Source organism: Hyaena hyaena, unplaced genomic scaffold (genome assembly GCF_003009895.1).
Source record: "Hyaena hyaena isolate Hyena2069 unplaced genomic scaffold, ASM300989v1 scaffold_574, whole genome shotgun sequence".
In the NCBI taxonomy this organism is placed as follows: domain Eukaryota; kingdom Metazoa; phylum Chordata; class Mammalia; order Carnivora; family Hyaenidae; genus Hyaena; species Hyaena hyaena.
Window position 1 is genome coordinate 1,124,202 of NW_024081209.1, and position 72,089 is coordinate 1,196,290.

At 35.5% G+C, this 72,089-nt stretch overlaps 1 protein-coding gene across 1 annotated transcript; it reads right to left on the reverse strand.

The window, feature by feature from the left end:
* Positions 1-33,682: 33,682 nt before the first annotated feature.
* Positions 33,683-57,902, reverse strand: PI15 (peptidase inhibitor 15). The gene is made up of 5 exons (XM_039256559.1): positions 57,630-57,902; positions 38,354-38,472; positions 37,238-37,370; positions 37,008-37,123; positions 33,683-33,879 (listed from the first exon to the last, which is right to left on the reverse strand). Exons 1-5 carry the CDS (start codon positions 57,900-57,902, stop codon positions 33,744-33,746), a joined length of 777 nt encoding a protein of 258 aa, XP_039112490.1. The 3' UTR covers positions 33,683-33,743.
* Between the last annotated feature and the right edge of the window lie 14,187 nt (positions 57,903-72,089).

The following is a 72,089-nucleotide window of genomic DNA, read 5'->3' on the forward strand; positions in this document are numbered from 1 at the left end:
TCAAGAAACTGATCCCATTTCACAATTTCACAAAAAAACATAAAATACCTAGAAATAAACCTAACCAAAAGTGCAAAAGATTTGTATGTTGAAAACCATAGAAAACTTATGAAGGAAATTGAAGAACACAAAAAGAAATGAAAAAACATTCCATGCTCATGGATCAGAAGAATAAATATTGTTAAAATGTCATAAATATTGTTAAAAAGTCCCATATGAATGGGAATGTCAATGCAATCCCAATCAAAATTGCACCAGCATTCTTCTCAAAGCTAGAACAAACTATCCTAAAATTTGTATGGAACTACAAAAGACCCAGAATAGCCATATAATATTGAAGAAGAAAACCAAAATGAGTGGCATCACATTCCCAGACTTTAACCTCTACTACAAAACTCTCATCATCAAGACAGTATGGTATTGTCACAGAAACAGACACATAGACCAATGGAATAGAATAGAGAACCCAGAATTGGACCCACAAATGTATGGGCAATTAATCTTTGACAAAGCAGGAAAGAGTATCCAATAGAAAGGAAGACAGCCTCTTTAACAAATGGTGCTGGGAGAACTGGACAGCAACATGCAGAGGAATGAAACTGGACCACTTACACCATACACAAAAATAAACTCAAAGTGGATAAAAGACCCGAATGTGAGACAGGAAACCATCAAAACCCTAGAGGAGAAAGCAGAAAACAACCTCCTTGACCTCAACCACAGCAATTTCTTACTCAACATATCTCCAAAGGCAAGGGAATCAAGAGCAAAAATGAACTATTGGGACCTCATCAAGATAAAAAGCTTCTGCACAGCAAGGGAAACAATCCATAAAACTAATAGGCAACTGATGGAATGGGAAAAGATAGTTGCAAATGACATATCAGATAAAGGGCTAGTATCCAAAATCTGTAAGGAACTCCCCAAACTCCGCACCCAAAAAACAAATAATCCAGTGAAGAAATAGACAGAAGACATGAACAGACACTTCTTCAAAGAGGACATTCAGATGACCAAGACACATGAAATGATGCTCAGGATCACTCATCATCAAGGAAATACAAATCAAAACCACACTGAGATACCACCTCATGCTGGTCAGAATGGCTAAAATGAACAAATCAGCATTCAAGAGTCTCTCATGATTTGCCTCCCTCCCTCTCCCCAACTATTTCCCCCCTTTTTCTCCCTCATGGTACTCCATTAGCTTCCTCCTTGAATGCTGAGAACAAACTAAGGGCTGTTGGGGATGTGGAGAGGGGAAAGGGGGTGATGGACATGAGGGAGGGCACTTGTTGGGTTGAGCACTGGGTGTTATATGGAAACCAACTAGACAATAAACTATTTAAGAAAAAAAAATGAACAAATCAGGAGACTATAGATGAGGGTGAGGATGTGGAGAAATGGGCACCCTCTTACACTTTTGGTAGGAATGTAAACTGGTGCAGCCCTTCTGGAAAATAGTGTGGAGGTTCCTCAAAAAATTAGCACTAAAACTCCCCTATGACCCAACAATAGCACTGCTAGGAATTTACCCAAGAGATACAGGAGTGCTGATGCATAGGGGCACATGTACCCCAATGTTCATAGCAGCACTTCCAACAATAGCCAAATCATGGAAACAGCCGAATTGTCCATCAGCTGACAAATGGATCAAGAAGATGTAGTTTATCTATACAATGGAATACTACATACCAATGAGAAAGAATGAAATCTGGCCATGTGTAGCAACATGGATGGAACTCGAGAGTGTTATGCTAAGTGAAATAAGTCAGGCAGAGAAAGACAGATACCATATGTTTTTCACTCATATGTGGAACAGGAAAAACTTAACAGAGGACCATAGGGGAGGGGAAGAGGAAAAAATAGTTAAGGAGAGGGAGGGAGGAAAACCATAAGAGACTGTTAAATACTGAGAATAAACTGAGGGTTGATGGGGGTTGGGGGCGAGAGGAAAATGAGTGATGGGCATGGAGGAGAGCACTTGTTGGGATGAGCACTGGGTGTTATATGGAAACCAACCTGACGATAAACTATAATAATAACAAAAAGATAGTGCTTTTCAAAGTCATGCAGTTACATTTGAAAGTCTAAACAAAGAGGAAATTTTCTATCAAATCTACCTGAGAAGAGCTAGAAAATGGAAAGGGACAACAACTGCCAAAAAAAGTATTTAAATATCTGCTCCTCACACAAAACATAACAGCACCAAAAGCCAAAATAGACAATCTACTTATCAATCAGTAAGTTCAAGTATGTAAATTCATATAAATGTGTACATTATATATTCCTTAAAAGCAATTAGTCAGGTCTGTGCTATTGGTGGGGACTGATTTCCAAAATATATTAAAAGAGAAAGAGCAAGATGCAGAACAGTCTGCATATGTTATGCCACAAACGGACAACACACACACATGCACCCTTTCATTTTCATCCAATGTCTATAGGATGAAACACAAGTAACTGGCAAAGACAGTTGTCTCTGCGCAATTACTTTGTATTGATTAATTTTTTTCTTAATGTGTGCATGAATAATCTGTTGAAATAAAGAAAAAAGGAAAGAAAGAAGGAAAAAGAAGGGAGAGAGGAAGGAAGGAAGGACAAAAGGAAGAAAGGAAGGAAAGAAGGAAGGGAAAAAGTAACCACTGGAGGAAGGTAATGAGTTAGACCAGCTAAATATGTGCTAACTATGTGCCACCTCCAGGGATAAATTTTCAGAAAGCAGATGTAATTCCTGTCTAGCAAATCAGAAAGAAGAGAATAGAATTAAAAATTAGTGATTTTTCAGTGTATGATTTGTACAAAAAATTTTCTTTTTATCTAAAAAAAAAGAAGTATCTACTTCCTTTTTATCACTGTTTTTTTCTTACATAACCAAAATACATCATAGACTGTGAATTCAAACAAGCCACTGTTCATCTATAGTTTCCCCCAACTATGCCCGCTGTAAATTAACCTAATAGTTGATTGGCTTTCCAGTTCAGAACCCACTTTCGCTTTGCTAAGTGCTAGGAGAGAACTTGAGCTTGGCGCTCTTGGTGCAGTTGGATGTCAGTGAAACATAACTTCCTTGGAGGGGGAAAAGTACTTTTGGCCATGAGATAACCCTTACCAAAGTTTTGATGAGTTAAGTGTAAATGAATTAGATATGTATTATATTTCCCTGGAAATACTCAAGGACTTAAAAATTAAGGAGCAAACGGCTTGGCAAAATGTATTACGAGGCTTTGCCAAACGCAAAACATTAAAAAAAAAATAGCTTGGGTATTTTCAGAATTCTAACTGCCACCAGTTGCCTATAACTAATGCTTATAGTTTGGTATTTAATCATGGAACTAGTGAATAAGATTGAAAATTTCTGGAAAAAAAGATTTTACTTTTTGCCACTTATTCAGCATTGTTTTCTTATAATTAGCTTCTAAAGCATTTTAAATCTACATTCAAAGCAAAAATTTTCTATTCCACCTGGGGTCACATGCTGCGTCCTCCAGTTACTAGCTGTTTGACCTTGAGCAAGTAAACTAACCTCTCTGTGCTTCAGATTCCTTATATTTAAAATGAACATATTTCTGATGAGCACTGGATGCTCTGTGTAAGTGATGAATCACTAAGCTCTTCTTCTGAAACTAATATTACACTATATGTTAAGTAATTGGAATTTAGGTAAAAACTTGAAACAACAACAAAAAAGAAAATGAACATAATTATATAGTATTACTTGCATGTATATTTAGAACCCTAAGCAGTAATAGGAACATAGTATATGTTCAATAAATATTGTTAGATCATTCAACCACTTTGGTTACCAAAGACAAGCCACTTATACATAACTTTGCTTCCCTGATTCCTACTGAAATTGGAGGAATTAAATATCCAGATTCTGGTTATGGGATTTGGCTTCTAGCTCCTACCCAGTTTTGTTTATGAACTTTCTAGCTCCTTTTCTCCTCTCTATACTTCTTCTGTGAGGTTGCTCTTAAACATTCCATTTGCAAGAAGGAGTTGTGGCCATTAGAGGTGTATGGGCAATTGGGACCATTTTCTATTTCTCTGTTTCTGCTGTTCTGAGATTTACAACGTGACAGTAGCTCCATCTCTGGTTGCTCTTTCTGGGGAAGAAAGGTACCATCATAACACCCCCCCCCCCAACTCTTCATACACTCCCACCGCAACCCTTGACATCACCACTAGAAGCATTGATACCAGAAAGTCATAATCTCATCTTGAGGTGATAGCAGTTCCCTGAGATGGTCCTCGAAGCTAATCTTTTGTCAGCCGTGCATTTATTTATCAAATGTATATACTGAGCATAAATTAGTATTTGATCTATTAGAGGAACTAGATTTTATGAAAGACAGGCAAGTCAATTTATCCTTGCCATTCAGAAATAGGCTGTGGAGCTGAGGAGATGATACCTCCATAAATCATGGTGTTATAGACAGACTGAATAGAACAGACATGTAGCAGAGGACAGCAAAGGCTGGGAGCTGTCTGCAAGCTAAAGGGGTCCAGAAAGGCTCCTGGAAAAGGTGGACTTGAAAGTTAAATCTTGTGAAGTCAGACAATTATTAAATAGATTGAGGGAGAAGGCAAGAAATTCTGAGAACCAAGAAGACACAAACTTGAGATTAAAGGGAGGGAATTCATGTGGGACAATAATAAGGCACATCTGCTGGAAGAGAATATGGTAAGAAAGTACAGACTAAGGTCTTTGAGGATAGTCTACTAGTCTATTGGGGAATACACACAAAATAAATCACACTTGAACTATGCACAGTCCTAACTGAAGCAATTAGTTGGTGTCAAATGAATAAGAACACCCAAGGTTCTGGGTGCACTGAAGTTCCTGGACTTGTATCTTTAGTCCTCTTGGTAATACCCAACAGCTGGTGGAGGCTAACACTTTTTAAAAAATTTTTAAATGATTTTCTTTATTTTTGAGAGAGACAGAGACACAGCATGAGAAGGGGAGGGGCAGAGAGAGGGGGAGAAGAATCAGAAGAAGAATCAGAATCAGAAGCAGGCTCCAGGCTGCGAGCTGTCAGCAGATAACCCAACACGGGGCTAACCCAACACGGAGCTCAAACTCCTGAATTGTGAAATCATGACCTGAGCTAGTCAGATACCCAACAGACTGAGCCACCCAGACGCCCCTGGTGGAGGCTAACTTTAAAGCATCCTGTATGATCAATGATAGCAAGTAATGTATTGGGTAGTCTGCACCGACCAGCAAGCTGACTACTCTGCCCATCCAGCTGCCTCGCTAGTCAGGGATCTGAGTGAAAGCACTCGCCACTCCCATCTCTTCTCCTTTTAGGCTCTGAAATTCCTTTTTTCGTTCTTAGTTCATATACTTTGTTTAACAAATAAGAAAAAACTGAAACTGTAACTTACACTGGAAATTATATATCTGAGTTTATCTACCATCATGTTGTGTTGCATGTTCCACTATTTCTTAGATCATTGAAAGCAATTTGTACCTCTTCCCCCTATATATGAAGAGTCCTTAGTGCTGTGAGAAGGAAGAGTAGAGAGACTGACTTAAAACCTCAGTGATTTTGTAATGAGCTTCCTGTCAAGCCTTCAACACACACACAATTAGTATATATTTATTTCATTCCATTAGTACTTACCAGGCACTTAGTAGTGCCAAGGACTACTCTAGGCACCAAGAATGCAGCAGTGAACAAAACAAAGACACTCCTGGAATGTTCATTCTAGAAGGGGAGGGAGAACCGAAGCAAACAGGATTAAATCATTTATCTTGTGACAATAAGCATTAGGAAGAAAAACAAGCCTCAGAAGGTGGGATATGGTCACCATCATATACTATACTACCAATATCCCGCTATTCTTTGCTTACAGGATAATTTTTTGTCTCTATTAATCTAGAGGCTTTCATTCCACCAGAGACAGGACCGCAAAAGATGATATATGAGTGTCTCATATTCAAATGTTTTCCTTTTGTGAATGATAAAACTGTAGCTAATGACAACAAATAAGTATTTCAGTGACATTTGAACTCAGAGATATTATATATATGTGTGTAACTCCCTCATGGAATTAAAATGCTCAAGAGTCTTACTTTTGGTGCTCTGAGAGCCCGAATATTGATTGGCCTCAGCTCTCCTGAGTTCTTTCATCCATGGTACAAGGGTGTTTGCATGAAAAAGAAACTCCAATGACCCCCTCTTGAAACACACCAGGGTTCCTCAGTTTCAAGGCAGGAAATTCACAAATGTGTGTGATTAAATACAGGGAGGGAGCATGAAACAAAAATGTCTAATGTCAGTTGGATGTTGTCAACTTTTCTAGGAGAAAAAATATTTTATTAATGGAGAAGTGAAAACGCCAATTGATTAATAAGTGCTTTTTAAATTCTGGTGACATAAATAGAACTGTAAGAAAATTTTAACAAAATATATCAAAGGTTTACAAAACAGGTCCAAGAAGAATTGTCACTAATCAGGAGAAAATTGTTCTGTAAACTTTACAAATATACTCTGTACATGCTATTTCTTTGGCTTGGAATGCCCTCCCTTTAAATTAGTGAAACTGTTACCACTTAACAATTCATTTTATGATTTACCTCTGCTTATCTGATAGCAACCCATGTAGATTTCAGTGCAATTCTGTGTTCCCATCAAACAGTAAGATTTCTTCTGTTGCTGATTTTTTAGGGTTTTTTTGGTAGGTATTTTGTTTCCCCAGAGAGAGAGAGAGACAGAGAGAGAGAGAAACAGAGAGAAACAGCAGGGAAAGGGGAAGAGAAAGAGGGAGAGAAGAATTCCAAGCAGGCTCTGCATTATCAGCTTAAGTGCTCCATCTCACAAACCAGACAATCATGACATGAACCAAAATCAAGGGCTTCATGCTTAACCAACTGAGCCACCCAGACATCCCTGTTGCTGATTTTTTTTAATTTTTTCACATTTATTTATTTTTGAGAGACAGAGTAAGACAGAGCGTGAGCTGGGGAGGAGCAGAGAGAGGAGACACAGAATTCGAAGAAGGCTCCAGGCTCTGAGCTAGCTGTCAGCACAGAGCCCTATGTGGGGCTCGAACCCATGAACTGTGAGATCATGACCTGAGCTGAAGTCAGACGCCTAACCAGCTGAGCCACTCAGGTGCCCCCCTGTTGCTGGTTTTAAATCAGAAGCATAACAACTCCAACCTGACTCTCATTTCCATTTTTCATGGTTGGTACAAGTTTGTCCTGAAATTTGTTTGTTTCTTAGTTTATGAAAAGGGAGGCTCATTCAGAAGTCACATTATCCAATATTTTTAAGCGAATTTGGAAGTTATAGGATCAGAAATTATGATCACCATTGTTAGACTGAGGTATAGGCTGAAAAATAATACAATCTTTAAATTAAGATCACACATTCACTGTAGAAGCAATGAATCAAATGGAGATTAATTCACGCATGCATGTGTGCACTTGTGCATTCAGACATGGTAGTAAGCAGAATAAAGAGTTATATATAATGTCTTAATAATTATCAAAACACATGATCTAGAAAGGCAGAATTGCCTGCCTGCCTGCCTGCCATTAAAGAATTTGAGTATTTTGGTCAGAATTCTCATGGAAAATCTGAGGTCATTGAACTGAGATGAGACATCTACAATAAAAACAGAAAATCATATATTAATGGTTTTCTCAAGATGAAAGAGAAGATTGCTCTTCCAGGATTCTAATAGTTTTACTCCCTGGCAGGATTTTTCCTAAAAATCTTATAAGTCAGTTTTAATATTTACCCATAAAGAAAAAGAAATTGAAACTGTGACTTTTAATTTTCATTATTCCCCTCTAAGATATTTGGCTAAAGTTGAACCATATTATTATAAGGTATTTAGTTGTTTTGTTATTATTTAATGAAGGCGACTAGACTATAAAGTATTGAGATTTAGTTAATCAGATCTAAGACATTGGAGAATCCAACTTGTTGATTTTACCACCTGTATTAAGATTATAATTCCTTTTCCTCCCTAACGTTGTATAATTACTAATAAAAAATTTGAATTTTTCAAAATTAACTGAAAAGATTCATGAAACGAATTATGAGGTCTTCTTTTGATAAAATATGAACATATTACCACAAAACCCTCTGGAATTAAAAGCTTCTGAAAATACACCTTTTTTTTTTTGTCTGACTTTTTTCACTCAGTATAATTATTTGGAGATTCATCAGTGTGTATTTATCCTGTATAGCATATAATTCCACTTACATAAAACTCTAGTAAATTACACACAGAAAGCCAATAGAAGTGCCTGAGATCAAGGAGAAGGTCTGAGGAAGACAGTAGCAAAAAGCATGGAAAACTTTGGGAGTAATGGGGACATTCTGTACCTTATCTTATTGTGCTGGTAGTTTCATAGGAATACACATATGCCAATGCTCATCCAAGTGTATAATTTAAATCTGGTCAGTTTATTGTATGCCAACTATAGCTCAAAAGAGCTGTCAAAATGTTGTTTAAAACTCATGTACATAAGATTTTCACATTCTCTTTTTGTAAGAGAAATCACTCTGGTACTTCTTAAAATCCAAGCCCATTAAATTCATTAATTATATCATATTTTCAAAAATTTTGCCTCAGAGTCTATAAATACAAGAGAAAAATAGATTCAAAACTTTCACTAAACCATACATGAGCACACACACATCCACGTGACAAAACCTCCGTTCAACTTATGGCTTATTTTTAAGAACAAATAAAGCTGAAAATAATGACTTATGCCCTTCAAAAAAGGCATAATAACCCTCTAACTGTGCAATTTATTGTTATGTGGTCAAGCTCAAGTCCTTGTAATATTTGGGGCCACCTGGCTCTGTTCAAGTCATTATCTCATAGAAATGAAAGCACCACTGAAATAAAAAACTGAGAGAGACCAACGGTTAACTAACTAGGTATTAGAATGTTCTCCAAGAATATCAGCTTTTCTTAAATTTCAGTTCTCTGGCACGATCTAAATTAATCAATAAATAGCTTAGTTAATCAATCATTAGCTTATGATGCCTCAACCCGAAATAAACAAAATCTTGGAGTATTTTGATATGCATTGATATTGCCATTAAAAATATATTTATTGAGGAGTCTGGAGGGCTCAGTCAGTTAAGCATCTGACTTTGGCTCAGGGCATGATTTCATGGTTCATGAGTTTGAGCCCTGCTTTGAGCTCTATGCTCACAGCACAGAGCCTACAGCCTGCTTCAGATTCTGTGACTCACTCTGTCTCTGCCCCTTCCTCGCTTGTACTCTGTCTCTATCTTTCTCTCAAAAATAAATAAACATTAAATAAATAAATATTTATTTTTATGTTAATATAAAATTTTAAAATGTATTTAAATATACTTTTACTAGTAACCCCAATATGCTATTGGCATTCCCAATAGTATATTATGGTAATACTAATATGTTTTATTGAAAATATTGTTATGCAGTTTTAACATATTCATTTTTTATTAGTAAACACTTCTGGCCAACAGAATTTCTGGATTCTTTGTCATGAAGTGGCCCTCATGCAGCCAACTCTTACAGCCTCAGCTCCTGCCTCAGCCTCACAGAACATTTGCTTCAATCTCATTGTTCTTGCAGTCTCTCCAGTGTACTGTGCACCTTTCTAGTTCTCTTTCTTTTCCTATGCTTTCCTCTATCTCAAGCCTTAGAGTACATCTGGAAAGAGCATTTTGCAAGCACCAGATTTAAATGTCAAGTCAAATAAGTTAAATAAAAAACAAATAGTGTCCAGAGGCTCTATGCAAAGTAACTGTGAGATAAATGATAGTTAAGTAATATTTTTAACTACTTTTTTGGCTTTGGAATAGCAACAGAATTATCATAATATATTTAGTAATGCATTTTATTATCTTTTTGGTATATTTAACAACTCTATTAGACTCTATTGTTGTGAAGTGCAGGGACAAACTGCATATTTCTCACCTGAATCTTTGACAGCTCACTGAATTATGCCTTCTCCTAGGCACTTAATAAATATTAGCTGAATCAAGTTGACTTCACATTTAAACAATGGTTTGAAGATATTCAGTGACTCCTAGAGCATATAATCTTGGTGGAATATAAAATATCAAATCATCTACTCTATCTTTTCTCTTTTGTTATAAGCAGTTAATTAACCCAATGCCAAATCAGTGTAGGGTTATTTGAGGGGGGGTGGGAGGGAAGTAGGTGAAACATTCTGAGTATTTTCTGAACATCTTCATTTCTTCAATTTTTCTCAAAGAAGCAAGTGTAATGTGGATGTTCTGTTTTAAAATTTCTGATGGTCTTGTAGTATTTCAATAATAATTCAATATTTATCAACACCTCTCAATGAATTTATTGATCTATCTATGTAAAACTTGGTCCCCACTCTCATTAAATTTGCTATCCAGTGGAAAAAAGAGACCAAAAAGTTAATTATCAAATTGATGAAATAGGAATAAAGTGTACTGTGAGGAAAAAATAAACAAGACCAGAGCTAGAAAATAGTGAGGTGCAACTTTAGACAGCATAGCCAGGGACGACATCTATTAAAGAGGTACCATTTAAATAGAGTTCTGAATAGGGAAAGGTAATTCATGTAAAAGTCTGGGAAAGAGGGTTCGAAGGAGAGATGAATAGATCTAGAACTGAGGATGGAAAGCCCTGAAATAACTTTATGGACTACTGTTAGTTTAGGCTGCTCTGTGAGATGGGCAAATCTACCCAAGAAATTGGTACATTTTCTTTAAAATCAAAGACCATATATAGAATGGCCAACACTTCTTGAGAGATGTCTCTGGATCAGGCACTGTGTAAAGTCCTTTACATATAACTTTCTTAATCATCCCAACAATCCTATGAGGTTGTTTTTACCCCCATTTTATAGATGAGAAAACTGAGACACAATGAGGATGAGCAAACTCCTCAAGACTCAAACCCAGATTCAAACAAGTCTTTTGTCTCCAGAGTCTATACCATTATGCTATTCTGCCTCTCTTGTGTTCTGTAGCTTTTAGGAAGCTAGTATGGAAATCAAATCAAGCTTGCTTAGATAGTAATGAGATAGGCCAGAGAGGATATGGTGAGATGAAATAAAATCTACAAAGTAATCTCTCTCCCACACATTCCTCTTCTCTTCTGATTTTCCTCCAAGACTGAAAGAAAAAAAAATTGGGCATGAGGCTTAGTCTATTAGTCCAGAGGATATAAATCTGAAAGGAGATCTAAAGTGGGGATAGTAATTAAAAGAGGAAAAGACATGTGTACACAAATAGTAAGTCATTTCACATTCTTATACCCAAAAGTTCATTTATCTAGCAGTGGTGGATTGAACCAAAAAGCCAGAACCAACCACGGGGTTTCAAGTTTAATTGTATAGCATGGTTTCACAGAATTTTACTTGATAATGGCCAAGTAATGACAAGATGACTGGAGTTGAGAGGTGGAATTTTATTCAATGGGAGAATTAGAAGGACAAATTAGGAACTGAGTAAAAGAGAGGGTAAAAGGGAGAAAAGATGAACTGTAAAGAACTGGGATACTGAGGCTCTCAAATGACTAGTAGTAGTGTTATGGAAGTTAACCTGTTACTAATCTAAGTTCCTATCATAAGATCTTCTTGCTTAGATAGAAGGTACCGCACCCTCACTGTTACTCTATGTCTACTGACCCAATCTGAGAGTTACAACACTTGAAGACTGAAAGGGCAGTTGAGATTATAGGGTAAGAAAGCAGAGGCTATCCAGTGCACACATCTGTTTTGAGACCCACCATGTGCCCACTAATGGGCTGCTCCCTTTGTAGTTGTCTCTCCAGACAAACCAGTAGAGAGACAAAGGCATCCCTTGGACTTTCCTTGACTGTCCTTCCCCAAGCTGGATCCTTACAAATAGGAGAAGTAGGCATAGTAAAAACTAAACTAAAACAATCACTGCAGACAATGTGTACTTCTGCCAGCTAGATGTTCCTGAATCGATTGGAGCCAAAATTTAGGGAATACAGAGCAATGAAAGAAGCCAGCAGCCCGATAGCATTAGAGACTGCCAGGACAGGAGGATATCACGATGTCACAATATCTTATTCTTAACTCATCCCAACTCACTTTCCAGAAATCTCCAGTCTGCTCTTCCATCACCTTGGCCTGCTGTAGGTGGTCAATCTATGTAAACAAAGTGCAAAGTATTAAGAACATAGTTTTTCTTACTATTCTCCTGGACAAAGTGTGGCAGACTTCACCAGAAAAACCTCTCCAGCTCTCTTCTTTATCCACGACATCCAAAGGAGCTATTTTTTGCGTTGCTATGAGCTGACTGCAGAATTGTCCCCAAGACAATTGTGTGTGCACAAAGACAGAATATAAAAGCAGGGGTCTTCTGTAGTGTGTGGAAAATCTCATATACTTCTTAGAAACTGTACCAATATTGACAACAATACCAAATGAGAAAGGGCAGATGTAATAATTAAAACAACACTTGGTGCCTAAGAAGGTCTGAGCATTGTGTTTAAACTTAAAAACAGTACAAATCACCTAGTCACTGAAACACTTTTCCAATCACCGTTTCATAAAGTAAATAGCTCTGTAAAGAACATGAAGAGCTAGTACAACTTTAGAGAGCAGAAGCCGTCCAGTTTTGCATTCAATGTGGTGGAGTGCAGAGAGAGGGAACTAGTATATTAAAATCAGGTGAACCCATAGACTGTAATTGGAAGGTTAAGGGCAAATCCCAAGCTGTTTAAATCCTCAGAGAAATAATGGGCTAATATCCCAGATGCACAAATATGTTATATGTAGGTCAAAGAGAATGTAAACATTTTTCCAAAGCTTCCTCTAAGCCGGAAGCTAGTTTTCTACCTTTTGAAACATTATTGTGTACAACAGGCACTGAGATCTCTGCTCAAGTACCAGCCAAACTGCCGGCAGTGGTTAGTGGCAATGCTTATTTGTTCTGGGAAGTAAAACTAGCGGGAGAAAAAAGACAACTTTTGAGCAAAACTCTAAAAAGAAACAGATCTGAGGAATCTGGTGAAATTGAAACTTTTAATCCAAGAAAGATAATAATGACTAAATGGAAAATAATCTTTGTACCCTCATGTTTTGATTTCAACATTGGAAATTATTTTATGGTCTAGAGTTGCTGCCATCACAGAGGATAATTGTGCTTGATCGGCAGTTGCTTATTGGAGTTATTTCTTCTCTTAACCTCAGGTTAACTGACGGGAGCAAAAGAATCAGTTGGGGAAACTACTTTAAAGAAAACTGTTTCGAGTGAAAGCCTGAAAACTAATTTTAGGCTCCTTTAGCTTCCAGTGGAAGAGTGATCACATTGTACAATGAGGAAAAGAACTATACATAGGCATGGCTAGTTCTATACTGAGCAGCTAGCTCTGTTCACCAGGATCTCTTCCGGGTACACACATGATATTACTCATAAACAGACTGACTTACATTTTAGGGGAAATATCAGGGTAGATATTCGTCCATTCAGGGTACATGTCCAAAAGTGCCATGTTGTTCCCCTTTTGGCAACTGCAGGTGGGGAAAAGATGGGTACCACAAATTAAAGCTGAAAAAGGTGACTTTCCACTTATTGTTCATATTGAAAAAGGTATTTACTCTGTTTCTAGTTTAATGGGCTCTTCTTCCCCCCATTGGGTATAATTTCTTGTTTAATTATTTCTAGCAGGAATTTAAATTTTTCTCTAAGATCCTCTCAATCTAATCTTCCATGGAAATGTATCTATCTATCTATCTATCTATCTATGTATCTATCATCATGCGAAGACCTTAAGTGGAAGTGTAGTGAAAATTGTTTCCGTTTTTTTTAAAGAATTAATTTTTTATAAAATGATCTGATAGCAATAAAGATATTTTGTCTTCATTCCTTACATTGTTTCTCAAATCATTCACTCTAACAAAATGTTTGTTCGAATTATTTATCTATATGAAATGTAGTGCTTTTAAGGCAAGCCTCAAATTCTGCTCGCTCTTTAAGTAATTGTGAACCTGAGACAGCCAGTAGAAAAATAGTAGAAAAATTCTATTTCATGATGAAACAAAAAGTAGTCTAGAGAAAATGGAGAAAATGTGAATCTATCTGGCAGAGGAGGAACTAAAATTAGTTATTTTGTGTGTGGGGTTCTGTTTTTTTTTTTTTTTTTTTTTTGGTCATTATAACAATGTTAACCTTGCATATTCTTTGACTTCTATTTAATGTTCCCCAACTCTCAGTGTACCTTTTGTCCAATCCAGTTGTCCAGTTAGTCTTCTGGAGTAGAGCATTTAGCCAAAAATCTAAAGCCACCTAAATTTTATTACATTGTGCTTAAATTACATATTATTTCTATTTTTATATTCATATTGGAATCTGGTTAGTTTCAGTATCTGCATCAGCGTTGTGGATTGGGAAGCTATTCCTACTCTCTTGAAATTTTAGAATGGAAAAAGGTATTCAAAACAACCAAAATCAAGTTCCAGTTAAGTGCTAAAGGCTTTTTAGCTGTACATAAATGTGAATGCACTTTCATTATCATATTAAAATATTATGTATTGGGATTATTTCCCAACCATCTATCCATGAAAGTTCAAATTACTGGAACATATACTCTTTTAAACTTGTAGGGGTAAGGTCTGTTTAACAAGACTATTAGAAATTTGATGTGATCTCGAAAAGGGAAAATTTAAAGAGGAGAATTACCTACTAATATTTCAATGGAGAATGTGGGCAAATTAGTAGTTTCATAAATGTTTTACAAAATTAAATTTGCAAAAATGAAAGATTTATTTTGATTTGGGAGAAGGAAAGTCAAAATGTAAAAAACGTTTTATTTTACAAATGATATTATTATATCAGAAATTAAATTATACAGAGTAAAACTCTTGACTTCAGAAAAGGATCAAAAATATTAATGAAAAAAACTGTTCGACGATTTAGAGTCAAATAGTGGAGCCAAAGGCTAGATCAATTTTCTTGATGTAATTATGGGTGAACACAGCACAGAGGATATTTGTAAGACACGGTTTTTTGTTTTTCTTTACAGCAATTACTTTTGCTTCTATAATCACTTGGGTGCTATTATCTATGATAATGGTAGTATTATTTACAACCAATTATTCAGTGTTTAACTAGGGGCAATGGCATTATTCAATATTTATCAACTTTTTACTAACTTACTAGTCATTCTGTTAAGAAACCTCCATATGAAATTGAGAAATAGTTAACAACACAGTCTGGAGTTCATTTGCTTGGGTTCAAATCCTGGCTCTGGCACTTACTAACTAAAGATTCTCAATGATTCTTTCAAATCCTATTTGAAAGAGGAGGAATCTGAGGAATATGATAACAAAAGAGGAAACAGGTGGGCAGTTTTGTAGGGGACTTTACATAAAGCTGGCCCCCATTAGTGTAAGAGAAGATGAGAAATAAACCCACCACACTGGAGGAGACAGTTTGAAAACTTGCCTGACTTTATCTTGGCATTAGCTGGTAAGAAAGTAAAATCGTCCTTGAGAATTTGCAACCACAAGCTAGCCCTTATGCGACAAACGTTTCCAGTCCAACTCCACTCTGTCTTTGTGGTCTGAAAAATCTGAATCAAGAAACTTAATTTAAAGTAGTTCCAGATTGGTAGCGTCCCTAGGAGACCAAGTGAGCAAAGGAAGCTCCTCTTGGAGGAAGTTGGCTTCAACCCAGGCCCCAAATATTCTACAGATAACATTCCTGGTTATGAGTATAAAATAACTGCACTTAATTTCTGCAAGAAATAAATGAAGCCTAAGATATATATAAAGGGAATAAGATGCAATAAATAATAATCAAGAAATTGTGAGTAAATGCCAATTGTATCTTTAAGAGTAAAAACTCAAATGTTTTGTCACTTAGAATTGTGTCTTTTTTATATTGTTTTACTTAATAATTCTGTATATAAAACTTCTAGAAGTGAACTCTAAACTATGTCAGTTCATGCTTTGCTTTTTCATTCTCTTGATACTATCTTTTGATAAGCAGAAGATCTTAATCATAACGAAGTTTCATTTAGATGATTGTTTTACTTGTTGCTTATTTGTCTATCAATCTACCCCAAGTTAATTTTTGCATATACTATGTGAGGGAAGACTCAATTTTTTTTTCCCAAAAGGATATTGATCTTTCCCTAATGAACTGCAGTGGTGCCTATGTCATAAATCAGGATTTAGGTTTCATGTGTGGATGTTTGTTTTTGGACACCCTAGTCATTTTGATTTGTCTATCTTAGAACCAACCATACTTAACTCTAGTAGTTGTAAAATTAGTACTGGAATTTTAAAAGGGATTGTATTGAATTTGCAGATTAATTTGGAGGGTATTGATGTCTTAAAAATGTTGGGTATTTTGAGGCACCTGGGTGGCTCAGTTGATTAGATGTTGGACTTTTGATTTCAGCTCAGGTCATGTACTCACAGCTTCATGGGTTTGAGCCCCACATCAAGTTCTGCACTGGCAGTGTGGACCCTCCTTGGGAGTCTCTTCTCCCTCTCTCTGCCCCATACTGTCTCTGTCTCTCTAAATATAAATAAGCTTAAAAATATATATATGTTGGGTTTTCCAATGGATGAGAAGGTATATAAATTTTAATTGACAAGCTCTTACCATTTCTCTCAGCCTTTTTTTGTGTGTATTTTAAATAGAAGTATAATGAACATACCATGTTATATTAGTTTCAGGTGTACACCATGATCCAATAACTCGATCTACTTCTTGGTGCATACTAAGTTAAGTGTACTCCTAATGCCTTTTCTCTATTTCACTCATCTTCCCATTTTTTGGATGTTTTAATAGTAAAAATAGTAAATTTTTTATCTTGTATATATTTCATTAAAGACTAGGCATTTGGTATTTTGGCACTATTGTAAATGAACTTTTAAATTTTTATTTACTTTTGTTGCTATTAAGAAGAAATTCAAACAGACATCTATATGAAGAGTGACTTTTTATTAATTCTATTTATTTGTAAATTCTTTTGGCTTTTCTATGCATGCAAGCATGTCTTGAATTAATGACAGTTTTGGGGTGCCTTGGTGGCACAACCACTGGATGGTTGAGTGCCCAACTCTTAGTTTCAGCTCAGTTAATGATCTCAGGGTTCCTGAGATGGAGCCCCTTCTCCGGCTCCCTGCTGACAGCACAGAAGCTGCTTAGAATTCTCTCCCTGCCCCTCCTTCTGCTCACACTCTCTCTTACTTTCAAAATAAATAAACATTAAAAAATATGACCGTTTTAATTTTTCTTTTCTATTCTTTTATTTCTTTGTCCTTTTACAGTGGGTAAGATTCAGGTACAATGTTGAATAGAAGTGATGGTAATGTACATCACTGTTTTATCTCAGTAGAAAATTGTTTAATATTTAAGCATTTAAATATGTTGATAGCAGTAAAATATTTCTCAATAGCTTTTATCAAATTAATGGAAGTTATATATATATAAATTACTACTTCTCTTCTGAAACAATGAGAGGTGTTTTTTTCTGATAGTGTGCTAATTTTTATCAAATGATCTTTGTGCCTCTATTCAGATGATGTATGAATTTTATTTTAATGATGATAAGAATTATACTGATTGGGGGCGCTGGGTGGCTCAGTTGGTTAAGCATCCTACTTCGGCTCAGGTCATGATCTCACCGTTCGTGGGATCGAGCCCTGCTTTGGGCTCTGTGCTGACAGCTAGCTCAGAGCCTGAAGCCTGCTTCAGATTCTGTATCTTCTCTCTCTGACCCTCTCCTGCGCTCTCTCTCTCGCTCTCTTTCAGAAATAAATAAAACATTAAAAATTTAAAAAAAAGAATTATACTGATTGATTTCTGGGTGGTAAATAAACTTTAAATTGTAAAACTAAATACCTATTCATCATAATATCCACAATATGCTATCTTTTACATATGTTACTAGATTCTAGTGTTTTTAGTGTCTTGTTTCTTGAGAGGTATTGGCCTGTACTTACTCTTTCATGTAATGTCCTTGATTAGCTTCATGTATCAAGGTTATACTGGCCACATAAAACAAACTGGAAAGTGTCCTTTATTTTACAACTTTTTGGAAGAGCCTTTGGAATTTTTCTATTATTTCTTTTTCAAATGTTTAGCATTTGTTTTCAAATGGGAAATCATCTGGTCCTGAGAGTTCTTTGAAAGAATGTTTCAAAGAAACACTAATTAAATATTTCATTACAAAAATAAATATTTTGGTATTCAACTTTTTCATTTATTCTTATGGTAGTTTTATTGATTTTTTTCCAAGTAATTTGTCTATTTTATCAGAATTTTCAAATGCATTTACATAAAGCCATTTATAATATATTTTATTATTTTTTATTATTTGTAAGATAATGTAAGTGGGATCTAGTTTTTCACTCTTGATACATCTTGTTATGGATGTATCACATTTGTTAATATTTGCAAAGAAAATTATTTTTGATTTATCTGTGTTTTCTATCATACAGCTGTTTTTTTTATTGATTTCTGCTCTTGTATTAACTTTTTTTTTCTTCAAACAATCTTTGAGTTTACTTTGCTGTTTTTGTTAGCTTCTTGTGATAGAAGCTGAAGTCATTAAAGTTTAACTTCTCTTCTGCTGCATGCATTTAGAGCTATAATTTTATACTTAAACACTACTTTTGTTGCAGCACCCAAGTGTTTATGTCATTGTTTCATTATCATTCAGTTAAAAAAAATCTTATAATTTCCATGTGATTTCATCTTTGACCCATGCTGAATTCCTTAATTTCCAAACATTTGGGATTGTTCTCTTTATACTTATTTTTTTTTTCTAGTTTAATTCCCTTGAGACAAAAGGACATACTCTGTGTTATTTCAGTCTTTTGGGATTTGCTAAGTCTTACTTTGTGGCTCAGCATATGGTCCTATTTGGTAAATGGTCACACATATGAGACATTATTCTCCAACTGTTGGATGAAATCTTATACATGTATTATACAAGTCATGTTGGTTGATCAGAACTTCTATGTCTTTCTTTATTTTTTGTGTGCTGATTCTGTCACTTGAGACATGCGTTAAGCCCCCCACCCTCTATGATTCCTGAATTGTCTACTTTTTCTTTTAATTCTGTCATCTCTTGATATTGAAGTTATGTTATTTGGTACAAAAAAATTGTAATTCTTATATCTTTCTATAGGATCAATAATAATGAGTCTTTAATGTAATTAACTACATTAAAGACTGATATAGTTGAGTTTTAAATCAACATCTAGCTTTTTATTTTACATTTGTCCAGCTCTTCTTTGTTTCTTAATTCCTCCTTTCTTGACCTCCTTCAATTAATCAGTGTCTTTCCATTTTCCTGTTCTGCTGGGCTCTTATTCTTATAATCTTTTATCATTCCTTAAATGATTGCTCCAGAGTTTAAAATATAATTTCTTAATTCATTACTTAAATTAATACTACTATCATTTGTTCATAAATGCAAGAAACTTATGACAGTTTAATCCCATTTATCCCTGAAGGGAAACAGAATATGCCACATCCAATTATGCCATTATGGTATATTGATTATTTTGAATTAAACCTACTTAAGAAAAATCCAGAGCAAGAAGGACACTGTGACCCTCTTTTGTCTTCCTGAAAGTAGTGAATAAATCTCCCTTGTGGAAAATTCCTTCCCTATACCCAGAGGAAGAGACACCCTTGTGATCAGGGATAGCGATTTAGGGCTAAGATGGCTGGATAAACAAACCCCAAGCCCAAACCCTATTGTCTGTCTTGTCAATTCTTCACAAATTGATTGTTTCTTCATTTAAATGATATAAAAGCTGTCTAGTTTAGCCACTTTTTTGATTTCCATATTTTAGTGGGACCACTATGTATGAAATTAAATTTGTTTTTCAGGAGAAAAACAATCTGGTGTCAGTTTAATTATTAGATCAACCAAAGAACCTAGAATGGAAGAAAGGAAACTTTTCCTTTCCTAAACTATTTGCATTATTACATTATTGTCATATATGTATTATTGTATATATTATAAACTACATGAGATATCATTATTATTATTTTAAACATTTAACATTCATTATATTTATTCCCATATTCACCTTTCTGATGCTTTCTATTTCTTCAGGTAGTTTTATTTTTCCAGCCAGGATTACCTTCTTGTATCTGAAGAATTCCCATTAATGTTTCTGACAATACAGGTATTCAGCAATAATTCTAGCAATTTTGCTTTCTTTTCTTTTCCGCAATTATGTTCATTTCTTCGTCATTTTTGAAGGGTATTTTCTATAGGTATATAATTCTAGGTTGGAGGTTTTCTACTTATAACACAATATTTTAAGGATATTATTCCTTTGCATTCTATCTTCTAGAGTTTCTATTGAAAAGTCACCCATCAGTCTTATTGTTGCTGTGTTAATAACAGAGGACCTTTACTTCCTGTTGCTTTTAAGATCTTTTATTGTCTTTAACTTTTAGTAATTTGACTATGATGTGCTTAGGGTAATATATATATATATTACACACACATACATATATATGTGTGTATATATACACACACACACACACATATATATTACATTATATGCATGATATATTTAATATATATGATACATATATGATAATGTTTTGAGGTTGTAGAGCTTTTTTAATCTCTTGGCAAATGTTTCACATCACTTTGGGAAAAATCTCAGTAAATCAGAGGAATGCAAAACTTGCATTATAATTATGGATCAGAGAAAAGGGATATAGGGAGAGAGGACTTAGTTCAGATATCAGATCCTTCAGAAAGATCCTACTCATAATCCCTAGGTCTCTCCTAGGTGTTCTTTCCTAGAATGTTGCATTATAGCACATTTAATAACATACTGTGACTGTCTATCTCTTTCACTAGAAATGAACAGAATGCAAATAATATGGACTCTTCTCTCCCAATGTGCACAAATGTGTATGTGTACAAACATATGAAAAATATTTTTTATTAATCATACAATCATACTAATAAAAATGATTTTATTATACCATTATATATTTTTATTTTTGTTTGTGTATTTTGCTTGTTTAAAAATTTTAAAAATTAGATGATTGAATAGGTGCTTTAAAATGCCCTGAGTAGGGGTGCCTGAGTGGCTCAGTCATCTAAGCATTTGACTTCTGTTCATGTCATGATGTTGTGGTTTGTGGGGTTCGAGCCCTGTGTCAGGCTCTGTGTTGACAGCTAAGAGTCTGGAGCCTGCTTCAGATTCAATGTCTCCCTTTCTCTCTGCCCACCCCCTTCTCAAAAATAAACATATAAAAATGTATTTAAAAAATAAATAAATAAAATAAAAAACAAAATGCCCTGAATAGTATTTACAATTAAGAGTTACTTATTAAAATTATAAAGTTGTATTTTCCCCAAATCATTAAATTTATTGAATAAGGAAATCAATTCTTACATTTTAATTGATTTCTAAATATTTAATAAGTATAAAATGCCTACAGTAGATTCACCTTTGAAAATACTTCTACTTAAGCATAAAGTAGAACACTAAACCATTATTTAATATTTACATCCTTAATTACTCAAACTCTTAGTCAGTGTTTCTCTTCAACTACAACTTCAAATATCTTCAAGAAAACCACCACCCACTCGCCTGTCCCCCTGCTGAATTACATTATTTTGTCAGTGGCTGGAAATCTTAAAATCATTTGCATATTCTTGGCATAGATTTTATTAACATGTATTGATTATTGCTTCTATATTTAATAAAGGTAATACAAAAGAAATATTAAATGTCCTATGATTATATTCTTTTAAGTTGCTATGAGTGTTTTAAAAGAGGTATGCTACTACAGATAGTTACAAGAGTGGCATCTGTAAATTACCCATGTATCTGCAGACAGGTGACTATAGCAGAAACAGTGTGGCACCTTAACCACAGTCTTGCATAAAAAGCATTATTTCAGTAGTGAAAGGCTGTTCTGTGCTAATACTTTGTGATACAAAGATGAACTTAGCATAGGCCTTGTAGCATAATAAAATAAGAGTTTTGGAACATTTTTGAATATGCAATGAGGGAGATTAAGAGGTTATTGCAATATTGAGATGCAGTTCAGTGCAACTGGTGCTTAAAGTAAAGAGAACAAGTTTGTAAGGACAAGCATGAATCCTAAGGTTGTCAGAGGAGGTAAATTAAAGCTATGTGACAAGGATGTGTGTCATGGAGGACACACACATACATAAACACACACTCCAGACAATGTAACCCATACAAGACTAGACAGAGATATTGAGAAGTTTAGGTTAGTTCATCTATAGAATATGTGTGGGAAAAAGCCATCAACGAAAACTCTCATTTCAGTATAAGGGAGGTCAGCTGTAAGGAAATGTTTGCATTTATTCTACGGGGGCAAGAAACAAAGGGAAGTATATGAACAGGGATGTTACGTGTCAGGGTTGGCCTTAGAAAGACTGATTTAGCAATAGGGTGTGCCATAAATTCAGTTTCACATCATATTTAAGAACCTATTTATTTCTCACTTGAACCACAGAAAAGTACCAAAGATAATAGAGATCAAAAAGAGTACAGAATCCAAGGAGAAGAATTAAAAACAAAGAAATAAAAACAAAACAGAATGAAGAGTGCCTTGAATGCAACAGAGAGAGTGAAGAAAATAAGCACTCACTGTTTTCAATAAATAGATGACAGAAATCTTCCCATGCAGTTTCATCTGATGAAGAACAAATATCACTCAAGCATTTGCTCTAATTTCACCTCCTCAGTGAGACCCATCTTGAATACCACCATCTAGAATACCCTGTACCCAGTGTGAGAGAGAGGCAGAGGAAGAGAGAAAGAGAATCTATAAGCAGGCTCCATGCTCAGTGTGGATGCTGGCATTCAGCTTGATCCCAGGACACTGGGATCATGACCTAAGCCAAAATCAAGAGTTGGCTCAACCAACTGAGCCACCCAGGCACCCATACTTTTTTTCTTTTTTTCTATTTGAATATGTTTCTCCTTCAAATTGGTTTGATGGCTTCAGTTCATGAATCCAGTCAAAATAGAATTCTCACAGTCTCAGTGTTTTGTGTACAAGAACTCCCTAAGTGCTTTGGGGAAAAGGCTGAAGATTCACACACAGCAATTAATTCTGTTATTTCCAGATTGTCCTATTTGATTCACATGGAATTACTGAGCAAATGCAGACCTTGACATACCTCTTTTTACTTATTGTTTCTTTCTCTTTTTCTGTAGACTACTTTCATTTTTAGGTACAAATAGCGCAGAAAAAAGCTGAAGAATTTGGTGCTGTTCTCTCAGAACTAGAATTCTTTGCCTCATTCTTTCCCATATAAGGGTGAAATCAGGGGTGAACATAAAAATGTCTCTCTAGGCAATCTCTATCATAAGTTGACCATTCATACTACATGGATATGTTCCCAAAAGGATATTAATTTAATTCTGATTTCAGCTACAGATTTTTAAAAAAAGTAACTTAGATGAAAGATATTGGTTTTCTGGAAAAACAGGCTTGGTTAACTGGTTCTGTGGTAAATTAATTCTGTTAGCAGAGATTCTCTAAGGATATAGATCCCTTAAAACACAATTTTACATTTATGTTGGTTCAAAAATGTTTGCTAATCATAAAGCTTCACTGTTACCAGCTAATATATCAAGGCAAATATTCATTATTAATGAATATTTAATAGCATCATCACCATTCCAAATAGTCTTGAAAAGTTTTAATTCTTTGGCCAGTCTGCCATGTGTGATTGGATCACCATTATTTTTACCTCATCACGTATATGAAGAAAGCCTATTATCATAAGCATGGTAATCATAACAGTTAAACTTCCTTAGGGTTAATTTGGGCTTTCATTAGCAAATTATTCTGAATCTTGGTTCTGCGGGAATTTTCCAAGAACATTTATTAATGTTCAGTAAAGGTTGGATCTCAAAGTTAGTTAATTCTCTTATATGCCTCACTAAAACGCAGTACGTGGAAAGGCCCTGAGAGCAAATAGCCACGTGAGGAACATGGCGATGCTGCCTACTCGTTCCTTCAAGTCACCCCACTTTCCTCAGAAGGCCTGCGACTCTTACATGTGTGGACCTGGGGGGTTGCTGTCTACCTCATTAGCCTATAGAAAAGCTTAACAATACTTTTCCTAGATAAAATTAAATACAAATAGAAGTTCTTGTGTTTTTGTTAAATTTTTTTTAATGTTTTATTTATTTCTAGGAGAGAGAGAGAGACAGCGTGAGCAGGGGAGGGTCAGAGAGAGAGGGAGATAGAGAATCAGAAACAGGCTCCAGGCTCTGAGCTGGCTGTCAGCACAGAGCCCGATGCGGGGCTCGAACCCACGAACCGCGAGATCATGACCTAAGCGAAAGTTGGACGCTTAACCGACTAAGCCACCCAGTCGCCCCGGAAGTTCTTGTGTTTTTGAAGTACTTTTCTTAATGGTTCTTCTTGTGCACTCTCTGGGGGCACAAAACCCATGTTGGACACCATTAATCTACGTGAGAAAATATGGCAGCTTGGATTGGGCTGATGACAGGTGAAGGGATGCCAAACATTACTTTTAGTGGTGAACCGTGTCAGAGACAACAATGTGCAAGAAATGCACCTATTGTTATTGGATTGCCATAGCACCTAGAGCTTTTTACCATTCAAAGCTAAAAATATATTAATTTTCAAAAAGAAGATGCTTTGAGTTAATAATTCATATTTAATATTTCAAATTCATATTTAACACTTTAGTGTTACTTAACTTTTTTAGAAAATATACTTCTTTTCTCTTACATTGAAAAGCTGAAAAGAGTACCCTAATTCCTTATTTGCATTATTCTCCCTCGTCAGTTCCCCACTAATACTACCAGGGACAGACTACTGAATAAAGTTAAGTGCTTCTTTGTAGGTCTGTCTTTACAATATATTCTGCTAAAGATATACACTCATTTTGGGGCACCTGGGTGGCTGCTTAGTCCGTTAAACGTCCACTTCAGATTAGGTTATGATCTCGTGGTTGGTGAGTTTGAGCCCCACGTTGGAGCTGTGTGCTAACAGCTCAGAGCCTGGAGTCCACTTCAGATTCTGTGTCCCTCTCTTTACCCCTCCCCCGCTCACATGCACTCTCTCTCTCTAGCTCTCAAAAGTGAATAAATATTAAAAAAATAAAAAAGATATATGCTCATTGTGTTTCAAAGTTATTTGATATATTTTTGTCCCCTATGTTCTGTTCCCTTCTTACTCCCATAGGTAATCATTTTTATTCTTCTTAATTTATAATTCTACTTTTTTTTTTGCAAATAAGAACAAATGTGTATTATAACTGCATGTTATGTTAGTGTATTGTTTCTGCTAATATTTCTTATAAGGGCAGCATTCTAGTTATATAATTGTGTACTGTGCCTTTTCATTTAGTATCGTATCCTAGAAGACAACTCTCTACCAGTGTACAGAAATTTTTTCTCGTTCTGATTTTATTTGCATAGTGGACATACTCTTCAGCCAACTCCTTTTGTAACTTTCCAAATATGTGGATGGGAAACTGGAGGCTTAAAAGATGACAGAGTGATGTGAACAGTTGGGACGAACAGGAGAAAGAGAAGCAATTGAGCCACAAGACTCCGGGGGAGACCCTCGGAAAAGGCTTAGGTTAGTGAAGCTTTTTTGTCTTTGGGGCAAATATGGTAAATCGATTGTGGTACCAATTCCAATGTGTGTGTATTAGGGGGTAGAGGACTTCCCACACATTGCCAGTCAATTCTCAGACACCACCAGGGTGTCCAGGAATTCAACTCAACTCTGATACTCTCTAGCAGAAGATCACATCAGATCCCACAGGTCAAGGCTTTAGTCTTACAAGACTGGCCCCCACTTCAGATGCCAGCTGTGGACCCTAAACTTCCAACCCACCCAGCTATAGATTGGGGTTCCCCTGACTCCCTCCCTGCAGTTCAGATGCCAGTGCAAGTCCAGGTTATTACCTGCATTTCTAAGCAACTGGCAATAAATCAGAGGTTTCCACTACTTCCTCCTTGTCCTCAATTAGTTAGAGCAGCTCATAGAACTCAGAGAAACATTACTTAGTAGATTACCAGTTTATTATAAAACTGTGATAGGAGAAGATAGGACTCAGGAGGCTGAGAAGGAAAGATTAGGGCCTGAGGTCCCTTGGTGGGGAAAAACACCTATTTGGGAACAATGTGTCTGATACAAAAAAAATCCTCAGGCATAAGGATCCTCTTAAGAATGTAACAGACACTACCTACTCCCCCTCAGGTTTCCCCTCAAGAATTTGACAAAAGACCTGAGTCTGGCCATAGACCACCCCCCCACCCCCCCACCCCGTACAATGGAAATGAGCCAATCAGGAATGGACCACCCAGCATCGAGAGCTATCAAGCCAATTAGGGTCTACACTGAGAAGGAACAAGGTTCTGACCAGAACCTTACTGAAACAAGGACCCTTGCCTATATTAATTTTCTATTGTCCCCTCTCTGTAAAGAGAGATTTCCTACTATTCTTCCTTTTTTTAAAAAAAATATTTTTATTTATTTCTAGGAGAGAGAGAGAGAGAGAGACAACGTGAACAGGGGAGGGTCAGAGAGAGAAGGAGATACAGACTCTGAAATAGGCTCCAGGCTCTGAGCTGGCAGTCAGCACAGAGCCTGACGCGGGGCTCGAACCCACGAACCGCGAGATCATGACCTAAGCGAAAGTCGGATGCTTAACTGACTAAGCCACCCAGGCGCCCCACCATTCTTCCTTTTTAATCTTATACTCAAATAAACTTTTGCCTGTTGCTCATTTTGTGTCCCCTCTTCGTTCTTCCAAAGCTGTGAGACAATGAACCTCGGGTATTGTGATACAAAATTCTGCAACCAAAGGATATAACTCAGGGACAGACAGAAGAGATGTGGAAAGGGTAAGAACTTCCACTTTTCCATTCCCTTTCCTGGTGTGCCACTCTCCTAGCACCTCCATGTGTTCACCAACCCAAAAGTTCTCAGAATCTTCTTCTTCTTCTTCTTCTTCTTCTTCTTCTTCTTCTTCTTCTTCTTCTTCTTCTTATTTATGGAGGCTATAATAGATAGGCATGATTAATTACTGATTGACCATTGGCTGCTGATTCCACTTCCAATCCCCCTCTCCTCCTGAGGTCAGAGAGTGAGTGGGACCAGTTTCCATTCTTCTAATCACATGGTTGGCTGCATCCACAACCAGCTCCCATTCTAAAGTGTTCTCCAAATGTAACCTCGTTAACATAACAATACACACCTTTATCACTCTCCATCAATACTTAGGAAATCCCAAGGGTTTGGGCAGCTGTGAGCCAAAAACCAGAGGAAGAGCAAATATGTATTTCTTATAATAAATCACAATATCTATCACACATGGCAAGGAGAAATTTAAAGTCCTAGATTCAGATCCTTCTCAGTGAACTGGCCTGCTCCATCTACATCTCACCAGAGAGGAGGGAATTACCCTGCTACAAGGCAGAGCCACTCTGGAAATCGCTATCCTTGGGCCAAATAGTGGCCTGAGGTGTGCCTCTCCGGAACATCTACAATCTCTCTACAGGTCCTCTGTGTGGGGAGCATAAAAATTTTTATGTTCAACTGCTGCAATTTCCCTCAGCCAGAATTTCTTGATATATTGTTCTTTTCCTCTCCCTCCATGGAAATGTCTTTTATATTTGTACTTCAAACTATTTTTTTGGAAAAAAAGGAAAATAAAGGAAGAAGGAAAGAACTTGGCAGGGATAGGAACTGGAAAAAAGGAAAATAGAAGATATTTGGTGTATTTCAGTGATGCATTAAAGGTATCATCATTGCTTTAGAAAAGTAGTTCATACCTTATCAAAATTATCATGCCATCTAGCTCTAGATTTATTTTGAAAACTCTATTGAAAATAAAAGAATTAGAGACACTTTTAAAACAAAATGATTAATTATAATATTTTATTGAAAGAATAAAAGTACAGCAGAGCTCACAAAGCTACATTTGTTAGGCTTTATAAGGACAGAGGTTTACACAGGTTTTATGTATACACACATTCATGACATTATATGACAATATCAAAGCACCTTTCACTGCCACAGTGTTAGGAAATGAATAAAACATCCAAATTAATCTTTTAAAGTAATTTAAAACCATATAGTATATTTTAGGATTATGTACATATTTGAAACATTTAATTGCTTTAAAAACACATTATTTTCATATGTGCACCACAATTGTCTCCAATCTCAAACTACTATGATACCAAAATTCTATATATTGAATAACAAAACACAAGATCCGGTGATCTATATCCAAGCACCAGTTAAAGTCAGCATTTAATTCATCAAACCAGAAGCTTCTAACATATGCAAAGTAGGTATTTAAAAGAACCATTGAAATAATTAAGTGCCTCAAATTTTTATCTTGCTTTAATTAACTGATTATATTAGAGAAAACCCCGGGGTTGGGGGAACTGGACATTTTAGATCAATGTTTTCTAACTGGACATTTTAGATCAATATTTCCTAGGCCTATCAGAAGAAACTTCCCAGGCACTGGGGAATACTTGAGGTATAAGAAGGTCCATTTTATGTGTAGTATCTGTTAGAGCTTTATATGAAATTGAGATCATAAAAAGTATTCTCTTGCTTTAAAATAAATTTGAAAACACTAATGTGGAAAACTGCTTCAAAATATATTTCACTTGGTTATGCTAACATAGTTTAAGAGACATTTCTATCAACACAGATCATCACAATTATGTGATACACACATATAATGTCAATGACATACCTCAACTGGAAGTTTACCTAAGAATTTTGTCTTCATCAGTTATATCAGGTGATATAATTCTAAGCTTTTAAGCATGTACATTGGTTAGGCTACAAGGACTTTGAAAGAAATAATACAATGTTATCTTTAGTGAAATACCATGACCAAAGAACACTATCAAATTTTAGACTAACAAGTAAAAATGGAGATAGTCTAATTATTTTAACATATCTCCTTTCAATCTTATGTACTATGCCAAATAAAAATGATCACTTCTGAAATGAGACACACTTATTATTTTGTTAATTTTTAATTATAATTGTATTTATGATGTAAACTAAATGAAAAATGTACTTTAGTAATACTTAGTTAAAAGAAAACACTTCAATAAGCACCTCAGAACTAAAATATCATAAAAAAGACATTATGTAGGAAAGTGAATGCCAAGATATATTCTCTCTTATCCTCTTAGAAATTATGTCAATAAAGGCAAGAATTTTCAAATGCAGTCAGATTTAAGAAGGATCCAAGAATTTGAATATTGTGCAACTTAAATTTTTTTGAACAAAAAACTGGCTTTTTCTTGCAAGCCAAGCAGCCATCAAAAATTTATTTTCACAATCACCAGAGGGCGCCAGTGCCTACAGCATGGTTGATGAAGGTGTAAGTTAACCTTCAGGTGATATTTGGACTTGGATGTGGCCAAGCTAAAAAATGCCTTAAAAAGAAAATTGATAAGTTCTTCTAATGATATATATTTAAATTCTGTAACATATAAATGATGTTGGACTGTTAGACAAAAAAGAGTTCACTGGCCTATTTCTGGGTAAGATGAATTTAACAGGATTTTATTAATATTTCTGAATCAGGAGTTAAATGGATAACACTTTTAATGATGAATGAAAAGAGCATTACTGAAACCATTAACACTAACAATTCATTTAGCACCATATATTTAGCACCAGAATTGATATTGCTAGTTCACACTTAATAAAAACTTTAACTAAAAAGAAACCTCAAAATTGTAGCAAGGATATGGTGGTTACAACAGATTTTCAGCACCATTAATGAGTGAATTGTTAAACTTTCTAAGTTTTTGATTGACTTCTCATGAGTCAAAATTATATCATGACATAAATTTAAAAAGTCATTTTGCATGGGTTTAAATATGCCTTCCCCCACACATATAATGACAATACAAAAAAATAATATATATATATATATAAAGTCAAATATACTGTTATACATTGATAGAAATCTAACTTTACTCTCCCTAAACACTTTCGTAGGTAAAAGCTTCCATTTATGTCTAGATTTGCATCCAATAATACTGAGGAACATAAGGAATGATGTTGTACAAGGGGGAGAACATATACCACAGGCTAAGCATTCCTTTCTTTCCTGGACACATTCAAATAGTATGTTTAGCTTATGTATTCATTTCATAAGCGTTTCACAGAACACTTCAACTGGCCTCATGTGTATTAGATTTGCTTAGGTAGAAGTTATAAGTTGATTTAACACATGTGTCAATGAGAAAAATGCATATTGTTTCAATTCAAATAGTCAGAGTAGGTTGCATTAGGTGAACTTGCCTTAGTGTTTGGTCAGCTCTGTGCTGAAGCTGCACAGAGCTTCCAAAGGAACGTTTCCACAAAGGTTTCAAGGGAACTAAAGGCTCGGCTGCCAAGCAAAGCCGGTAGGGAAACCCTGGACCACAGAAGTCCCGATGCTTTGGGTACTGAACAGAAGCAAAATGATAATAATAAAAATTGTTTCCACCACATTTGCAAAGCAAACTTATCTGTCATCACCAGGGACATTAAGACAGTGCCTACACAAGTCATCAAATACAATTCTATAAAGAAATCCATCAGACTAACTACCAAAATTGTCATTTTTTTTTCAGTCATCTGATGACATGGAAGCCAAAAAAAAAAAAAATCTATGCTGTGACAGAAATTTTTTACTCTTTTACTCAAAAAAGGGTGATAAAAATCTATACCATAGAGGATCAGTAAAATATGTAGAATATGTAGGATGTAGAATATGTAGGATGCAATTTCTTTGTAATGAAATCTTTTGAAATGAAAACCTCAATATTGACTGTTTAAAGCTGCTCTTAAGAAGTATCTTCTACCCAGACCCTTTCTGCCCCTGGGAATTACAGCGAGAAATATCTCTCCTAGCACCATGGTTGAATGCTGTGAAAAATATGACACACGGTGTTGATATCAGCAAATTTTCATTTGCTTTAGCCTGGAAAATAAAACATTTCACATGGCTCCTTTATATTACTAACTTTAAAAAGTACACATAGCATAACAAAAATACCCGTTATGTTTTCAGCTGAGTTGTTAAATTATAAATAAATGTCTAGCGTTAGTTATGGTTTGGAAAGGACTGTGGTGTGAGTTATACATGCATAGGCCCTAGTCTTCATCTGGTATGTTTGACGATTTATCTGGATTTTTGATGCATTAAAAGCTTTGTATTTAAAACATTTTTTCCAATAAAACATGGAAAGGTGGAACTCCTTTAAACTGTTGCAATTCTAGACTTTTTAGTTAATTCTAAAAATATATTCATAGACACATTTATTAAGCACTTACTGCATTACAGCCACTATATAAGAAGCTGGGATGAATACAAAGAATCAGACAAAATTTCTGCCAAAGAGAAGCTCAAAAGACTTAATTTTAATCCCAAATAAGTTTCATAACATTAATGATGCTTTTCATATTCATAAATTTCTATTACTATAGTAATTTTAGCCTCATAGGAACCTCTGTGAAATGTGTAGCAAATATCATTATTCTTTTTCAGAACTGAGAAACCGAGCTACACAAGTAATCCAGCAACAGAACTGGAATTAAAAACAGTCATCTTTGTTTAATAGCACTTTTGCTTCTTCTGTAGAACTAATACAGGAAAATGAAGGATGGAAATACTTTGTAGATAAATCAAGTAAACATCGCACTAATTAGCTTTCGCTCCGATTGCTCTTAGTTAGATAAAAGTTAGACCAGGGGTTGAATCTTATGACTATTTCTTTTCTCCATTTTAGTCTCCAAACATATTTATTTTTAATAAAGTCTATATATGTGCTCACAAAAACAAGAGTAGTATGATATCAAAACATTTGGTCGCCACATTCAATTTGTAAAAGGAATCAGGCCAATTGTTTGTCATCCTGTAAACCTAAACTCCAGATGGTGGATTTTCCCCTCATTGAATGGATTTAATTAACTGTCATCTTTCAGTGCATCCACCCTAAGAAACTGCAAATGTGCAGAGAATTTTAAACAAGTAGCTTCCTTCTGTTATTTGCACTCTGGAACGAACCCTGTTTGCTCATTCTGTAACTCTATGGAAGCATTACATAACTTGAATCTCTCTTTCTCTCCTTGTCTTTCTCAGTCACATACCATCCCCCAAAGAAATGCAGTATAAGTGTCTTGACCCAGATGTTGAATTTTTCTCTCTACAGCGATTTCCTGAATTAGGAAACACAGCATTTCCAAAATCACATGAGTGAAATTTTCATAGTGATTTTGATTGGACTTCCGCAATGGAGAACTGAAAATTGTTCTTCCACAGAGACATAGAAATAAGATTTGGTAAGTAATCCTTACTGAACCGTCTGAAGAGGTTTGCTTTCGCAAAGCCATAACTGTGGTATACGTGCAGCATCTTTAAGGTGATGCTCAGAGGCTCATAGTGATTGGATTGATTCTCACTAAATAATGACATGAAGAGACAGAAGTGTCCTGGCATCTCCAGTTGTGGTTTTTTTTTTTTTTCCTGGCATCCTTTACCCTCTGCTGACAGGCCTCAAGATATACTAGACTCTCAGGATAGGCCCTTTTGAAACTCTCTGCTTGTATATTTCTGTGACTTTTCATACCTGTCTCCTAAATCTTAATTCTCTTGGGCCTTCTCAGAAGTTTTTTAGTGTTTTGCTTTCTGTCTTCCAAAGTCACGCTACTTACTCTAATACAGTAATCCCTGGGAAGTCAATTCTTTTCCTGCTTCTTTTAGTTCCAAGCACTGTAGCTACATTTTCATGCCTGTCAGAAGCCTTACATATTATATAGTGTATCTTACCACCTGTTTCCCCTACAGGTGAATATGGTGGCATCTACTTCCTCAAACTTACATTAAAATCATTTTTTTGAAAAAACTGTAATTTTACATCAAAATCATTAAACTGCATTATTTTCTGAATATTTTGTGAGCTTCTTGAAGGCAGGAACTGTATCTCATTATCTTTGCATTATCAAAACATAATGAGCAGAGTGCCTTGCACACAGTAAGCACTCAACACATGATTACTGATTCAGTAAAAGACATTCAACAAAAGTCATAATTTGACACTTACATAAGTTGAGCATATCCTTTGGTGAACTCAAATAAGACAAAATATACCTCCAGCATAAAATCTTGGGTGATCAATTAAATTATTATATCCAGATATCACAGAGTATTATTTGCAGTTTATCACTTTGTAGGTATTATAGAAATGGGCACTGAAGATGTCTCACCACCTCATATATATTTCAGGATAGTATTTTTAAAGATTCCTCTCAAGTTAACTACTGAATCACATTATTGTCTGCATTACCTCATCTATTATGTGTGTGTGCATGTATATAAATATACATATATGTGTATATGTATCTACATACACACATATATTATAGGCAAATATATATTTTATTCCTTACAAACATAACATATTTCCTTTGGAAAGCAAGTTTTGGGATTGGATGCATCAACTATGTCAATACTACATCTACAATATTTTAATTTGGGCTTAGAGGTCAGAAGATAGAAATGGATGTTTTGATTACCTCAAGATGAAACAAACATACTAGACAAACATGAATTTATACAATGAATAATAAAAGGAAAACAAGACTATTATAAAATATGTATAATATGTGCAAAACTCAATATATATATATGCCTATTCCCAGAAACCATTCCATTTCCTGAAGGAAAAGATATGCTTATTTAAACCAGTATAGGTAGTTTGATGTTACTCCTGGAAAGCAAAGATTGTCAGTACAAGATCCTCCATAACTTGGAGGGCAAGCTGAACATGGTACCCCTACTTTATATGGTGCTTCTCCAATCCAGTTGCCCCTAGAAAGAAGAAAAACAAGCATATAAGTGCTACATTAACACCCATTTAAAACAATTTGCTTGTCCTTAAGCACATGACCACATGTATTGACATGTAATGATCTTTTTTGAGAAGCTGAATCAGTTTAGGAAGGCACTGAAAATTATATCAATTTCTTATTTATACAGTAACTTATTATTCTCTCAATCTTAGTTTTTAAATCTTCTCTCTGCAAAAGTTAATATTATCTTAATTTACAGATTAGATGTAAAGCACTACAATGAATGGTGACATAATTAGACTTCTGAGACCAGGCTTGATGCTTATTCAATCACCACATCTGTCTCTGTCCTACAGCCAACTACCTTCTAGAGCACATTGGCAGGACACACTCCCATTTTTAAAACTCCTGGTAATGCTAAGGATGGTAATATATACATGTACTTAGTATTTTCTGAGAGGCTTAGAAATGATGAAGTGAGAAAGAAGTTGTTATAACACAAAAAATAGGGGTTCACAAAATGTGTTTCTAAAGTTGTAAAACATTTTAAGTTCTCGATATTTATAAAATGAGATTCAGATCCATTCTCATGGTAAGAGACTAAGGGCTCAGAGAAGCAATTAAAGGTGATTTCAAAACCTTTCATCATGTGTAAAATAGCTTTCATTCTTAGTAATACCATTTGTTTTTCGATAAGGCTAAACATTAAATTATTTGTGTTATCAATATTTTTATCTGTACTGATAGCCATGATAATAGTAATACATTAAAGTCATCACTCATGATAGTTAAAAATAGCCATAATGCCTTACTGTTCATTTATGAAGAAAGTGGTAGATTTATTTTCAGTAGCATGGTGATTAGTACCTAGAGTACTAAGAAATAGCAACAGAGCCAGCAATTTGAAGGAAATTGAATGATCAGGAGAAAATTTGGTTGTCAATAGTAAAAATCAGGGTTGAAGATAAGACAACAGTAGGTTGGAGGTTAAAATATGAAACAGGTGGTTCTCATCTTCATTAAGACCTAAAAAAAACCAAGTAATGACTCTTAAAGTGTACCTACATAAAATATCTGCTGCAATTAGTCATTTAAAAACTATAAAAAATATTTATAGAGGAAAATTAATCTATAAAAATAAAAATGTGGTGATTAGCTATTCATATTACAGAATATCAACAGATTCCAGTCCACCTCTATTTAGTTCTTTCTATACTCTACCCTCTGGTTAAGCTTCCTCAAATATAATTTGGTAATGTCACATTCTTATCCAGAAACACTCAAGAAGCCTCATGTTCTTATGAGTGTAGCTCACCCCTCTATCCTAATCTCTCCTATTCTGTATTCATAATCTTATTTCCCTCTGTATCGTTATCCAAAGCATAAGCGTATTTGGGCCCAGCCTATGCTATTTTGATTTCATATCTTTCTCTTCATTACACATGCTTTTTGGAAATTATATAGCACATATTTTTGGTAACATAAACTTCAAAATGTAAATTTATTGCATGTAAAAAGTATTACATATTACACCACAAGCTTTTACATAAATCACAGATTTTTACTAAATAGAGGATAATTATATTCAATAGTAAATCAGTCTACTAATAAACTTATATTATTCATCCTTTTATTTTTTGTCCTTCTTCCATCTAATTAAAATCTCCCTCCCTGTCTCCTTCTCTCACTCCACCTCAGTCTTTTTTTCTCTCTCTCTCTCTTTCCCCCCATCCCCCCAAAAAGGCTTGAGATAACTTTATATTGACATTGGAAAATTCACACTCAAATATCAGTCAGGGATTTACAACTTTCTTTGTTTTCTAGGCTTCAAAATAATGGTTCTTGTTTACAACAAATAAAGCATATTAACACAATATCTTAATCTCTTGTACACATAAAACATTCAGATATCTCATCAATAATATTAGAAAACTCTAAAAAACAAACAGCCAAACAATTGAAACACAAATCTCTTTTACCATATGAGTACTACTTGACCTATTTATGTCAAGAAAAAGGATAAAGTCTTAAAAGGAAAATATAAAGTGTGAAACTGAAAATATCAAGCAAATGCACAATTTTAATGCTTTTGGTAATGCAGACACATTTTACTTTCCAAACCCTATTATTCTAATAATTATGAAGGGGGACCATGGGGAAAATCACTATTTTTCTAACTTTGCAAGAACACTGCCACTGGCATACTACCATATTAATGAGTAATGCAGTTATTTGTGAAACGTTTTCTCATTCCCTCCCCATATTGGCAAAGCTGGAAAAAATCTTTGTTTGGGACTTACTTTGGAAGACACCAAGAATGTCATAAATCCTTTGCACATTTTGGTATTTACTCCAAATGGAAACAGACTCATGTATAAATGCTGGAACATTTTATCATCTGAAGAATTATTGTTATCAAGAAGGCATTTTATCAAATACTAACAAAGTCTTATTTATTTTCATCTTATAAAGAATATTTATAAATATGACTATATTTTATAATCCTTGATCAATTTCACAATACATTTTTATGTACTCCATAAGATAGAACTAATGAAAAACTTTTAACTTTCAATACTGAAACTTAAATCATGACAAAGCTTTAATTTAAAAAGAAGCCATAGCATTTAAATTCTCCCTTCAGGTAATAAATGACACGTTAGACATCTAGGAAATTAGTAAACCGTAACTTTTAGTTTTATTCTTAAAAGAAAGAAGGAAGAAGGGCTTTGTTTTGCTTTCCCAGGTTAAAAAAAAAATAAGTCAATATTCTAGTACTGATAGATGGGAATATTGCAGTGTTGATAAATTCCCTACAAGATTCTTTTCTGATAACTTTTATAGAGCTATCAAAAGCCTGAAAGTACAGTGTTTATTTTACAGTTATCATGACTAAAAAAAGGTGGTGGAGGGAATTTAGTGAATCTCCATATCCTAAATTACTTTGCCTACAATTTACCCCCACATACCTGTCTTTGTGAAAAACAACCATTCATCTCATTATTTTTCAGATATACGGGGGTGATGGGAGATTTGAGAATTAGAGGGTATTGTATTTAAGTCTTATTCGTATTAAGATAATTATCTGACTAGAGATATTTAACCTCATTAAAGGTCCCAGGAAGTAGAATCCAGTCTAGTACTCACTTTGGGGCATAGTTGCATACCAGGTAAACTGCACGTCGCCATACAGCTCCCCAAACATTCATGTTTTGGCAAGTATGAATTGCACATCCTATCCGATTGGAGGTGGCCCAGACCATCTGCAAAAATAAACCAATATATCATTATTGAAGTTGAAGCTAAGAAAAGGCATACTCCCCAAAATAGCAAGAGCATTTTTAAACTATGAATCAAAACAAGACAATTGAAATAACCTGTGTATAATGTGTGCACATGGGGCCAAAACACCTCATAGGACATCTGGGGTTGCAATCCTGAGGATATGGAAAAGCATAATCTTTCACTTCATCATACCATGGCTTGACAAGCTGGAGAATAGAGCGATATCTAGATATCAAGAAAAACAATGAGAACTTAGAATACAGTAGTGTTAGTATATAGTGAGCTCATGTTGAATTATTAGTTAATTGTTCTTCTTGCTAATTATTCATGCTTAATGAAAAGGAATTCCATGCCTCGCAATTACCATCACCACCTAGCAGAATCCTCTATTCCTACAAGTAGGACCAAGCATGAAAAGACCCAGTACCAAAGCAGTTGAGCCTATATTCATTTAAGTGTATGCTTGATTGTTTCAAAGAAAGAAACACAAATATTTCAAGAATCTTCATCTTTATCTTGTTTTATCTATGTCAAAAATTTCTCCCACCAGAATCATGTATACAATTAAAAGTTAGATATACAAATTTAGTTATGATACTAGAACTCAGTGTGTTTTTTCCCTTAAACTTGAATTACTTTAATTGTAATAATAGCACACCTGATATAGAAGAGAATGGGTCTTTGGAATGTTGGATGATGACATTCCACAATGGTGGAAAAGTTATTCTATCATTGGGGATAGCCTTTCTCATAGCTGCACATAGTTGTGTGTGTGTGTGTGTATACATACATAGGTAAATATACATATTTTGTATAACACACACAGGCATATATATACAGATATATACAATCGTGGGAAAGTTGCACACACAAATGGCTTCTGCCACAGTCAAAACTTTTCTTGAGGATATAGTATATAGCACACACCTAATCCTTTCAAAGACTGTGTGAGGTAAGTGAAGAATACAGCTAAGAAATAGTGTTCCAAAGGCGAAAGAGGAAACTGGTCTCAGTAGGCCCTTTTAACCAATTAAATAATCCCTGAAGACATCTGAAACAGTCCTAGACGAGGCATCATTGCCTGACACGTAATGAGCATTCAATAAATATTTGTTGATATTACTTGAAATTGGTGTCACCCCCCTTGGGATGCATAAGTAATGTAATAAACCATATGGATGAACAGTATCAGTGAAACTGTTTCCTACCTTCCAGTTCGTACCGACAGATTTTGGCCCAAAAATCGCAGTAAGTAAGAAGGTCCATGGTCCCAAATGCAAGTAGCTGCCCAAGCCTCTGCAGATTTTGCAAGATTTTCATCCCAAACCTGTGAAGGGGAAAAAAATCTTCCACTTTAACAGCTTTGCTAGTAACTGAGAAAAAGTAAAAAGAAGAAATGGTACTATTTCCTAAAGTCTTTTCAATTCTGGTTCTTTAGACTATTTTAAACAAAAAGAAGTAAATTAAGACCACTGATATTCAAATTCTACAATGCAATATGATTATATCATGGTGTTATCCAAAGCCTAAGTCCAAACATCAGTTTTAGTAAAGGATAGGTGAACAAAAATACCCTATCAGCTTGTCATGTGGACACTTCATACTGACTACTGAAATTTTAATCTACCACAGTCCATTGATTTTCCTAGAGGTCATCTGCTCAGCAATAGAGTCATGTTATTAATATATCTTAAAAAACTAATATCATCAAATTATTTATTCAAATCAATTTATCAAAATTAACAATGTCTAATATTATACTGTAATTTTTAATGGTCAAATTATATTATGGTATAATAATTCTCAAGGAGCCTTCATATTTTATATCATTTGAATCTTTGATAGTAGTAATAATACAATAATATGAGAAGTAAATTTTAGTTGTTATGAAATGGAAACAAACTATGATAAAAATAATTTGACTATGCTATGTAGGACTGCTATGAAAATATAGTATATTATAATCCAATTAAATAAATTAAGAAAAAAAGTAATTATTCACAAAAAAGAAAGGTGTTTAAATTGATAATGAGGGTGTTATTGACATATAACTTATTCTTTGAAAAGAATTGTGGGATAAAATTTAAATGAGCCTTAGATTCAATATACATTTATATTAGTTACCATATAAATTGACATTTTTATCTTTAAAGCTGTATGGGGAAATTAAGCCAAGAATCTGTGGACCTGCCAATGATAACAACTCTAAAATGATAATAGATATCTTTGTGAGAGAGTGTGTGCACACGAGTGGGGAAGGAGCAGAGAGGAAGAGAGAGAATCTTAGCTGACTCCTTTTCTAGCAAGGAACCCAACATGGGGCTCATCTCACCAACATGAGATCATGACCTGAGCCGAAATCAAGAGGCTGTGGCTCGCTCTTAATTTCGGCTCAGGTCATGATCTCACAGTTCCGAGATGGAGCCCTGTGTCAGTCTCTGCAATGGGAGCGGGAAGCCTTCTTGGGATTCTCTCACTCTCTGCCCCTCCCCCACTGACACTTACCCTTTTGCATGCTCTCTCTCTAAAATAAATAAGCTTAAAATAATAATAAATCAAAGAGTTGGACACTCAACCAACTGAGCCACACAGTCACCCCTAAAATGGTAATCTGTTTTATAACAAGTTACAAGGTACAAAAACAGAAAATAGAGAATATTTGTAATTCTTGTAAATCAGTATAGAAAAAAATACTTTCAAAAATTCTCCCTAGTGAAAATGTAATTTAGTGAAGTATTTTTCTTTTGTAATGAATGATTTTAATTGAATTTTAGTTTGTATCATGACATTATTTCCTAAATCATTTCAATATTTACATATTATTCCATCTGAAAAAAAGTTATTCAAATTGTGACTAGCCAATGTTTAGTAGTATATTTTAGAAGGTTAGAACTTACACGAAAAGTGACAATTTTATAATTACTTAAATTCACATGGAGCTCTCCATATGAAAGTGTATCGATGTCCTACAGATCGTTGTGCTCCTATTTTTCATAATCGCCTTTATTTTATCATTCTTTTGGTGACTTTCTCCTCTATCAGGTTGTATGGAGCTAAGCAAGACTCCCCTACCTTAGGGTTGATGGCCATGAGTTCACTGAGTTATAAAGCTTTCAAGCAAACTCATGAACGTGCTAAACCTATAACACTGAAAGCTTTAATTTTCCACAAGGATAACAGGATACGTATATTTATTTAATATAATAATGTATTGAAGTGAAGAGAAACTATTTTAGTGACTTTGAAATAAAACAGGCAAAAATCAAAATAATAGATGAACTCTTCCAGAGATACTTCTGTCCCATGAGGCCATGGCAGCCACCTTCAACAGAAATTTGTCGGTTACTCAGAAGATGTTTTAAATTAGGAAAATGAAGCCATCTTACATAAAGTCATTCAGAATTACATTAAAATAAAATCAGAATTATTTAAGAAGGGTCTGGAGTAGTTCTATGGTGACAGCAGCCACATCTCCTTTGTCCATCCATATAAAGGAAAGATTACTGAAGGAGTTATAGCAGGACACACTTTCCTCACTTATCCACAATACAACTGAAATGTGGCAAAACATTACCTAATGCCATTTAATCAGTAAGTATTCAATGTTAAATATATCCAAAAAATGGAAAACACTTTCTAACATAAGAGATTTTGCACTACTGTTTTCAGTTACTTAGCTAAGACATAAATTTTATAAATTATTACTTCAAACTTCTCCTTTGTTTTTTCTGTAAAAATCTGGGCAAAGTGTGTCAGCAACTTGAAATACATTTATAATGAAAGTCTTAATATCCCAAGACTGAAATAAACTTTAAAAGCATTTGTTTGGCTCATACTGGATTCATCTAGTATTTATTCTTTTCATGTTTTTTCAATGAAATATGGATTACAGTTCACCGAAGTACACAGTGACACAATTAATTTACAAAGAAATTCCATATGGAATAGCACCAAAAACTAATGTCCCCTGATGGGTTCTTAATTAATTGTAATCACTTGGGAAAACAATGTATCTAAATACTTTGTACATGTTGAACTACAGTGAGTACTCAGATCATTAACTGCTAAAAACACTTAATTATAGTCTTGTCCTAAAATACCAGCATAGCATGGCACAAATAACACTGACCTGAAAATCAAATATCTTTTGTTCTAATCCCAATTCTACTGTTAAGATCATCTGAAGACATATCAATTATCCTTTCTCCCACTTAACTCATTTATGAAATAAATTTGGATGGGGTCATTTCTAGGGTTCCTTTCATCTTCTCTTCTCATAATTTAATATACCTGAGTAGCCTCAGCTTCAAAGTGGCCTACCACTTGCTCAATTCTAGCCTTTCCCATTACACAGAGAGAATAAAACTAGATTCCTTTCAAAATAATTAAAAATATTTAAGGCTGTTAGAAATTGAAAAGTAATTTAGAGTATATAATTGTCTTCATGCTCATTAATATAGTTTAAAACTTAAAACTGTGTATGTCAAAAAGATAAACCAAAAAGTCGTGCCTGAAAAATATATTATATGAACATACTTTATTAAACATGATAAGGAATTTTGGTAAGAAGATAATGTATACAGCATTACTGATGTCTACATTTTTATGCATGAGTTTCTATGTACAAATATGCCAATGAAAATTTTGAGGAATATAGTTAATGGAGGAAAAGGGATAATCTTTTCTTTCTCTCTGTGTGTTTAGTTTTAGGGAACTGATGGGAGGGATTTCTACCTGCCTCTATATTCCTGAAGGAAGATGCTGGAGGGCCTCTTGGGCATGGGTTAAGTCCCTACAGAAAGCTGGTCATTTTGACTCCCTGTGGGAGACATGGTCGACTGTCTCTTTGATACCTACTGCAAGGGAAGTCAAAGGTGCTATATACTCTTTCTTGCCTCTTTGTCCTCAGGCACGCACAGCCATCCTGTAGAGAAGGGGAAGATCCAACTCTGGTAGGGAGCTCTGAAATTTAGGAATTACATCATTCCCTACTGTAAAGTTAAGATCTGCAATTACTATCTGTCTTTCTCCATTGGTTACAAATTCCAGGAGAAAATGGGTATATTATTTATCCCCTTAATATCCAGTGGCAATTAATTTGTTATTATGATGAGAGGTCTGTGAGGTTTGAAAATAGCAAGCAATGATAACTTTATTTAATAATAATAGGAAATTTCAACAAAAAGTTGGGGAATGATCCAATATGATCTATTTTTTCCTATCCAGGAACTCTAAATTGCAATGAATGTGCCCCAGAATAACCATGTGAAAGAAACAAAAGTTCAGGAAATGAAGTTGTAAATTGCTTAAGCATTTAACTTAACATATAAATTTCTAGATGCTTGATGGACAATCTGCTGAATTTTTCTGAGTATGAATAGCATTTATTTGAAATAATTTTAACATTATATTCTACAAATACAGCAACAGAAAGAGCACACATGTGCACTTATTTAACATCCTATGGAATGCCTACTAAATATGCAACATACTACTTATTACCTTTATGGGAAAACTAAATATCTGATACTTAGCTCTTATTCAATGAGCTTGAACATTCTGTATTTCTAGTTTTTGTCCTTCTTAAATAATTTAGATACATTCATAGAAAATTTAGTTGTAAGTATTTAAAATTTGATATTGCCTTCTAAACATGAGGCAAAAATTAGGACTATGATGCATGGATACCCAAAAACATTTACAGGACCCAGTAGAACTTAGAAATTATGATTCAATTAAATAGTTCACAAACTAAAGGTTGCTTAAACCAGTGTCAGAGCATGTATATGCTTGTAGGTATGCCGTAGTGCCCCAAATGGTTTTCTTCCATTTCTTGTTGTTAGAGCCATTTAGTGGGCCAGCTAATAAATGGATTGATTTACTTTGTACTAAAATGTTCACCATGAAGTACTCTACTTGTAAAGTTAGCATCCTGTCTGTGGAAACCGTAGTTGGACTAAGCCATGAGAGATATCCAAAATTCAAACTGATTTCATTTAAATATCTAGAAGAGTTGTGGCTCCAAGAAATAGAAGGGGTATGAAAAGAATGCAGATTCTCATCAAGTTCAGTGGTTTTTAGAGCTTGACCTGAAGAAATACAAAATCAAATCAAAGAATGTTGCAGTGTGGGAGAAGTTTGCTGACTTTCATAAGCAGACGGAATTGAAGAGTGATATGATCCAGTCCAAGGATGAGGTTGTTTTGCCAGATATTTCTGTAAGTTTTGATACCCACAACACAGCGACAGCTAGAGTCAGGAAGCACACTGACATCTGAAGCACCCATCTTAAATCCCAGTCAATAGCTTGCACAACAAGAAATGTCTCACTGGAAAGCAAGTCTAGAAATTGCTTGGGAATACATTCCCAACATTGTTTGGGATGACATAGTGCTTTTTTATTTTTTTTAAATGGGTAATATCCTTTAATTCCACATATAAGATTTAAATATAGAAGTGTTTGAAAGAATCATATTTAAAGTGTTAGAAAAGAATTTCTGGCTAAGGAAACTGTATGTACTTGATATTATTACAATTAGTGGTGGTTAAGAAAATGTGCCCATTAAAACAAGAGGTTAGCTTTGTAATTCCAACATTAAATATATAAATGAATAATTACTTACTTTTGTGATTTTGAGTTGAAATTACAAAAAAAATCTTGTTAAATTTTTAAGGGAGTATTGCAAAATATAGAGCTGAAGAGCCACTTTACTGTAGACTTTGAAGATACTTCAATATATAAAAATTATTTTCAACCTAACAATTGAAATACTTTTAAAATCAGATATATTAAATGTATAAATGCAGTTTAGGACATTTAGTTAATTAAATCAATTGGTAATAAACATTCAATAAATGTGGTTGTCAAAATGCTAGATTTCTGAATAGAACAAAAGATTTACAAAGTGCAGCTAAATTAAGGAAGAACCAAGAATAATAATTTTGAGAACAAAAGTGACCTCCTGAAAAATCTATTCGGCTCATGGAAACCATCTTCAAAGACATAAAATGCTATCGTTTTATCACACTTTGAGTTTTTAGAGATACATTTCTAAATTGGCTACTGTCATGTATGCTGTGATAACAATGCTATTGGAGACCGTTTGGCATGTTCCATAGACATGTATTTTTTAAAGCATTTATGTGACCGTTTCTTGTATATTCTGATACAAAGTAAAGTCAGTTTAGATAGACAAGTGTTGAGGTTTTGAAAAGATAAGTTAGCTAGGACTGTTTGGTCTTCTCCTGGGTTAGTCAAATTGGAAAAGGAGTACTGACTTGCAAAAGTGAGAAAGAACCATTAAAAAGAAATTAAGTGATGACAAAATTATTTCCTCCGAGGGCAGCCAAATGCTTTTAAATACTTCATGGGCATGATTTGAAATTGGTGGGTTTATCTCCATTAGGTAGACATGCCTAATGAAATGGCCAGTTAAGGAAACTGAGAGCTGAACACACAAGGCTCAGGGTTAAAGCAGACAGGGAGATAGGAATGTGCTTTGGTAAGGCTAGAAAGGGATGGGGTGTTTGGGGAAGGGTAGGGCACAAGAAGAGAAAATGCTCTCCTATGGGAAATTTTTGGCATTAGACTAATAAAATAATACAAAACTGATTCTAGTTTATAGGAGAAATAGATAAAGGAACATGATAAAAAATTCCCTCAAACCTCAAAAATAACTACAAATACAGGAACACATTATATCACAAAATATCAAAGGGAGGTCCTAAGCAATGTTTAAAAGAAGATAATGAAGATTTTCCTCAGGTAAGGTGAGTGGTACCTTTCATGTAGATGGGAAAGGAAAATTTATATAAGGAGATGATGTAAAGTGCACCGGTTTTAGTGGGGATCATTGCCAATGACATACATTTCTTAACAACAAACCAAAAAAAGCCCTCTCTTGACCCTTTTCATCTTCCAAGTACTGCATCATTCTCTCCTTCCTTTTAAAGTGAAATTCCCTGAAATTTCTTATGCCCTGCTCTCTTGAGTTCACACAGGCAAACTCCCCACCCCACCTGTCCACCACCTTGCTCTAATCAATGTCATCATTGGTCATTTCCTGGTCACCATCTTACTTGCTCTATTCGGACCTTTCGACATGGCTAACACCTGCTCTTCCTGGACATACACCCATCTCTTCGTTTCATGACTCCACACTTGCCTTACCTTCCTCTGGTTGCTGCTTCTCCATATGTTTGCAGATTCCTCCTCATCTCTCTAACCTCTACATGTGGGAGGATTCTCAGGACTCAAGCATCATCCATTTCTTTTTTCTCCACCCCCCCCCCTTGTTTCATCTATATTCACCACTTAGGTAATCTCATCTAGTCTCACAGATTGAAATACCATTTTTATGCTGCCTGTTCCAAATTTTATCTCCAGATCACTCCGTTGAATTCCAGACTAACTGTAAACCATCTAGCCACTTTAAGCTTTCTACTTAGCATATTGAAAACTGAGTTCCAGATATTTACAACCCTACCCCACTCCCTACCCCTAAGCAGCTGTTACTGTAATGTCCCTTCTATTAGTGAATAGCATTGCCTGCCTTCTAGTTCAGGAGTCACCAAATCTGTCCCAGAGCCTGTTGATATATTGTCTATGGCTGTTGCTGTGCTACAATAGCAGAGTTGAGAAGTTGTAACATATGCCATATTTACTATTTGTTCCTTCACAGAAGAAATTTACCAACTGCTCTTATAGCTGCTCAGACCTAAGTAGCTATCTCTGCTCTTTCTTTGCTTCATTATTTTATCTGCTGCATTGGCAAATCTTGTTGATCTTACCTTTAGAATACTGTGTATTCAGAATATAACCACTGATCACCACCACTATTGCTACCACTTCAGTCAAAGCTACTACCATATGTTATCTAGGTTATTGCAAGAGATTCCTAATGGAGGGAGGGCTTCACAGGTATGAAGCCTTAAAAATGCATTGATGAGGGTATAGATAAAAGATATATATTCAGAATTTGAGTAAGTGTACTTAAATATGATTGGTGGTTAGGAAAGAAAAGTTTCAGTGCTTTAAATCTATGCATGGCTAAATCTGCACTGTGAAACTGTACTTGACTCAAGTGCTTTGAAAACATTAAAGCACTGTATAAATATAGTCACTCTCAGTTGACTATGTTGAGGGGATGGGCTACTAAGGAAAATGAATAAAGTAGTGTTGGGTGTAAGATTGCAAAGTGCTATCACTGCTGGACCTCTGGATAGTTACATGGGAAAAAAAAAGAGATAGAGACCCAGAAATGAGCAAATTTACCCCATCCACAACAGCTACTCCTCTCTAACCAATTGCTAACAAGTACGAAGTGGGCTCAAAATCTCTAAAACTTTTCACTCCTCAGGGTAATCTAGAAATCCTGATACATATATTAAATGTATCAACTCGAACATTTGTCAAATTATTTTAAATGTAAAATTCTGTACAGTTCAATATCATGCGGAGAAAATTAAATATGCTCACTAATTAGAATGGTTGATGGGCCTACAGCTTATGAACTCTGAGTAAGATATCATTATGTTTACATAGATGTGGCATCTTCCCTCCTAATATTCATGGACAGTGGCAGAAAGGATTGACCCTGGAGCCACCTTTTCCCCAAACCTCCTACAAGAGACTTACCACACAAGGACTGCTGTTCTATTCTCAACAACCAAAAATGCAAGAAATACAAATTTCTGGATTAACCAATAGGACCCTAGGTAATGCATTCATCTAGGCAGCTACTAAATGAATATTCACTGGGATGCACTGGGTACTGTGGATTCAACAGTCAACAGGCCTGACATGGACTCTATCTTAAAGTCTAAGGAACAGACAGGTAACAAAAACACTACCAATCAAATAAATGAATAATTACAAATTGTAATACATCACATAAATACATTATTAGGTAATATATTATACACATGTGTAATATATATAATGCATTATATTAAAAAGCTCCAAAAGAATCATGTGCTACTTTTAAATGTTTGCTTCTTTTAAAGTTTCTTTGGCCAATCAATCATATTCCCAAGTGAACCTTGTTTCATGTCCTAGGCCCACAGTGTCCAGTTGATGTTTTGTGAAAGTAGGTGGTGAATACTTTCTATTGAAATTTTGTGATGACATAAAATTATCACTGGTATAATTCTTCCTTTGGCTTAACCTATTAATTCTTTAAATATATAGTTTCTTAACAAATGAGTGGATATTTAAGCCACATATTTTCTTCAGTTCACTTTTGTGCCCTAAACCATGGTGTAAGAAGTTTCTCACCTGGGACATTACTCTAGGCTCACCTGGGGAACTTTTGATTAGATAGATGCCTAGCCCAATCCTGGATCTATCAAATTGAAATGTTAAGACTGGGGAGGTTGAATGTGTGCTTGCAAAATAGTTCTGTTCTCTTCTGGTTAGACATAATTGTGTAAAGCCTTATCTGGTGGAGAGTCATTTTGACTGCAGAGAGCTCTAGGCTTCCCCTCTCCTTTCCCATCCCTACTCACTTCCTTGTCCTGCCATATCACATGGGACTTTTAGAAAGAATGGGAAGCTTCTGATAGTTAACATCTGTAATTGTCACATATAAGCATTTACATCAGTATCCTTCCTCTCAACTCTGCTCTATTGTTGATTGAAGTTTAAATAAAAATTAAAAGTAGAATTTTATCAGGAAAATGTCATGCTGTCACAGATACTGAGTGCTAAACTCTATGAGAATGTTTGTTCTCTGTGTTCACAGAAGACAGAATTATTGGTGAAGGAGATAGAGATATCGCTATGTATGTTGCTATACAAACAAGCCAACATCATTCACTCTGAGACTGACAATTTCAGTAGAAAGGAAGATGTATTCTATGGTTACATGTATATGAATACAGAGATAACAGAGAGTATTTATAGTGCTTATTTAGAAATCATGGAAACTTCAAATGTCTTTATTAACTAGGATATCACAAATAACATACGGGAGAAACATATACAGAACTTTCTGAAAATCCAAAATCTTGAAAAAAAAGATAAACATTATTAAAAGGCAAACACTTTCCATTATAATGATGCTGAATCTGTGTTTAAAATATACATATGACCTATATGTAACTCATGAAAATATGAGAATATTATATGAATCAACAGGAGAAGGTGCCCACTGATTTTGCCAACTTAACTCTAGGATGCATCCACAGAAGTAGAATAAATGGAAGATAATTTGTCATTGCTACTCTGCACTTGTCAGATCACATAAATTCTAGGCATCTAACTATCAGAAGAGCACACACGTACTAGAACCCAACCAGGAATGGCAATGGGATGAAAGACATTCCTTGCTCAGAGCCACATTGCTTCCATTTCCTAAGACAATTTAATGGGCACCATTCATGTGTGTATATGTGATCAAAAGTGTGTGGGGAGTACATTGATTTTCCATTTATTTAATAATACAACTTTATACCTTTTCCAGTGTTTTCAGAAAGCAAGTATCTTTGTACAACCTTTGTACAATAGTCTGTGTTGGAATATTCTGCATGCAAGAGGTGCTTTATATAGGAACTCAACACAAAGGGGCTAAAGGCTAAGAAAGAGCTGGGTGACTTAAGGTCAAGGGTCCCAGACATAAATGTTCATGGCTTTCAAAGACTTGAAGCACCATCATAATACAGAGTTTTCCTTATGGTTGCCAAAGGGAGAAAGAATACCAGGAGCAAGATTTAATTCCACATGAAGAAATACTTTATGTAGGAAAATTCCCCAGCCAATGGTCTCAATAGCAGGAGAGCAGCACATGAAAGGGAGTGTGGGCCGGTGGTGATCTCCAGTGAACTAGAAAGCCACCTAAAACCTGAAGCTGTGTGAGATACACTTTTGATCATGTTATCTGGCAGCCTGAAGTTTAAGAGACGTCAAGCTTTACTCTCAACAAAGCAGGCAATAAGATAAAGTGAAAACAGATAAACCCTGAAGCAACTAAATAATCAGAAACAGAATTGTATATAGATAATAAGGAGCTTGCTTGCAGGGGAAATAACTTTAGGCAGTGAAAGATAAAAATTAGAGAACATTGTAGATGTCTTAAAACTTATTAATGCCCCTGCATAAATCCCTCTCTTACATATGTTTAATCTTTAAATTTTAACATCATTTGTTGATAGATTCTAGCAAGAATTCTCCTTTCCATGGAAATGTAATACCCATCACCTACCATTTCATATTGGAATTGTGATCCAGAAAGACATTTTCATGCATGATTAATTTTTTCACCAACCCAATGTTACAATAATCTAAAAACTGGTTTCTTGATTGTTAAACTATCCTGTGCTACACATGCAAATCCCAAATCTTGCCATTGCCCACGTAGTTAGAAGAATTCAAATGCCTTTCCGCCTACCTACTGCCTGCTGAAAACATGATCTCTATGGAATGCAGAGAGACCGATTTGGTAGAATGTTCATATTTAATGAAATTATGAAACATGGATTTGATGCACTTATTAGGAGAAAAAAATACTGTGTCCTTAAGCAACATTTCTCAACTGCTTCAGTTTGGAGTATGTAGTGTGAAATTTTAAGAGTCATGAAAAGTTTAATCTAAAACCCCAACTTGTTGGGCATTGTTCCATATTCATGTGAAAAAAAAATGCTTGGTACCTGATTTTAGACACTATGGGTAAAACAGACTGGAAACATTCAATTCCCATCCCTCCAAACTTCAGTCAATGATGTACTTTGTGCCAAGCATTTTCCTTGACCGGTTTAAGCTGTTAGTCTTGATTTTTCCCTATCCCCTTCCTACACCATTCTTCAGAAATTCTCATAGGCAATTAAATATCTCGTTTATAACTATTTAATGGCCACTATTACATGCCTTTTAGATATGCTAAGTTCAGGACACCAGACCATGCAGACTAGTCAACTTCTATTTTTCTGAAGTCCTCTGATTAGTTTCCAAAAATACCTTATCCTGAATGTGTCAAAAAGACTAGACGGGCCTGGTGCTACCCAGGCCCCTGAAATAGATTTAAATTTGTATTGATTTAAGCCTCAGTACTTATTTTTTTAAAAAGGTAAATGAAACCTTCTTGTAAAAATTCTTGAGTAGATTCCCAGGCATAAAATCATCCATCCACACTGTCTCCCTGACACTACCCTCCCCCTATTATGCAAAATAGTACTTGTTGATTACCAAAGCATATTCCTATCCAAACATTTTTATAGTAGAAGAATGTTCCCTCCTAACACTAGCTACTTTTTTCAACCTTTATAGATGCATACCCTGGATGATAAATCTGCAGCCACTTAATAACTACCTGAAACCTGATCTTGAATTTGAGTTCTCCAGAAACCAGAGAAACCAAGTTGTCCAGGTCAAAAGCAGAGGTAACCTTTTTCCCTGCATCATCACATGCATCTTCAATCTCTTTTATAATGTAAATCACTTACTCCTATTGATTGGATCCCTAAATGCACTTTGTCACCTCCGTATGGGCTTAAAGGTCAGTGTCCAGTTATCTCTTATCCAGACTATGAGAACAGCCTCTAGACTGTGTACCCTGTCTTTACTTCCACCCTTTCTAATCCCTTCCTCACCTTGTAGCCAGAATAACTTCTATGAAATGCAAATTAAGTACATAACTTCCCTGCTTAAAACCTTTAATAACTTCCCTTGATTTTAAAATAAAACTAAACAAGTTTTTGCGTGCCTGTTCCAGCCTCATCAAACACCACTTTTTCTTTTATACACTATATCTAAGCCACACTGAATTTTTATACTTGCCTTCAATGTACCACTTAGGTTCTTAGAGCACCTTACCACACCTACCACACCTTCTCTGCCTCTATACCTCGAGTCCAAGTCAGGGCAAAGTGTGTCTCATGTAATCCCAAAGCACCCTGTACTTTTTTTACTTCAGCACTCAACTCACTGTTATTCCACTCACTTGTCTGTTCACAGCTTTTCCTATAAAAGATCATCTCTTAGCTCCCCATTGAATCTCCTAGTACAGTGCTGGCACATGAGTGACATTGTGGAATGAGTGACTGAATTACGAATGACTCTTGACCATCAACTCACCACAGCCACACATTCTTCACACTGGATGCCCAGAAAATGTTAAAAGACTTCATTTAGTTGTTCCACAAATATTAGTTGAGTGTTCGCTGTGGAACAGTATGATGCTAGGTTCTACAAATACTCAGCAGGAATACAATAAACTTAATTTTTCTACACCGTTGTATGTGGTCAGATATTTGCCATCAAAACAGCAGTGTTGTAATCCTAGGAAATGTGGTCACCATATATGTGGCCTGAATGTGATTCACAGCTTTTCTGTCTACCAGCTAACGGTGAGGTTCTGAATCATGCTGTGTTAACGTTTACATTTGCACTTCAGAGCCTGTATTTAAGATGGTCACAAAGAAAATGTTCTTAACCTTCAGCTGGCTCTGTACATGAATAGCTGAACATTCATATATAAGTAACATGAAGTAAGTAATATTAAGCAACATGCGCCTTGGAAGAAAATTCCTACAAAATGTGCCCAGTCTCTGTTGGAAGCCAAGACACTTAAAAGGCTCTACATCTATGAGAACAGGAATGTGGCGTTCCAAATGTGCTGGAGAAATGCCTTCCTGTCAGCAGTCTTTCTCAGTTCACCGCGGGCTGGCAACGGGTCTCAGGAGGCTTTCTAGTAGTCATAAAAGCAGTCATTGAAAAGATTTAGGTGAGACACATCAAATTTCTCATGTTTATAACAAGAAAATTGAGTTATCCTTCCCAAATGAGAGGAAGTGCACCATCTGGGACACTATATGGTTTCATTAAAAAAAAAAAAAAAAAAGACAAGGATAGACAATATAATAGTTTGGTCAGCTATTAAATAAAGAAAAAATAAGGGGTTTAACATTATCTACATTCTCTTCCCATGAAGCCCAAATGAACAAAATCAGCATTTTTCATTATTCGAGTCATAAATTATTGCAGGCAAATAGTTTATTGGCTGTTTCCAAGGACGGATTAATCTATTCTCCATTCATTCATTGCCATCATGCTTTCTGATACTTTACTAACTGCTGTGACTTGGTAACTAGTATTTTTCTCTTTTCCAGAAAAATCTAGGAAGCCTTATTCTCTTAGCTCTACAGAGCTAATATACACTTTTTCAGCTTTAAGTTGTTCAGTTCATATCCATCATTGTCTCTTCACTGTCCCTCACCTGCCTTGCCATCACTGTACACTGTCTACGGAAACTGCTATCTCAGGCACCATGCTCATGCAGGTGCAGGTGTCTGACTTCTCACTGGGCCAAAGGGATGGCACTCCTAACCTAGTGGTTGCCTCTTCCCCAGTCGACTTCACTGGTGGTCTAAACTTCATCAACTGCTAGGGCCATCTTTCACAAATGCGCCTCTGACCCTGCTCCAAGACCTCTATAAGTCTCTCTAATTACTTTTATATGAAGTGATTGGTCTTTTCTCAAACTTCTCAAAAATTCGGCTAACACATTATGCTCCTTTTTTACAGGTGATTTTGTTCATGCATTGCTTTACTTATTATAACAGCCAAGCCACCCCCTTCCTGAGCATCTATCTCTTGTGTTCCTCCCTCAAGGAGCCTTTTGATGATTTTGCCAACAGGGTTTATTGCTTCTTTCTTTGATTTCTCCATGGTATTTTTCTGTACCTCATTTATTACATCAATATTATGCAGCAGCATATTATACTGAATTATATATACTTAGTGTTCTCTTTCCTGTTTGTGTTGTTTTTCATGGTTTTGCTTATACTTTAAAGACAAAGATTTCTGTTATCAATGGATCTCATCCTTTCATGGAGGGACCTCAACCTTTTTAAAAACAATTTATTCAATTGACTTGAATTCAAGGAATATCTTACAAATTTTACTCCATGTGTGAGTCTTGCAATTTCATTCTTTTGGGGATAATTCTTATTCTAAGAAACTAGTGTGGTTTGTGGTTTAGAGTCATGGTTTAAGCTGCCCTTAGAAGAATGAAAAACAGCTGGTGTCCAAGGAGCCCTGGAAATTTGTCAATAAACTAATTGTGGAACAGAAGCCAAGAGCAAAGAAGTTTGACTTGCATATCTTAAGCCCTATCAATATTATTATTTTTTAAAAAGATACTATGTTTAGAAAATTAAAATTTTCAGTGTGTGTTTTTTTACTAAGATCATGGCCAAATATCCAAAGAAAATATTATACAACTATAACATGAATGTCAACACTCGGAGTTCAAATTGCTTCTACTTTATTTTGTCAAGGGTACACTGACATAACCAAGTATTAAAGATGATAAAATCATTTAATTTTAAGGAACTTTTTTAGAATTTAGGAAAAACGTTTTATTTAAGCTTTCGGTGCATGTAATAAAATACATGATGAGAAAACTTTCATTAAATATAAATAATATCAAAATTGATGCTACTTATAAACATGTAACAATTCATAGGGACTTGAACTAAATTCATCAGATAAATATTGATCACTGCTATACTCAAGAATTTGGTTTAAAAAATGGATATAAAAGTAAATAAACATGGCCTTAGCACCCTGAAAGCTTAAAACTAGAAAGTTTGCAAGAACTATACAAATAAGTGTAGACAGAGTTCGAGTTTGATGAGAGTAGAGTAACAGACATGAATAGAAGTTAAAATAGAAGTTAAAACAAGGAGAAATCAAGTATAGTTGTGAGGGTAAATATATATATATATCAAAAAAGGACACAGCATTCTGATATAAGATTTGAAGGGCAGGGCTGTAAATCATGGAATAAGCTAAGGAGGAGATGGAGGGAGAGAAGCAGCATGAAAAAATGGTTCAAATTGAAAAGTTGTGGTAAAAGGGACACAAATCAGGAGACACAGTTAGAGAAAACCTTGAGCTGGGGTGTCTGGGTAGCTTAGTCGGGTAAGTGCTCAACTCTGGATTTTGACTCAGCTCATGATTTCATGGTATGTGTGTTCAAGCCCTGGGTCGGGCTCCCTGCTGGCAATGTTTAACCTGCTTGGGATTCTCTCTCTCTCTCTCTCTCTCTCTTTCTCTCTCAAAGTAAATAACCTTAAAAAAAAAAGAAAAGAAAAAGCCCTGAGCTGAATACCCTCTTCTATGAAGGTCCCATGGCTGCTACCACTCACCGATGAGGATAATTTGAAGACACAGCTTGTGGTCCTAGGGAGCTAAGAATCCTAAGTTTTTGAGGTACTGAATAGAGGTAGGAACTGAGCTCACCTTCAGACTGCTCACAATCCAAATCAATGCTGAACATGTTCAAATGAAGATAATAGTGTTAAATTGAGATCTGTATTTTTTCACCTGGCCTAGAGATTAGTCACTTAACAGTTTCTGCTCCAACCTCCAAGCTGCCAATACATTACACTTCACTCAGAGTTTCTCTGAGTCTTCATGAGTGATCCACCCGAGTTATTTCAATGGCTCAACTTAGTCAAACTGCTCTTCTCACACACAGTTTCATTAAATTGAGCACATTTTTCTAACTGAACTAATCAATTTTGTCCTACATCAGGGCCTTCTCCTTGGCTCTTCCTTCCACCTGGGAAGCTCTTCCCTCACCTATCAGTGTGCCTGACTCCCGTGCTTCCTCAACGACACTCCCAGTGAACCCTTCCCCGGCCACCCTATTCGGTTTCACAACCTGACCACAACCTGCTTTATTTATCTCCTCATCCTTATCACCTTCTAATGTACTATATGGTTATATGGAATATAAATATGATTTATTTCTATTCTTTTTTGTGTGGTTTCCCTCCCAGAGGAACCAGATACATTTTATTAATGAATGTACCCTATTGTTTACAAAAGTGCCTGACATAGAATATACGCTCAATAAATATTAAATGAATAAATACATGGGCAAAAGAAGTATATGCAGTATTTACATGACAATTTCATTTTATTTTATAGAACTTACTGTGCTAATTACTGCCTCTCATTAACCTGACTAAGTGAAGGAGGTTTTGTCACATATCCATTGATACAATCAGCACTGTGTCTGGTTCTTACAAAATAAATCATATCATAGCTCTCATGTTTGAGAAATAATAATAGAAAAGAATATGAATATTATTGGATTTCAAGTGGCATTTTAAAGGAAGAAAGATCTCCTGACACCTCCAGTAGTTTCCCCCACTGGAACATAAAAACCTAGCAAATGAAAAGAGGCTTCCCAACAGAGGCATCAGCTTTGAAATTACATAGACCTAAATTCTAACTCTATTAACACCATTCATTCGTCAATACCACTTTGGCCTACTCATTAGCTTTTCTAGGTCTAAGTGATTTCATTTGTAAAATAAAGTTCACAACCTTAACCTCATAGGGAGAATGTGAGCTATCAAATGAGATCATCTATGAAAACAATTAGCCAAGTTGTTGGCACAAAGAAAAAAATTAAATAAATGCATTCGGAATGAATTAATTCTTGACCAGTGGAGACAAATATAACCAGAAAAATGTGGCTTTTTTCAACCATTTCTACTGTGTTGTACTCCACTGTTACTCAAGATGAGCCCTCTACCATCGTTATCATTAAAATAGTGAATTGCATTATATATTTAGTTATTATCTATATCATTTTTTATTTAAAAAATTTTAATGTTTATTTTTGAGAGAGAGAGACAGAGAGACAAAGTGCAAGTGGGTGAGGAGCAGAGAGAGACAGAGACACAGACTTGGATGCAGGCTCCAAGCTCTAAGCTGCCAGCACAGAGCCCAGTGTGGGGCTCGAACTCACGAACCATGAGACCATGATCTGACGAAGTCAGAAGCTTAACTGACTGTTAACTTAACCAGGTGCCCTGTTTAGTATCTATATTATTATTCTCATTTTTAAGATATGGAAATTGAGTCTCACACACATTGTGTAACTCACAGGAGATCACAGAGTAGGCAGCAGAGTTAGGGTTTGAACTTGGAGGAGCTTACCTCTAAAGCACTTCAGTTGTTTTGGTCCTACTTTGGTCCAAGCCATGTGATTGGCAGAAGAAGTCTTTCCTAAACTCACAGTCTATATAATAAACTCTTCTGATCTCATAGAATCTCATGCACATTTCTCTCATAATTTATGTTAACTAAAAAACTTACTCTTTTTTCTACATCGATGTATCACCTTCTAGAAAGTGCTAACGTTTATTGGAGTCTATTTTGCTCTAGGCTATGGTCTAGTTGCTCAACCGCTCAACTCATACCTTCCCAATTAAACAACCCAAAGTGGCAGACACTTCATTTATCCTCATATTAGAGGTGATGAAAATGAAATAACAAATTCATTCATGTTATATTTCAGGACTGAGGTGTGAACCCACGCGTTTAGATTCCAAAGCCCATATTCTTAATCATGAGACTATATTACCATTCATACACCAGGACTGATTATATCCTCTTTTCCTCTTCCTTTAAAATATCCTAGGAAAGTGCATTTTCATAGATTCTAAATTGTACTTCTATGAACTATGACTCTCTTATATTTGGCAAGCCTTTATTTTTCCTGTAACTCTGACATCTGTAATTGGTCAAACTTAAAAGCTTATTTAAATAAAAGGTGAACTTAGAATCTGATAGAAATACCAAATTTTAGATCAGCACTTATAAAAAGTTACCACCCCCACCCTCGACCCCAACTTGGAAATATCAGACTGGTGATCTTCATTGCCTTAAACAGGCTCCAAGCCACTCTCAGAAGGTACTGAACTTTAAACCGTAACCTTGCATAAATTCAAAACAAAAAATAAAGTAACTTTAAGAAGACATCTATCCTTTCAAAACCAACTCAAGGGTTTTGTTTTGTTTTGTTTTTTTTACTTCCTAAGCAGAATGATTTCTGCTTTAAACACAGCATGCCTATTTTTAAAAGAGCAAAGAATGTGTTCATGGCAAGTTGGAACAGTGTTCAAGTATGCTGGCTTCACTGTTATCTGAACGACAAGGCACTAAATCACAAAGAGGAAAAAGTCAGCATGTTCTCTGAGAATACAAATAGATCAACGTCAGGAAGAGCTTTGTCCAAGAAAGGGAAGGGACACCTACCCAGAGAATAAATCATGTACACAAAACCTGTAACTTAAAAAAGTTATTTTCAAGATATATTTGAGCTGATAAATATGACTATTAGATAAATGAAGCACAGAAAATTCTCACGTGAATCTTCTTTAAAAAGTGTACCTTTCAAATGTGGTCAGTCAACATACTCCACGCTCTATCTTTGTTTTTTATATAAGACCTGATTCATCAGTGGTTATGGAACTCACAAAAGAAAATGAGAACTGCACCCCCCACCCGCCTCCTTTAATTCCATGATGGAATAAAACTTAAGCTTATTATGCACATAAGAACCTAAGTTAAAATGTGTACAAGGCTCCATATCCCTTAATACGTAAACACCGTTTAGGTTCTTCAATGAACAATTGAAATACAGCGTCGTTCCTCAGAATTACTTAAAGAAAACGAATTCCTCTTACCATATATTCCATGTTCGCTGCTGGTGGGAACACTTTCCCCCGAACTTGATTATGGTAATCAAGAATGGCGATCATGTCATTCTGCGAAATGTAGCGCTTCCGCCTGGTTTTGGGGATATCCGCAGAATCTAGTTGTGCTTTTAGTGCTGCTTCAATATCAGTGAAATTATTGGTTGGCGGGGATGAGTCAGTGGAATTGAGTAAGACGACGGCACTTGCTTCACAGAGAAGGGAGAACAGAAGTGCACTGCTGACTGCAGAGGTTGCTATCATTTTGAGGAGTGGAAGAGAAGCCACCGAATTTACTTTGCTTTAAAGCAGAAAGGTAGAGTTAGGGTCTATGAAAAGTAAAAAAAAGAAAAAAAGAAAAAAAAGGGGGGGGGGAGTGTCCAGTGGGTATGAATTTACAGAGTCATCACTTGGGAACACTGATTTTATTTTCTCTGAAAAATGCAAATAAATGTTGAACTCAAGCCTAGGAAACAACCTACAGTAGTCGTTATACATTTTACTTGGTGTTATGAGGCAGATTCCTAAGACAAACTGCCTATAGCTAGAGAAAAATAAACAGCATGACTACTAACCCTACAATACATGTGAACCACTTGCCCCAAATTTCTGCACCACATAATGCATTACTGCATATACTCAGAGGGAAATCATTAGGAATTGAGATTACTCTTGAGAATGAGGAGGAAAAATGCATCACAGTTAACAACAGAGAATGTGCTGATAATGTGTCCCAGACATATATGGACACCAAGTGATAGAATACATAGAAAAAAAGTTATAATAAGCCAGTCTCATTTCTAAAAAATAAAAATAAAAATGTGAGCTAGTATAAAATCAAAGCATGCAAAATAAACTTGTCGAGCTAAAGAGCTTACCTCTGCACAATGCCAAAATGAATATATTGTTCTTCCAAAAATTTAAAGTTCTTTGCTAGGTTGTAGTATGAACTCTTGTAAGAGTGTGTCTTATTACAGACTCTGAGAGAGCAAAACTCTGCAAGGTTTGAATGCTGCTGGCTGCAGGAGCAGCTAACAGCTTTTATATGTCACAGTCTGCAACTTCCAGAAAGGGCAGTCTTTCTTAGGGTCTCTCCTAGCCAAAATCAAAGGGGAGGGGTTTGGGATAGAAAAAAACAGTGATTGGGTGGCAACCTTTTTATGTGGGTGGTGAGGAAATTGAGTCACACCCACAGCTTACAAAGTAGAAACCATAAAAGACAAACCCCTTTTTCTCTGGGCTTCTACCTTTTCTGTGAGTGGTTAATTTTCCTCATTTAATGCCTTCTAGTTCCTGGTTCCCATACAAAAAGGAGAGAAAAAAAAATAAAAGAAGACTGAGTTCTTGAAAACAGAGACGGCTGAGTAACAAGCAGTACATTTTTTTTTAAAGACAGTAAATGGCATGGGAGCTGAAAAGAGCAAGCTGATATTAAATCAAGAGATCAGCTCACATCATTAATCTGGGTGGCCACAAATATGATTCAAGAGGAATGCCAGCCAAATCAGTAGTAGCCAAACTATAGCTCATGATATTAGGATAATAGATGCTCAAGTGGTTGTACTTTCTGTCTCCATGTGGCTTTATTCTTCCAATTTATGTGTTTATTCTCTCCCTGTGTCTTGTCTCACCCTCTTTCCCTTTTTTCTTTCCTCATAGCTTGAGGCAGCAAATTGTCTGCTTTTTACCTACCTTGTATGTAATGCAAATAGAGAGGCTCCTAACAAATGACAGAAGCCAAGATAACATCTGTTTCAGGTTTAAAAACATATAGTTGAAATCTAAGCAGAGTGGCTCAGCCTCTCAGGAAGCATATTGGAGGGCATAGCACAGAGGCAATGAAGAATTTAACAGCAGCAGCCAGCTGCCAACACTTAGAAGTGCCTTCTCAGAAAGATGACATTTGAGCAAAATCTGTGTCCAACAAGACAAGTGCCAAGAATGTGAATATTAGGGGAATCTGCAATGGAAGGACCCTCAGAAATGCCATGTGTCATGATATCACTAGTAAAATGTGGACCATTCATAGTCAGTGGCAACAGGAATCCTGGAAAATACACACTCTTCAGTTTAGGAACTTACTTAACATGCACTGACTTGTCCGGTTTGCCAATGTGATTGTCTTCTGCATATTTCAGCAGGAAGAGTACTATGTGAATTTACAGTCATCAGAAATGATGGTCATGTGGTTAGAAACACACCGGACTGGGAGCCAAGTTTCCTGGGCTATATTCCCAGTTGGGTCTTCAGCAGTATGTGTGGCCTGATGCACATTGTTTAACTCTTCATTGGTGCAGCCAAAAATGAGAGGAAAAAGGTACATATCCTATGGCGAGATTGACGTCATCAAATTCCTTAAGAGAACTGTAAGGCATTTGAAACCAGAAGTTTCTCTGAATTTCAAAGTACAGTCATGAGATGCAGTTTTAGATGTTAACATGTGTCAAAGTTCAAGTTTCACTATATTTTAGTAAGTATTAAGCTCCTAACTAAAGTGAAGTCATTTTAGGAGAGCTTAGGTACAATACTGAAAGCTGTAAACAGGAATTAATTAACACTGTAGACTTGAAAAGGCAAGAACATAGAAGTATAGGAGGTGAGCAGGAATAGTAAAAAACATTAGAGTAGCTTGAGAGAATGCATGTGGCTGTTCACAGTAACAGATATGTAACAAATGGAGCTGTCCAGCTAGTGTCTTACCTCTTTAGAAGGTAATCATGCCCGGCACCTTGAATGAATCTCAAGGACACAGTGTTAAGGATTCCTGAACCGAACAGGAAGATGGGCAACATACTCTCTGGGGCCATCAATTCAAAGATCCTAGAACTTTTGAGAGTTTAGTGCTAGCACTGATTACCCTTTACCAGCATATATAAGATTAAAGGGCTTTATTATCTAAGCAGTGGAGATGAGCCTTTCTTTCTCCAGGGTGGCTGACCTCTTGCTTAGAGTCTCAAAAATCAATCATTGCCTTCAAGTTACCTCTCTGTCATGTACACAAAAAGGTATTAGCCATCTCTTGAAGTTTGATTTGAGGGGTTTCCATGGGGATCAAAATGCATTCCTTAAGAAATGTGTCTCAATAGGGGCACCTGGGTTGCTCAGGCGGTTAAGCATCTGACTTCAGCTCAGGTCATGGCCTCACAGTTTATGAGTCCAAGCCCCATGACAGGCTCTGTGTTGATAGCTCAGAGCCTGGAGACTGCTTCTGATTCTGTGTCTCCCTCTCTCTCCATCCCTCCCCTTCTCACACTCTGTGTGTATCACTCTCTCTCTCAAAAATAAATAAACATTGGTGCACCTGGGTGGCTCTGTCGGTTAAGGCTCCAACATCGTCTCAGGTCATGATCTCACATTCATGGGTTCCAGCCCCACATCGGGCTCTGTGCTGACAGCTCAGAGTCTGGAGACTGCTTCAGATTCTGTGTCTCCCTGTCTCTCTGCCCCTCCCCATCTCATGCTCTGTCTCTGTCTCAAAAATAAATAAAAACATTAAAATTTTTTTAACAAATAAACATTTAAAATGTAAAAAAAAAAAAAAAAAGAAATGTGTCTGAATCATAAATGGGTTTCTCTACCAAGAAGTATAGGGATGGAGGAAGAGAAAGAGAAAGAAGGAATTTCTGAGTTGAACCTAAATGGAAGATTACCTCTTCGAGTCCAATTATATGAGGACAGAGCTGATAGTTGCTTAATCCTGAGACCCTGAGGCATGTTGATGATTTCAGATGTCTTTCAACACACATGGATTATATTGTGGAATTTCAGACTATTAAGGAAACCCACAAGGCTATGGAACCATAAAAGAAAGGACCTGTGGGAAGACAATTAGAAATTCTGCTTCCAAGCAGACGTTATTGCCAGGAGTATTTGAAATGCTTTGGAAGTAATTTTAATTTAAAAATACTTGCAAAATTAAGAGGCATACATCCAAGTTGCCAATAAGAGAACTATTAATGAACAGCTAACAATGAGGTGTTTCTTTATGAGATCTTTTCTTGAAAAAGACCATTAACGTGTTGAGAGACCTTTAGGAGAATCTTTGCCAATAGTGACAGAAATGGAATGTAGCTACATTCCTGAAAAACACAAAAACACACATATAACATATACAATTGGTAGCAATTATTGTCCATCTTGAAACCCATGAGGAAATGATCGTGACGTTTAAGGTGAAATAAGATATAAATATCCCAGAATGGCACACCTGCCTAATCAAAGGCACTCTGTGTGTGTCTGTACAAATTTATGCATGGCTTTGGTTTAAATCTTTTCTAATCAAAATTTCTCCTATGGACTAGTAGCATTGACGCCACAGGAAGTCTGTTACGAATGCAAAATTTCAGACCCCCATCCACTAAATCAGAATGTATTTTATTGGGATTCTCCAAAGATTCATATGTATTTTAAAAGCTTGAGAAGTACTATCTAAAACACTTTTTTTTCCAGAGACACAACCATATGCCTGTTATATAAACCACTGTAAAAAATCCATTTATCTAGTAACATAGGGAGAATCAAAGAAATGGGGAACACAAGTCAACTTCTAATTCATAAGGAAGAAAGGTCACTGGGAAAGGTACCTACATATAGTATCTCCCAAAGAAATTACTTAGTAGTGGTCAGAGCCTTTTAAGATTGTTATATAAACCTTATTTGTAATTTAATTCATATTAATTTATCATAGGTTGTTGAAACAATGGAATGCAGCAAACATGAAAAGTGCTTTGTAAATTGTGACATGCTATATAAATAGAAACTGTAATTATATTCTCTCATCCCTAGAACAGAAACCCAAATCATCCTTTGTGCCTCACTCTTTCTCACCTTGCTTCACACATCCACTAACTTTGTAAAATGTATGGATTTATTTTTATTTGACCATCATTGACACACAATGTTACATTAGTTTCAGGTGTACACCTTAGTGATTTGACACATTTATACATTTTGCTACATTCACCACAAGTGTAGCTACCATCTGTCCTATTACATTATCACTCTTACAATATCACTTACTATATTTCTTCTGCTGTGAGTTTTATTCCCGTGAGGTTTATTCATTCCATAATTAGAAGCTTGTATCTCCCACTCTCCATCACCCATTTTACCCAAACCCTTACCCCATAACCCGTGGCAACCATCAGTTGTAAATTTCATCTCTGGAATATTGCGCCAATCTACTCTCTTTTAAATATCATTTTTATGACTTCTTTTTTTATTTCTCTATTGTTCGATTTTATTTAGTTAGTCATTTTGATTTTAATCCAGTTTAATTAACAGTCAATGCTATATTAGTTTCAGATGTGCAGTATAGTGTTTCAAGACTTCTATATATCACCTAGTGATTATCATGACAACAGCACTCCTTAATCTCCATCCCTATTTAACCCATCCCCCTGCCCTCCTCACCTCTGGTGACCTCCAGTTTGTTCTCTATAGTTAAGAGTCTGTTTCTTGGTTTGTCTCTCTCTCTCCAAATCATTATTATGATTTCTTAAAGTTAATCCCATTATCTTTTGCTAGGATTATTCCAGTGTCTCTCCTCTCATTCATCAGACACATTGCTTTTGGTTATCTTCTTAAAAAGCAAATAGAATAATTTCACTCATGTACATGTAACTCTCTGTTGGCTGCCCATTGCCCATAGAGTCAAGTTCAGTGCTTTCACCTGCCTTATAAGGATCTTGAGACTATAAATCAATTTACTTTGTAAGCCTAAATTGCTGCAACCATCCCTTTCTATTTCTGTACCCCAGCTAAACTTTATAACTCAACTACACTTACCACTTTCTTTTTCCAGTTAGATTCAATAAGTTCACAACCCCATGTGTGTTCATTATTCAGGTAGGGTGGCAACCTTTTTGTCTTATATAATGAAATGATTACAGATATTTTTATGTTATTATAAAAAGAGCTTAGTAAACAGTAAGAAAACAATGCATAAATTGTGTATTAACTTCTCTTTAATAAAAATTTTTCTTGCTTAATGACAAGTCTCAATAACATTCTGGAGTTATCAACATTTAAAAATGTCTAGGTGAGATTTGCAAACTTTTTTCACCAATTTAACCATTAGTAATTACTAATCAATCTAAAATATATTTTGGGGGTAACTGATGAAGGGTGGAGGCTTTGTAAGAATGATAGAGTTTTGGTGTTTAATATGTATTTCCATTTATAATGTTGTAGAGGATCATGAATTTATTGGATTCAGAAAATATGCAGAATAATCCTACAAAATGTTCTCAAATTTTGAGCACTCTAAATTATACTATATATGGATATAATAATACCAAAATACTACATTTTCAAAATAGTTGAGAAATTCTATAAAAAATATATAATACATCTACATATATAGTATATTTTATTACACAGTATTGTGAAACCAGATTCAAGTATCTGTATTTTAATTCATCATTATCCCTCTTTTTTTCAGTCTTTCTTACAAAATGTGATTAGGAATTGAATGTATCATAATGATATTTGTGTGATTATTCCAACTTCTGTGTGTTTATTTTTCAAGTAAGTCAAACAAACAAAACTACACCCAAAACAAAAAAAAAATCTTTTAGATTTTCTGCACTTTAGAAGTATAAAAATTAACAATTTTAAGTGTGACCAAAGTTGAACTTTCTCATTGGTAATAGTTCTGAAAATACAAAGCAGCCTTTTAAGTCCCTGACAAAACTTGATTTTATTTTATTTTTTTTTTTTTACAAATAGTTTATTGTCAAATTAGTTTCTACATAACACTCAGTGCTCATCCCCAAAGTGCCCTCCTCCATGCCCATCCCCCCCTCCCCCCCACATCCATCAGTCCTCAGTTTTTGTCAGCATTCAAGAGTCTCTCATGGTTTGCCTCTCTCCCTTTCCCCCACCATTTCCTTCCTTCTTCTCCCCCTTGGTCCTCCGTCAAAAACTTGATTTTAAAATAAACAAATACCAGGGGCACCTGGGTGGCTCAGTTGATTAAGCATCTAACTCTTGGTTTTGACTCAGGTCATGATCTCACAGTTCATGAGACTGAGCTACATCTTGGGTTCAAAGCTGAGTGTGGAACCAGCTTGGGATTCTCTCTCTCTTTCTCTCTTTCTGCCCCTCCCCTGCTGACATTCACATTCTCTCTCTCAAAATAAATAAACATTAAAAAAATAAAATAAATAATACAAAATAATAAAGAACAATTGTTAAATGAATATTTAATATAAGAGTAGAGCAAAATTGTTTTTTATTCATGTAAGATCTTCAAAATTTACCATTCATCCAAAAAAGGGGCACCCATTGAAGAACTTACTACAACTAAAAGAGACTAAATGAAGGTATATATATGTAATCCAAGAAATAGCTTCTACTATTCTCATTCTAATTTAAGGAGAATTTTAAAAAAGGGAATTCCCATGATGTTACTGAAGGCAAGTATCAGAGCACAAGCTTTATATAGCCTGGAGGGCAGCCAGTCTAGATTGGAAAAGAAGCACAAAGAGCCCCAAGTGTTTCCAAGGAAAAATAACTGAAATTGATGGGCTTTATAATACTTTTTAAACATGCTGAGAGTATATCTATAAAACACTGTAGGAGGAAAGGAGGAAAGAAGTATAATTATAGAATACTACATGCTATACATAATCCTATGTACTATGAAATGCTATTTATTTAAAATAAATTAGTTTATTAATAAAATTAATTTGGTAAATAGTGCAGATTATTATATGCTCACTGAGCTAATCAACACATGACAAAACAGGATATTTAGATAAAAGAAAAACCATATTGGGTTTGATTCTGTTACAGGAGCTTCTAATTGACTAGAGCCTCTTATCTTAATAATTTAATAACTGCACTCCTAGAACAATCTTACTGCTTTAAAGTGTCCTTGCCCACCTTTTTTGTCCTATTGAATTTGAGGCTATACTTTCATCTTTCTATAATTCATGGAGTAAACGAGGCCCTGAGTGAACATGTCTACATGTCTACAGCAGTCGCTACCATGGATATTTCATGGCTCTGGATAAGGGGTGAGCTTTAACTCATCTCAGGGATTCTCTTAATGCTTTAAAACAAAGTGCATGGAACACCATAGTCTATGGTTTCTTTAAGGTCAGTAAAAGAAAAGGCACTCTTAGTTTTCTGATCAATCCTTAAAACAGGCAGATATTTTCCCCTGCCTCCCTTAGACAGCCTTCAGAAATCCTGGGTTACAATCTCAAGCCTTGTAAAACCAAAGTGTCTGGTGGATAAAGAAGAATCTCATAGCTTAACTAGTCCATAAATTTATGGACTTTAACAGCTCTGAAGGAGGACAAGCATGAAGAAACTCTTCAAACAGCTAGTGTGTTTGTGTTGGTGTCTGCAAAATAGCCAGCTGGAGACCTGTGTTATTTTCCACTAAGAGGCTTGTAGATACACCAGACTTAATGGATATGAAAGATTGTATAGTTGAATTTGTAAACATCTGGCTCCAGGAGGTATACAAAAATCACAGTCATGTTGAATAGATAAAACATATAGTTACACTGGTAAATTCTGGAATGAAATATTGATTATATCTAATGAAGCACATGAAGAATCCAAGGTACTTTATAGACAGATGGTTTGAGTTGGGGTATGGGTGTTGGTTATTTAGTGAAGGGAAAAAGGACTCAGAAGTTAAGACCATCCAGAAATTGTATGTTTATCCCACAGAGGCAAAAACCCCTCAAGTTCTATTCTAATCAAGAAAAGAAATGTATATTTCCACCCCCTGTTTAGGAAGTTGATGCTAGAAAAGAAGAACTGTACAATGACCCAAAGATAAGATATTTATTTCCCATGTGCCAAGAATATATCAAAATAAAACCCAAGAGGTTCATGTTGTGGTCAAGTAGACTGAGAGATTTTAATGCACTTATTCATGGCATAATTTCAGACTTTGCCTATAGTAGACATTCAAAAGATGTTTGCTAAATTTGATAAATAAACAAATGCAATATCAGCATGGCCTTTTCCTAATCCAAGACCTCAGCACACAGCCAGAAAAAACTTGGGCTTTCCAAAAGCCATCTGCACTCCAGCCAGAGTCATCAATTCTCTTTGGTCCTTTCACTCACTATGAAGAAGGTCTGGATAAACTTTGTGGGAAAGTCTCGTTAGCTGCCCAGTAAAAATTTAGAAATGAACATATGGGATGGTTATGTTGGGCTGTGTGGAGCCATTAGTCAGATTGTGTATCGCAAAGTCCATCATTTGTCATTCCAACAGACCATGATTAGAAACGTGCAGTTGGGCAGCTCTAGCGAAGGGTGACAGAACGAGAATTAAATATGTGCTATTTGAGACATTTGATAGTAACCTCTGACTATCTGGCAATCAACAGTTATGACAAATTCTGCTCGGTGAAATTATACATAATGGGTTAATATTCCAAAAATGATAAGCTGAAATAGTTTTTATTCTGCCCTCAAATCCTGTTCCCACAAAGCCTGCCTGCCACTATGGCTCCAAGGAAAGGAACAGGTTAATGATATATTGAGAATGAGGAAGCTAGCACAGAAAAGAAGTATTTTATAGTCAGAAAAGGAATAAAAAGAAAGCCTGTCTTGTTCCAGAGAACAGAAATAGAGAAACAGGAAGATAAACACTATAGCTATAATTCTAGGTTGCAATCCTTGGAGTCAAAGCATGGATGGCAACAGGTAGATACTTCATACATACAGAGCAGGGGGCCAAAAGCTGGAAGGCTTTGACTCACTTCTAATTTGGGCTTTTATGAGGAAAGTACATTGCAGTGTCCCCCTGTATGCAATTCCCATTGAATGGAGTAGAGGCATCGATAAAACAGCATATTTAGCAGAGAAAAGAGCAAATATGATATATGCCAAATCTCCCTCTGATCGCAAGTATCACAGAAAACAATTTCCAACATGCTCCAAGGGCAGAGTGTAGGGGAACAGAAGAGGGGCAATGAAGAATGATGTGACCTTGCAGCAGAGGCCACAGGTGGAGATGAAGAATCCAAACCAAGAGTGTGAAAGAACAACCTAATTGAAATTCTGAGGACCAGTGAAAGCTGAAATGAGGGCAAATCGTCAAGGGAGTGACACTGGACTCCATTCTAAGTGAATGGCTCAACTTTCACCCACTAGAATTTTAAGAACAGATGTTAACATAAGGCCCAGCTACCAGGCAGTACAGGGAACTTTGACACTTAAGCTAATTAGCATCCAAAGGACATAAAAACAGACACAAAATCAAAAAGCCCTACAGATTTCCTCTACCTCAGTGTTCTCTCCCAAGAGAAGAATGGAGGAGAAACTCTGAACTAAACGGTATTTACCCCAAACAGATTGAGTTAATCTGTGAGTGTCTGAAATTCCTTCTTTTGGCAAATTTAAGGATATATTTGCCCTCAAATCCAACAAACTAGCAGTCAGGGCTTTTGGAGAAGATTAAGGAAAAGAATACAGCTAAATTGTTTTTGGAACAATCTTGCACTGTGATCTGTAAACTTTGAAATACTTTATAGATGTTTACATAGGATTGTTTGGAGAACCTATCTGGATTGTCTAGATGTTATCTCTGGATTAAGCTAAATGTCAACAGAGAGCCACACTTTTGGACTACATTTCTTTCAGCCTGCTGCAATAATGCTTCACCTGGCTTGAGCACTGGGCCTATGTCTCAGGTGTAAGAGTCCTAACTTCAAGGGACTCATTTTGTGCCACCTCAGTTATTCCAGGGATATTATGAAACATGTTGTCAACTACATCATTTAGTATTTCCACCAGAAGTCTCAGCATCAAAAGTGTATTTCTTATACATAATAGGAAAAACTATTTCTCCACCAGACTTTGTAAGTTTTTCTTTTATGTCCATTTCAAACCTTGTAATTGATTGTATTTCTTTTTCTGCTGTGATTAACAGAGCCTGACAATCCATTTCAGTGCCCACTGTTGACCCTAGGATTATATATCTACGTACTCATATGGTTTTATATTCCTGGTCTATTAGTATTTTTGCCAGTCCTGATTTGAAATTATTATCTTTATTTTAATATTGTTCTTATTTATTTGTTTTTTTTTAATTTTTAACGTTTTATTTATTTCTGAGAGAGAGAAAGATAGCGTGAGCGGGGTAGGGTCAGAGAAAGAGGGAGACATAAAATCTGAATCAGACGCCAGGCTCTGAGCTAGCTGAGAGCACAGAGCCTGACACGGGGCTTGAACCCATGAACTGTGAGACCATGATCTGAGCCAAAGTTAGACGCTTAACTGACTGAGCCACCCAGGAGCCCCTGTTCTTATTTATTTGTTAAATGTCACCTAATATTCCTTAATAATAGTGAATAGTGATAAAATAATAATTGTCATACTATACTGAGAATTCCTATGATAGGAACTCACATAAGATAAAGTATAATCCTCACAACAATTTATAACCTATGAGAAAGTTTCCATATATCATTATTTTACTGCTAATAAAACAGGTTTAGTGATATTAGGCAATTTACTCAAGTTTACAAAGCCAGAAAATGCTTGAGCTGGTCCCATAACAAAGAGAAAGTGTTTGAGCTAGCATACAAGTCCATATCTTTCTCTTTTTTCAAGTTTATTGGGGAGGAAAATAGAGAGGGAGAGAGAGAATATCAAGCAAGCTCTGCACTATTAGTGAGAATAGTGGGGCTTGAACTCATGAACCATGAGATCATGACCTGAGTTGAAACCACGAGTTGGACATTTAACCAACTGAGCCACCTGGGCACCCCACAAAGCTACATCTTTCTGAAGGCAATGTCTGATCTCTTAGTTGCTATAGTATGCCATCATTTTGTAGGAAAGTGAGGTTTCGATAAATAATCAATTACTAAAAAATTATGGATTGTTTACTCAATTTTCAATCCTCTGTTGAGCACTAAAATTCACAAGAGAAATAATAATAAAAAATCAATCACTCTGCATTCTTAAGATCTTATATATAAGTTATGGGAAAACTGTAGAAGAGAATTTGTAATTAAATATGTTCATGTACAATATCACTCATCATCAGAGAACTACAAATCAAAACTACAATGAGATATTACTTCATGCCTGTCAGAATAGTTAAAATTAACAACACAGGAAACAACAGATGTTGGCGAGGATGCAGAGAAAGGGGAACCCTCTTACACTGTCAGAGGGAATGCAAACTAGTGCAGGCACTCTGGAAAACAGTATGGAGGTTCCTCACAAAGTTAAAGAATTGAAATACCCTATGAGCCAGCAATTACAATACTAGGTATTTACCCAAAGGATACAAAAATACTGATTCTCAAGGGCACATGCACCCCAATATTTATAGCAGTTTCACCAATAGCCAAACATTATAGCAATGTTTCACCAATAGCCAAATTATGGCACAGCCCAAGTGTCCATTGACTGATGAATGGATAAAGAAGATGTAATTTTATAGAGAGATCTAGATATAGATGAAATAGATATATAGATATAGATATTACTCAACCATAAAAAAGAATGAAATCTTGGCATTTGCCATGACATGAATAGAGAGCTAGAGGGTGTTATGCTAAGTGAAATAAGTCAGAGAAAGACAAATACTATATGATTTCACTTATATAAGGAATTTAAGAAATAAAACAAATGAATATGGGGGAGAGGAAGGAGAGGCAAACCATAAAACTAAGCCTTCACTATAGAGAACAAACTGAGGGTTGTTGGAAGGGAGATGGGCAGGCGGGTGGGTTAAATGAGTATTGGGTACTAAGGAGGACACTTGTGATGAGCTCTGGGTGTTGTATGTAAGTGATGAATCATTAAATTCTACACCTGAAACTAATATTGCAATGTATGTTAACTGACTGGAATTTAAATTAAAGTGTGAAACTAAAAAATGATAGATAGATAGATGATAGATAGATAGATAGATAGATAGATGATAGATAGATAGATTCCTGTACTAAGTAATAGAAGAAAGTCACCTGGAAATATTTAAATTGAAGATAAACAGTCAATATCAGGTTAATTGGAGATTTCTTACCAACAAATAAAACAAGCTGAATATAAAGTATGGCTAAGAATAAAATTGTTAGAAGTGAAGACAGAGCCTTCTGCATAAGGGGAATAGGTAGAAATTGGGCACAGAGACAAAAATAACAGAGTAATTTTATGGGAAAGTGATTATATGTAGCCACGGAATAGGGTTTCATAAGTGGATCATTAATAAGGTTTCAAAAGTTTTAAGCCTAGAAGCTTGGGGGGAAAAAAACCCCTCTGACTAACAAGTTGGGAAGAAAATCCCATTTGAGTAATAAAATGGGAAGCTTAATTTGCATGTGTTGAGTTTGAAATGATATCCACTTGGTAACATCAAGCTGTGGAGTTAGAAATACAGTACTGGGAATTGGGTAATGGTCAGGATTTATTATGCCGGGCCAGATGAGCACAGGACACAGAACATGCTTGCAGGTCAAGTTCTGTCCAGAAACCAATCAACACTACAGAATTAGTTAATATGTGAATAAGTAACTTATCCTAGTCCAGGGAAGGGAGGAGGTGTAAAGCCTGAGAACGTTACATAAATGAGAAAAAGTAGTGGATGAATCCAGGGGAAAAGAAAGCAAAACCAAAATATACAATCTTTCATTTGAGTCTTAAGGTATATGTTTCTAGCTATAGATGGGTGGTTAGATAAGAGTGTGTGCATTCAGAAGTAAGCAAAGACTATAAAATTTAGTAGACTATGATTACAAGAAATGACCCTGGGCTTCCAAAAAATACTCTGAGAAGGCTAGAAATAAATATACTTTTCAAAATGGGGATGCAAGTGAAATCCTTGAAATTGTACTAGTTACTTAAATTAGTTTTCATAAAGAGAGAAATAGGTCAGAGAACAGTCTTTGGAAAATGACAGGTGTTAAGAAGCAAAAAGAAGAAAATCAAAGGAAAGAGATGAAGGAATGACTAAGACAAAGAGGAGAAGAAGGAATTATGTTGGCTTTCTTTCAACTATAATCATACACATCATGTGTCACCATAATTTATCCACATTTAAAGATTACATAAAAGTAAGTAAATATAATACAATAAATATATTATTATATTTATTTATAAATATATTATATAACCCATATAATCTAATATTATAGAAAATGAAGTCCTTGACTAATTGACTAATTTGAAGGTATCATTTTGTAGAGCTGGTGTTCCATGCACCTGTATCTACTGATCATAACATGTGTTTTGAAGAAATTTCAAGACTCTACCTACTACTTAATCTTCCCACTATCTACTATGGTGGAACTTGATGCCCCTTCCCTGATGTCAGTGCCTACATTTAGAGTCTCTAATGAAATGGGCAGCAAATACTAGGGGAATGTGTACAAAAGGCCAATGGTAAAAATAGTTTATGATACCTAAAAGCAACTTTTTAATCTTTTATCCTTATCAGCACACTGATATACCCCTTGAAAGGCTG

What these genes read in the sequence shown, in the direction of transcription:
- PI15 (XM_039256559.1), bottom strand. Translation starts at nt 57,902, where the DNA reads ATGATAGCAACCTCTGCAGTCAGCAGTGCACTTCTGTTCTCCCTTCTC. An exon ending in CAGCGAACATGGAATATATG is followed by an intron (nt 38,473 to 57,629) that starts GTAAGAGGAATT and finishes TCCCCTTCACAG; the next exon opens with GTTTGGGATGAAAATCTTGC. An exon ending in CTGTCGGTACGAACTGGAAG is followed by an intron (nt 37,371 to 38,353) that starts GTAGGAAACAGT and finishes CTTGATATCTAG; the next exon opens with ATATCGCTCTATTCTCCAGC.